Source organism: Miscanthus floridulus, chromosome 8, assembly GCF_019320115.1.
Source record: "Miscanthus floridulus cultivar M001 chromosome 8, ASM1932011v1, whole genome shotgun sequence".
NCBI lineage: Eukaryota > Viridiplantae > Streptophyta > Magnoliopsida > Poales > Poaceae > Miscanthus > Miscanthus floridulus.
This window is the reverse complement of record NC_089587.1, coordinates 223,747,898-223,809,877: the sequence shown is the minus strand read 5'-3', so window position 1 is coordinate 223,809,877 and position 61,980 is coordinate 223,747,898. Positions and strand designations below refer to the sequence as shown.

Sequence of the window (61,980 nt, the reverse complement as noted above, 5' to 3'; positions counted from 1 at the left end):
ATATCCAGAAAAGGTATGCATACACAAAGATAAGTATTGAATTTGATTTAATTCAAAACATCGCTTTAGATAGTGGTTTTGGTTTTATAAAAGTACATATTTCATTTTTTTACTAGAGTGTCCAGATGTCTGCTGCCGTTAGTGTTCGTAGGAAAGGTAATATGTAATGTTTGCAACTGTAACCTCGGGCAGGATGCATCGAAGGTGGCCCTGGGTGAGGAGGCTGGCGCAGTATGAACCTGGAAGGAGGTCAAGCCTGCAAGCAAGGTCGCTGACATCTTCAATCATGGAAGGATGCCCTTGCTAGGACCCAATCTATGAGCTTACAACGGTTACTGTGAGTGAAACTGAAACCTACCTCTCAAGGTACTTCTGATTTTGGTAGTAATTTTAAGAAATTAACTACAGTATGGATTGACTATTTATAATACATTGTTTCGGTGGAGGTGAAATTTTATGATGTATTGAGCATTTAGTTTCTGAATCCACAATTTTTTCATTTAAACTCTGTATTTTATTTGTGCCATTTGAAGAAAACAATCATTGCGATTAGTATTTCGTATATGAGTTCTCAAATATTTTTTTGGCTGTTGCTAAGTGTGAAGATCATCTTTACTAACACACTATTTTTTTAATTGTAACTCTTGCTTCATAAGTACGTATCTACATTTTCTTTATGTAGAGATAGTATTGGCATTTACTTTATGTAGAAGTAGTATTGGCAATCTGCATTTTTTCCAATACAAGACCTGAAGGATCAGCGAGAGCAGTTCCTTTTTTATGAAATGCTGGCATGAACACCTACAGGGTCGTGGTGTTCCTGGAGGGTGCTGGAAACATGCATGATATCATCCTTGATGGCTCCTTCATGCTTCTAGTGACACAACAGAGTGAGCTTTTAGCCATCTTCGTTGATCCATAAAGGCATGGTTATGAAAAATTAGGAGCATCATCCCCAGTTTTATTTGTTATATACATCAATTAAAAAGGAAATTTGGATCACTGATAAATGGATGTAGCTTAGTATTTTTGACACAGCTAAATAATGATTATAGAGAGCCTTTAAGTTTCATTGGAATGGATGTGATGGTACGAGTGTTTTCCTTGCTAAATTGGATGGTTTGGTTGTGTAAAATAAGGTTATGCAGAGATCTATATATATTTGGTTCGGTTGGAGAGGGTGTATATTAATTTTCTCACTGTTAAATTAAAGCTTCTTAACATACTGAGAGTAATACAAATGTGCTAACCATCAGATTCACTCATATGTATCTAACTTCCTTTTCATTAGCTTTTATTTGTTTCATTAATGTTTCACTGTCATGTCCTTGTTTTTACTTGTGCAGCTATTATTATTATTATTATTCCCTTTCTAAAACTAAGGTCGCTGATTGCAACCAGTAGCCTATGCAAGCTTGTCAAAATGGCAGATCATGACCAGCTATGTGGACACACTGGCGGTGTCGTCCCAATAGGCAGTGACTGTTGAGATGGTAATTTTTTTGTTCAAGCACAGCATTATGAACAACTGTGGCTAGAGTTGGTGACCCGTCATGCCATCCGCCCTCCCCGTGAACCCGAGTGTCCAGTCCTAGGTGTTCAGAAGAATTGCAATTGTAATCATGAATCACATGTTTTAATCTGCTTCAAGGCAATGCAAGTTATTTCTATATTTACGCCAGCCTGCAAATTCCACAGTAAGGTATGCGGTTATGGCATTCAAATTCCAACTATGATTTGGTTTACAAGATTGATTTATTAACTAGCAGTGCTTCTGGGATATTTGGGGTTAAATTTATTTTTGATTAATTCATGTATATGAAGACTAACTGATGTGCTGCTAAGGTACCAGGCTGCTGGGAAATTTGGGTTTAAATTTATTCTTATTTAATTCATGTATATGACGACTAACTGATGTGCCGCTAAGGTATCAGGCTAAGAGAAAGAGAAGATCAGTAAACCAGCAAACTCCATTAATGAAACATGCGGCAATGACCTTACTTGTCAAATTAAAATGATACTATGAAACCACTTATATTTTGACAGAAAGACAATTTTGGAAGAGAGAAATAGTAGTGCACCGCCTTCACCATTTACCACGGTTGGCTTTAGGAAATAATCCAATGAGCCACTATACTGTTTTAACCACGTTTATAAACCCTGCTCGATATATGTTTGAGTTGAGAATTAGTTTTTTAATGCCTAATTTAGTAATGGAGTCACTATATAATGGACTTGCATATTGTGCCATGTACCCATTGTAAATGGTTTTTGCTTGCTACCCCGTATGGGTATGTTGAAATAAAATCATGTATGGGGCTATTTCTCGTATTGTCATAATGTTAGAAAGGTAACAATACAAGTTTCTAAACTCACAAGAACATATGTGATGTCCCTTCTCTAACGCTTTTTTTGCCTTCATCTTAAGTAGGCCCAGATTGTAATCCTGCAATGGCAAGGCGACGACAACACTAAGACACGAGTACACAAGCATGGTGAGGTGGAGCTCTGTTAGAGATGCAAACATGTGGATCTAGGGTTAAGAAGAGCGGTGTTGGTATGAAATTTGTCTTATATGAGAACAAATTAAAATCTCAGTGTATCACTTTATTACGAGGGAATTTAGACATTTGGTATCATCTACCTATGAGCTTTTTTGTAAGAATGACATACACATTCAAGCCTGAATCATCATTGTATTATTTTGTTGGACAATATTATCGTGTGAAAAAATCCCTCGGGTCGTCTACCAAACCCTGCAACCCCTTCCCTCCAAATGCCACCCCCTGCCGACCCTACCTCAGTGATTCTTACAAAATGCCACCTGACAATTAGTGTCCAATCGCGCTCCCTCTCCGTCCCCACGATCCCTCTCCCTCGTGCCTCCGCGCTCGCCCACGCCATCTCCTGCTCTCCCCCCTTCCATGAAGCCGCGCCGCCGCCGCAAGCCCGTGCTGAGAAGGAGAAGGCCCGCCGACGGAGCGCCGAGAAGCAGAAGAACCGCTGAGAAGACCCTCGCTCGAAGTCGTCGTTCACACCCGCGCCGTCGTCCTTGCCTCGCCCCGATCAGCCGAATATCCTAAAGCCACACATATTTATACGGTGAGTATAACATACTTTGTTATTAGGTTTTGTGATAGATTTTTCAAGACACGTAGTATTACCCATGTGACAGGCATTAATATTAACATATATACTCGAACCTGTGTATAGGATGGTATGGAGATGCGACGTAACTTATTCGTGGATTTATTGACGCACAAAAGAAATGAATATCAGAGATTTCTTCCTACCGATATAAAACATTATCTTAGCCGCATCACGAAAAGGTATGTACAGTAGAGTTGGTGAGCCTGCGATGCCGCTCTCTCCGTGACTATGTTTATTTCACGAACTTTGCTATTTGGATTAAATGTCACTTTAACGTCAGTATTTAATTTCACAATATTGTTATCTTATCGTGCGATCCATGTGTTTTTAGTATAAAAGTTTTGCTGTTCCGTAGCAACGCATGAGCACGCTATCTAGTTGTTATTAGAAAAATAAATATAGATAGAAACTGAGAAATATTGGGGAAAAGAAAAATAACAGAAAATTTTCATGGAACGAACAACGTAAAAACAAACAGGAGATATAAAAATGTGGAAAGAAGAAAACGCGTAAAATATAAAACCTAAAACCAGAGATACTCTAGAAAAGAAAAATAATAGGGGAAATTCACGTAATGCACAAGAAAAAAAGGACGTAAAATATGACGTGAGTTGTAGAAACAGAAGCAAATCTCCTTCCATTCTCGTCAGCTTTTATAAAGTGGTATACACAGGGTATTAGAGAGAGGGAGGAGACATCATCGATGTTCCTTTAAAGACTTTTTACAAATCCGTTATTGCCCATTGAGTGTCTTCGGATTTGCTATTGGAGGTGGATGTGCGTCGTGACTCTGCCTCGGAGGTGATAGATTCAATATAGATTCACATCGGATTTGGACTCGGGCTAGTAGTTGTGAACGGAAATTATTAGTAGGGTAAAGTTGGATGAAAATTTAGGGTGGCAAGAAATTTTGCCTCTTTAGTATTAGGTATAGAGAAGTATGAAAAAATCAAACATTATTTATGTTCTATTTGGATTGACTAAAATAAGTTTTTATTCACTAAAAATACTCTAGTTGATCCAAACATCTCAACTTGTAGTCCACCTTAAAACTTATCTTGAACTATTCAACCACGCACCCTATAAAAGGCTATTAACCAGCTCTCTAGAGCTATTACAACATAAAAAAAATGAGCTGATCTAAACAGAACCTTAGTTGTAACATGTTCTCTCCTTTTTTTTTCTTTGTTCTTGTTATTTCACTATGGTATAGTACTTGCCCCATGTCACAGTAATGATGATAAATGAAAGATAATTGGCTAGAAATAATGAAGTGTAAGCTACAACTATCACATATGAACTCAATAAATCGACCATTATCATGTCCACCGTGTTCGTGAGAACTTAATTTACAACGTACTACGAACACATGTCACATATTTTTTCCAAATGGCTTGGGCCTTGCTCGCTAGACGCTAGAGGCCACAACTATATATGTATATGTAGCTTGAGGCATGCCAACCCTGCCTCGAAGCACGATTTTTTTGGCCCTAGTGTTGTGCGAGCCCAGGCTGGTCCGGCCGACATACAAAGTCATGCCTTGGCCACACCCTAGGCACGTAGGGTTGGCACGACACGACTTGCTAAAACACTTTAGGCCATAAAGGCCCACTAGTCGGTATATATATAGCTGCTCTAATTTCAAAACCTAACTCGGACTATCTATCTATCAGCTGCCGTAGTCGTGAAAGGGCATGTAGCCTAGTGGTTACAAGAGCCTTAGTAGCACCTCAGTTCTTGGGTTCGGCTCGCCGTGGGAGCAAATATTTCACGATTTAACGACGTTGTGCTTTCAGTGGTAGGTGATGTTCCTGTCGGCAGCGAGACGCGTGTAATGACTTCGTCAATCTTAAGGATTTGTCAGTCCAGTCTTCAAAGATGCTCATAGGGTAGGGATTACGTGCGTTCTATGGGTGAGTATGTCTACATTATGGGTGAAGTATGTACTCCTTCCGTCCCAAAAAAATATTATTTTTTACTTTCAAACATCTTGTTTGACCATCCGTCTTATTCAAATTTTTTATATAAATATCATATATTTTGTTATGACTTATTTTATCATTATAGATACTTTAATAATAATTTATTTATTTTGTAATTTATATAAAATTTTTAAATAAGACAAACAGTTAAACACGACGTGAAAGTAAAAAACGTCATTTTTTTTTTGGAGGGAGGGAGGATTCATTATGAGTGTCTCGTGTAATTAAAAAAAATATCAGCCGCCGCAGCCGCTCGGACTCGCGCACCTCGGATCCTTGCGCTTCCGCATCCCTTCTTCCCCTTGCGGTTCCCTCTCCTCCGCTCTGACTCGCGCGGCTCCTCGCCTTCTCGGTCCTTGGACAGACACGCTCCCACATCCCTTTCCTTCTCGCATGGGTTTGCTCTCCTCGACTCGCGCAGCCGTGAGGACGCCGGCGTGGCCGCGCGGGGCACCGGCCTCGAGCGCGCAGGCTATGTGGACGCCGACGCGGGGCACCGACCTTGAGCCGCATGCCACGAGGGCGCTGCTGGCCTCGAGCGCTCCGGTCGCGAGGGCGCCACCACGGGGCACCGGCCGCAAGGGCCTTCCTTCCCTTGCTGGCAAGTGGCAACATGTAAAGTGCCTCTAGCTACCTGCTAAACTGGTCTTGCTTCTTGGTCCGACCTGGCCCGAAAAGCAGCGCATAGTGTCGTGCCTGGGCCACTGGTAAGGCCAGCGGCCTTTGATGACCGAGATAGCTGTCCGATATTTTTTTTTCTAAAATTGTTTTAATTATTTAATTGGTTTGTATTTATTTTAATTATTTAATGGGTTTATATATATTTTAAAAATCAAGGGCTACGATTCGATATAAATCCGTCTATGAGATAACGTGGAGTATCGTAGCTTGCCGTCACTTGATTTTCCAAATCAAGTGAGTTGATGGATAGTAAAGACAGAGAAGCCACTTTTGGCCTCTTCTTCACTCACGGATCATCATCATCTAATTAACGACAAAGGCGCAAAAACGCGCTCTCTGGTCCCTTTAATTTTGATGAGTATCAGAGAGTGCTAGATTGTAGGTAGTACAAATTAAATGGGAATTACAAAATTACACTAGGTACATTGTGGTTGTGGGCAAGCTCATCATGAAACAAAGAATTCCATCCATCGGTCAGAACTCAAAAGGCGGTGCAGTTTGTGGGCAGGCCGGTGATGTGATCGACGGCGACGAGCTCCTTGGCAGCGCATTCAAGCACGTCCTGGCCGAGCTTGGCGCCGGCGGCCTTGAGCCCCTTGAGGGACACGGCCTGGTTGAAGAGGTTGAGGACGGGCAGCTTGGACGCCGGCGGCATCTTGCCAGCCGGCAGCAGCGTGGAGAAGTCGTCGGCGACGAGCGGCACCTCGAAGTCCGTCTTGTCGTGCTTGAGCACGTTGCCCTTGGCGCTGATGTGCGCGCCGGGCTCCATGTGGTTGGTCGAGAAGCTCGTCTGGCTGGGGAAGTTCGGGTAGAGGCTGACGTAGCCGCGCAGGTACATCATGTCGATGAGGAACTTCTTCCACGACGCCTGCCAGCCGTTGGTGCGCGACTTGGGGATCTGCACGGGGTTCTGCTTGGCGTCCTCCGTGAAGCGCGCCGCCATGTAGGCGTAGAACTCGCGCCAGTGCTTGGGGAAGAAGACGGCGCCCCAGCTGCAGGGGAGCTGGTGCAGGTAGGGGGTGTTGGGGTGCACCTTCTTGAAGAACTCGGTGGCGTTCCACTTGGGACGCTCCTTCACCACCTCCACCAGCCGCGGCGTGTAGAGCGAGATGGACGACAGCTCCGGCAGCGACACGGCCGGGGTCGTAGTGGTAGGCCAGCAGCGCGTACTTGATCCAGAGGTAGTAGTAGGGGGACACCTCGATGTCGTCCTCGAGCAGGAGGCCGTAGTCGTCGTCGGAGGACGGGTACCAGCTCTCGCTCACCGCCCGGATCAGCCCGCCCTGGATGATCCGCCGCCGGAGCGTCTTGGGCCCGTGCGGCCAGTCGAAGGAGTTGACCACCTTGAGCGTCGCCGCGTCCACGCGGCTGTCCATGTTGAAGCTGATGGGCACCTCGTCGCCCAGGTAGTAGGCGCTCCGCAGCGACGTCAGCAGACGCAGCAGCGACTTGGCGCGGTTCTGCGTGATGATGTTCACCGAGATGCGCATCCGGTTCCAGTCTGCGGAAGATCAGATCGAGCGATCAGCTTGTTGCGATGGCGTGTGGCGGCGTGCAAACGATGCAGAGATGCAGGTGCTTACTTGGCAGTGAGGCGGGCTTGAGGGTGGCCATCCAGAGCACTTTGGAGACGGAGGTCCTGGGGAGGAGAACGAGCGCGGTGCGGTTGACGGCGGCGGTGTCGGCAGCCATGCGGAGCGCCTCCTTGACCTTGGCGTCGATGTCGGCGAGGGCGACGACCACGCTGGGGTTGTGCATCCGGACGATGCCCCGCATGCTGGCATAGACGGCCTGGAGCACGGGCACCTCGGAGCGCGACGGGCCGGACAGCGCGCCGATCCCGAGGTCGAAGATCTTGAACCGGCGGTCCTTGCACACCACCTTGGGCCACTTGAGCACGGTGGCGGCCTCCTCGCAGGGGCAGTGTCCGCCGCCGGACACGACGAGGTACGCCTTGCGGCCGGGCGTGGTGCGGAACCGCTCCAGCAGCGGTGCCAGCGCCCGGACCTCGCCGAGGGAGTGCGCGTAGAAGAGCGCGTCCACCTTCTGCGGGTGCATGGCCGCCCACTGCGTGACGTAGCCGGAGGTGAGCGCGCGCCACCACTGCTCGTCCCGCACCTGCACGATGTCCTTGAAGATGACGGTGGTCTCGGAGACGTAGGCGAGGCGGTGCTCGCTGTCGCCCCACGTCTCCTTGTCGTTGGGGTCGACGGGGAGCACGAAGGAGCCCGCGCCCATGTACTTCTGCAGCTGGTAGCTCAGGTGGAGGTCCTCGCCGGTCATGAAGGTGAAGGGCGTCTCGATGAAGAGCGTCTTGACGAGGTCGGCGGGCAGGAACCAGGAGCTGGACAGGAAGTCCACCTGCACGATGCGGTCGACGGTGATGTCGTAGGCCGGGTCCGGCAGGTACAGCCCGGCCTCCTTGGACCGGAACTTGCGGTAGCTCGGGAAGGTGAAGTCCTTCTGCCGGAACGGCAGGATCCGGCCGATGCTCCCGAGCACGGCGCTGCCGTACTTGTCGGTGCCGGCGACGTGGCAGAGGATCTCCAGCATCCGCGCGCCCGGGATCATGTCGTCGTCGAGGACGTAGACGAAGTCGGACTCGGACTGCAGCGCCATCTGGAAGCGGCCGTAGTACTTGAAGTCGTAGCCGGAGGCGACGAAGCTGACGCGCGAGTCGTTGTAGCTCTCGACGATGCGGCGGAGCGACGCCTCGTTGGGGCTGCCGAAGGACAGCACCCAGGCGCGGTGGAACGGCAGCGTCTGTCGCCGCAGCTGCTCCAGCTGCGCGCACAGCGTGCGGCGCTTGAAGTGGTTGAGGATGACGGTGACGCGCGGCACGTTGGGGCCCGACGCGCTCCACCGGGACCTCATCCGGAGCAGCTCCGGCAGCGTCTCGGCGCCGAAGCTCCGCCGCTGGAACACCAGCACCTCGTCGTAGAGCTCGCGCTTGAGGCGGATCATGACCTCGTCCGTCGACTTCTTCTGCTCGAAGTCGATGCTCTCGTGCTCGCACACCTCCTCCGGGGACAGCGCGCCGCCGCCGGGCTGCGTGGTGATGATCTGCTTCCAGTGCTGCGCGATGCGGGTGGCCCACGCCAGGTCCGGCTTCACGTTCACGCGGAGGTCCACGGCGGGGCTCATGTAGTAGAGCAGGAAGGTGGCGTAGATGGCGAAGGCGAACTGGAGGCACGTCAGCGACGCCACGAGGCGGGACGTGTTCCTGGCCCCGCCGCGCGCGGGCTTGCCACCACCGCCCTTGCCGCCGCCGTACTCGCCGAGCATGCCCTCCAGGGAGTCACCCCTGACGATGTGCGTACGGGTGACGCCCATGGCGGGAACGCCCTGGTATTTTGAAAACAGAGCAGGAGAAGGTTCAGTGCATGTGCGCCTTTTCCCTCAGTTCAGCCTTTTGCAGAGTGAACTGAAGCCTGAACGCAATGACGAATACAAGTTTCTTCATCAGTGTGTTAAAAGAAGATTAAGTAACACTACAGGGCTACAGGATATGAATGATGAACGAATTTTCGTAATTAGTGAGCGTCCAAGTGATTAGTAGAGATTAAGAAAAGCCAACAGCCAAGAACAAGCAACTTGTAAAAATATATGACTTGCATGTGATGCATGCAGTAGGGAATCAGCAAAGCGAGCTGCCAAGAACAAGCAACAGTACACATGAACATATGGCTTTGTTCAGTCGCAGGCTGCTGCATGGCATTGTACTTAAAGGTAAAGACATCCTAAAGTAAGTACTCTCATACGGAAGTCAAAAGATCCGAATGAATGAAATCGTAACTAAATTGTCACAGTACCTTGGTAGAAACGAAAAGCCAGCAAGAAATTAAAGACTTGGTTCTTTCGATTTCGCGTTCAGAAGGAGGGTAATCTGCTATATGCAAAGAGTAGGTGTTTTCAGAAGCCGAATGCCGCGCGATACTGAACTGCAACTCAATTCCAAGAGCATGTAGAGGAAGCCTAGCTGGCTGACTAGGGACCCTAGGCTGCAGTGAGCCAGCAGCCAGCAGGAGCCTTGCCATTTATAAGGCGAAGGCGAAGGCGCAGTGCAGGTGCAGCAGCGGCGTGCCATTGGAGTCGACCTCAAACATCTGCGAAGCTTAGAGACCGAGCAAAGCGAAATAGTTTTTGCGTGGACCTCGCTTCGCTAGACGCCTAGACCCATCTGGCTGGCTGGCGCATCGTGCAATGTGCTCCGGGCCGGGCTCCGTCATTCGCTTCCTCCTGCTGCCATAGCTCCATGCCAAGAGAAGCCAAGCTTGCGTTGCCGCGAAGCTAGAGTTTAATGACAGACACAGTGGCACTGGAAGAAGGAACGAACAAAGTGCAGGATGGGTCTCCGTCGCCCGTCCCCTCTATTGGACCTGAGAAAACTATGGGGGTAGGGCATGTATAAGAACTATATGACATGTTTCGATGCGAATAAAGTAATTTTTTTTTAGTTTTAGAAAATACAATAGTTTTGAGATATTTTGTTTTTATGGTGCCATGAAGTGTTTATGCCCTGCTTGTATGTTGTGGTTTTTAGGAATCGAAGCATCAAGAAACTTTAGTTTAGAACAAGGTATGAGTAAAGTTGTGGTTCAGAAAAAAAAAGAGATCCAGAGCAGAGTTTCTAAAACTTAAAAAAAAAAGTACTCTATGCTGCGTTCGGCTGGTATGATTCTTTTACTGTTTATGCTGAAAACACTGTTTATGCTGAAATATTGTGAGAGAAAAATATTGCTCCGGCTGAAAAAAAAAGAAGCCTAACAAGCCGGCTTGTAGCTCAGCCGAACAAGCTTGTTTTAGCAGCTACCATAGTTTGTATGGTCTTCAAAACCCAAATGTTTCACAAAACCACATATTTTTTTAAACAAACAAAAAAAAGTGCATCCAAACATGGCCCTAGATGCAGCAAACTTTATGGTTTTAAAAACTATAGCATTGCTAAAACTGTAGTGCTTTTAGAGTTCTATAAACTCTACTCTACATTATTTTTTCCCTAAACTATGGTATTTCACATGTATGAGTTATATAAAACTGCAGTTTTAGAGGCCTAAAACATCTTGATAAGTGTTCTATAAAAATAATGATGAGAAATTGTTATGAATAAGTTTGTCAACAAAAGTTAGGTTTCAAATGTTATGTAGCAAAGTTATCATGATAAGTATTCTATAAGATATTATTAAAAATATATTGACAAAATTATGATCATAAGTTGTGGTAATATTATAAATAAAAGTTATGTAACTTTTCAGGAAATAGAAAATTGCAGAAATATTATTTTTCTATAAAAAGAAAGTTATGGGATTATTAACTGATCGTCTGCTGAATTCTAATTCAGTGAACGTTCGTTTGCTGATTAGTGCCACATGACGAGCCGACGATGATCTGACTGACACGGTAATGGATTGATTCAGAAGGTTCAGAGTAAGCAGCAGGCCCTTCCAGAGCAGAACGGCCGTAGCAGAGAATGCATCGTCGTTTGATGTCCTCCCATGAGTTGTTAAGTTTGAGATCAGGAAAAGACGAACAGGCTGAAAACATGCTTGTACGTACTGCTCGATCCAGTCAGTAACCCAGTTATTCTGAACCTCTGAAGCCACGAACGAGAGTGTGAAACAGAGCACGCATGAGCCCTAGCTTCTCACAGCGAAAAGGAATGCAATAATAATCGATCAACGGCGCTCGGTCCCCGAGATGGGGAAGACGCGGGCAATGTCAAACACGTAGCGTGAACCTAGGTAAACCATGGTACAGAGATGGGATTTCCGAGCTGAGCCGAGGCGAGGGGACGACGAGAAGCTGGGGAAAGGGCCATGGCTGCTACTGCTGTACGTCGACCACCGGGCATCACGGATCTTGCGACGACGACGTCTAGAGATCATCGCCACTGCCGGTGCTCCAAACTAGACTGGAATGTACGCCAACATCTCCATGGAGTTTGCTGCACAGTGGGGGCAAAGATGCTAGCGCCAGTTATTAGAACCGAGCGAGGGCACGTTTTATTTTTATTCGAGCGAGCACGGTGAGGCTTTGCAGTCACAAATATGCTTTCGTCGGAAGCTTAACCAGAGCCATTTTCGTTCGGTTCATCACGAGACCTGTGCTCTTCGTTCCACGTTTGCCGAACTCATGCCACAGTGGCGCACAACGCCGTCCAATGCCAGTACGGCTACCGCATACGGCGCCAACGTAGTAGCGTACAATACAAGCATGGGCCTAGTTTCCTTTAGCTCGTTGACCTCAGGACGCGTCGACTCGCGGCGACCGTGCTATTTTCCCGTCAAAAGAGAGAACCGCGGCCAAGGATCCAGTAGCTAACACGCTACTATTACACTAACTAGTGCTGCACAACGCATCAAGGCAAACGGGCTAAAAATTCTCAAGGGAGCATGTGCGTGCGTGTGCCGATGGGCAATGGTGAGGCACTTTGCTGTCCTGTGCTGGAGCCTCTCGAGATATCAACACAGTATAACAGTAGATGCCCTGCCCACAATGGCCTGCTGTTAAGGTAGAAAATTTTGATGTATACAAATTACATGCGACAGGCATTATTGTCTTACTGAGTGTTTCAAACACCCATTTAAAAACTACTACAAAATTCTCGGGCATTTTAGTTAGCTGCCAGCTTGCTGCTAGCCTTCGACTGGCAGCCAATAAATTTTACAGCGTCTCAAGGAGATCTTAAATATGTGAATTGTTGACCATTACAGTGTATGTGTATGCAGCAGATAGCAGACGAGTTCTTCACCCCAGCTGGCTGACTTGCTAACCTATTCTGACAGCCATACTGGACGCAGCGTCCCCACCATTTGATTGGGTTAAAGGTCTTGAAACTATTAGTGTAAACAAAATACCTGAATTGCGTTGCATGTCTGATGGCGAAAAACTTCAGGCGCAAAATCAACATAGTCCAGGATTCCAGGTGTAGTGTTTTTGACAAATTTGTATTGCATGGTACCTGAGTTAAACTATCCCTCTGCACTCCACTAGCTATATGCCTGTGTCCTGAACTGCTGCCGAGTCGCCAAACATTCTGTCAGCAAGATGAATCCAGGGAAACAGCTTGCGATCATAGCTCATCTTTCACATCCTGATCAGTGCCTTTATCTTCGGCCTTTGGTGTCTCAGATGGTGGGGGTGTGGCTTCTGGAGACTTGACATCGTCGCCCAAAATTCGTGCAGTGAACTGGCGTGCTTCGCTGTCAAGACCAGCCCACTCCGGAACTATTCTTCTAGCACCCTGGAAAGAGGTAGTACAAGTTTAGCAAATTAATACAAACAAAAAACAATAAGAAACTCCCAGTGGGACATAATTTTACCTGAAGCTTTGGCTCCTTTGTCATTGGATTGTTGCATAGATCAATGGTCTTTGCTCTTGCCTTCGTGGCATTTCCACACCAAGATTCACACCACAGCCATTCTTGTGGAAGAGAGAATATAGGCACGGTATGTTGGGCGTAATTCGGGAGATCCTGAATATTAATGTGTCCCAAGTAAGCATTGCAACACCCATTTATACAGAAACAATTATATAACATGAAACAGTAACACAAATACAGAATCTTGAAATGTCAGCCATGTCCAAAATAACAAATCGCACTTGTGTACTTGCTTTGGATTTGGCAAAAATCCTGGCACACCCCCAAAAATAGGAAGTACCTAATACGCTGGACTCATAACTTTAGTTGCAACCTTGCTTCTAAATTTTACATGAAGTTGATCAAAATATTATCTTTATTCTTTTCATCCTCTTGTTTTTGTTAGTATAGTTGGTAGGTAGAATATTGTGATCTGGTACAATATATGTATCCGGCCAGCAGCCAGGTGTCTTGCCCCCCAAGTCTCTGTACTCTATATATAACGCTTGAGAGGCTCGATGCAAGACATCTACGCATTACAATCAATCCAATCATTCAAAAGCCATATCTTGTCTTACATTTTTATCAACAATAAAAACCAAGTTTGCACCCAGCAATGATGGGCCCATCCACCTATTTTGTGTAAGGTCAAATAGACGCATTAGCAAGTCATTTACCTGATCAAGATTGGAGAGACTATTGGAGTCCTTGCTGAGTTGTTCATAGAAAACACGAAGAGTATCCCCAGAAGCAGTTTGCCGAAATTTGGCCAAATCAACAACATAAAGCGCACTGGAATACCACCAAGCACATCGTTTTAAAACAACACTAGAAATAGTTTGATTACAGCATAATTGGATGGAAAACATCACCTACCTGATATGGTATGGTCTTCCTCGCAGATGATCTTTCCAAAAACCCTTCACAGAGGATAAAAGAAAGTGTCAGCAAAAAACTTGAGAAAAATAGTCCACTTTTATATTATTACCATGAACAACTGTGTGTGCAGTAACATGATTTATTATAGATCAGTGACTAACTTGCTTCCAAAATCGATAACCATCCATATCCTTGTTGTTATCACAGAATGGAGTATATGCAAGCGGGCGACCCTTCAGGTTCATGTCATACAATTCTCCCATGTCTGCTCTCACAATTTGATCAGCATCAACGAAAATCACCTATACAGAAAGTATCATGGGAAAAGTTATTAGAAATAAACATGCCCAGATTGCTTTAATGTTCTAAAGAAGAGAGTGATGAAATTGCACAGATCACAAGCTGATCAGAACAGCAGGGGGTTACCTTCCTCAGTGAAAGTGGAAATATGACGTCCAGAAATAAGATCTTATATGCCCATATAATCCTTTGCTTCTCTTTCTGCTTGTGTAACCATGTTGGCCATTTATATGTGATGAGCTCATACTCGAATCCATATTCCTGAGCCATGTGCGGTATGACATCCTGGCAGCAGGATAGTTAGAAAATAGACATGGCCAATCTTTCTGAATTAATTAATCAACCCTTAATTAATTAATCAACTCAAAGTAAGTTCATGTACCTTGAACTGTGGAGATAGATAATTCTTAATGAACCAAAACTTCACTGGCCTCTGTGTCTTTTTTAGAACACTCAAAATCATTATTTTGAGGAAACGCTCATACCTGCGACAAAAAAACTCGCAGCTAAATTACATATTCTCATTGCTTTTCAGACATGTTCGTTGGGTAGCGAATACAGTATGTTGCAAACTTCAGATGATATAATTAGGACTAAGCTCTAGGCCTCTGGTGACATTAAACTTCATGCAAGTTGGGTTTTGTTACTGTTCAGTATGGGCGAAAAAACCTAGACCAACCTAGAAATCTAGGTGGATTTATATTAAGAAGTAAATAACCACCCAAATTCGCCTCAGGTGGTTAGGGCATACACATCTACACCCTCGACCACCTGAGCTATGCTCTGTTCCATTCAGTATGAAATACAACCTGAATCATATCATGTGTTCCTCAATGATGAGAGCAACTAGACCATGTAAGGTATTAGTGAGCAATAGCAAGTGACTGGGAACATGGCATGACTACAGAAAATGATATATATATATATATTGGTAAGAAAAATAGATAAAACGTCCTAGAAATGGAGACATACAGATGCCCAGAAGCAACAGAGAATATATTTATGGTCTCCCCTTGTCTTGCATCCTTACGGTCCTGAATAAAGATATAGAAAACCCGTAAGATATTCCTCTATGCACCACACGTTGAATATAACAAGTCAAAAATAATACACACGTCCAAGGAACTACTCCGTATTTAGTTACTTCTACGGATAGAATAACTGTTTCCCTACAAATAATATTTATGATAGTTATTTTATAGATCAAGTAAAGCAAGGATATAATTATATTTCACCCATGTTTTCTAAGCAAGCGAAGAGTTGAGCTTTCAAACAAAGTTTCAGCTTTCTAAGCATTCAAGGTTCTTCTATTCTCAAAAGAAAAACACAATTGCAGTTCACTAAAACTAAATGAGAATCTCTATAGGCAGGTTTTCTGTATGTCATATTGTGTACCAATGATTCTGTACCTTTTAAGTTGCCAATGTACTTGTAGGCTCATGCAGATATGCCCCTGCAGAGTTCCTATGTAAAACTACGCTAGACTACTTGAATAATTCTCCTACATTAAATTCATGGGGTTTTGGAAGTATCCTGAATAGAAAATCTTGAATTTTTTTAAAGATCCATACTACAGGAACAATACCTAGTTTTGCTGTTTGTATGCCCTGTTTACAGTATGCGTAGTAAGATGGAACTTAGATAGCTGAAATTATGATTACTTACGGTGATTTTATCAGCTTTGTTTTTCGATGATGCATCACCACTGATAAGACTAGAAGCCCATTTCAAAAGGTTGTTATTCCAGCCTTTGTTATCCTGCATTAAAAAAAATATTTTAAAATAAGTGATGAGTAGAATTTCAAAGGTATGACAGTAACTAAACAAGAAACAGACCGTCTTTTCATGGAAGTGGTAGTCATCGGCAGCATTTAGCAACTCCTCGTGCTCCTTGCCTTTCTTCTTTTGTACTTCAATGTGCATTAGTTTGCCTCTCAAGCTATCAATGGCAATGAGTTTTGGAGGTACCTCATACAGATCGGCACTACGACCAGGAGCCAGTTGTAGGTACCACACACCAGGTGAGACCTTCATCTGCCAGTAACCCAAGTTGGCCATGACAAGTGTGTCTACCAAGTGTGGTCTTTGTTTAGTACCAAGGATAAACTGCAGACCACGGGGAGGGTCCCGGTCCTTTTCCATGCAATGACCTGAAGAAATGGCATTTGTTTGCTAAGCAATTCAGTGGAATCAAACAATGATTATAAAACGATCATACCTGTCAAGAGGAGAGCTTCAAGTTCAAATACTGCCTGCAAAGTTCTGACATCGCCGAGATTCTCTAAAAGAATGTTGTCTAAATCATGACTGCACATGGAAAATAAGCACAAGAAACTGATGATACTGCAGCATAAAAATCAATTTCTGATGATTGCTCAATATTTGAACTTACATGGCAATAACTGGTTCAACAAGCCATGGTTCTGGAACATCTATGTTCATTGTAAGTGTTTTTGACAGTGGCATATTTGCAAAGAAAGCTTTAGGTCCATGTACAGAATGATCTGTACTGCTAAAATCATCCTACATATCAAGTGGTTAAGCATTACTGCAGGTAATTAGTGTTACCATACTGATCATTAGATATATGCAGCCTTACCATCGATGGAAGAACAAATCTGTAGAAGTTTTTTAAAGGAAGATCTGCGAGGGAACTCTGAAATCATCAAGAAATGCTTACATCAAATATAGAAAAGATTATATAGTCATCTTTATGATTACACAAACTTAGTCATAGCAATTCTTTATGGATTAAAAATTTAACAAACAGTATTTTTTCAAGATTTCAAACAAATAAACCTCTGCATCTACAATATATGAGATGGGTAAAGTTGTACGTAGGACAATGATTTGCTCAAGATGCAGATCAAACAGATGATTAGATGAATGAGATATACATGCAAACCATGGCATGCAATATTACACCAATGTGTAACTTAGCTCTATTACTTACTTATTCAATAATACCGTCCATCTTCACTACTCAGTCAAAACTAAAGGTTGCAGGTAATGAAACAGCATGTGCAACCATAAAATGTTCAGGCTATCAAACTGCATTTTGCATTACTGAGCTTTCATAACAACTGAGTCAGTTAAGCAACCTAATATTCAATAGCCTCTACTAGCAGGAAGAAGGTGCACCTATATGATGATTACTTGGTTCATCTTCAGACTAATAATTCAGTTCTTCAAACTACACAGATGTTGTAGGAAAGGATCTGAATTAACTTGACGTAGAATAATAAACTAAGAAGAATAAGATTACATACAATAGGATTAAGTACAATCCTCATGCTCGGCTGAATCTGTTTCCAGAGTATGCGTAGAAGTGAGGCAAGTTTTTGCCCAATGGGACTAAGTGGATCAATGACAGCATCAATGTGAATACTTGAATTTGCATTATTCAATTTGATAGCACTGCATGACAGAATTTAATGCAAACAGTAAGTTTTTTTTATCTCAAAAGAAATGCAAGTGCTAAGATACCAAGTAAGATTCAAGAATGGTCCAAACTATATGCAGGTTGAAGCACAAACTCAGTGTATGGAACTTGAAGTTAAGTTGAGAAGGAAAGCCCTGCATTTGTGTGCAATTTGTGGATTATTTTGTAATTCTCATCAGTTTCAATGTCTAAAGCTTCTTACTTATATACTCCCTCCATTCCAAATTGTAAGTTGTTCTAGCTTATCTAGGATTCTAGGTACATAGATTTTGATATCCATCTAGATATACGCTATGTCTAGATACATAGCTTTTACTATGTGTCTAGAAAAGATAGCCGTGGGAGTAGATAGGAACTGAGCCTAGCTCAGTTGGTCCAGTGCATGGCGACAACCCAAGTTCAAGTCCTTGTCAAGGCGAATTTGGGTGTCCATTTCTTCTTAATTATTAAAATACCACCTAGTTCCTCCTTAGGTTGGTCGAGTTTTCTTACTCAGTGACCTAAGAGGATTAAGGTCCAACAAGCTATGTGCAGTTCAACAAAGTTCACTCCCATTAGTATTTCAAAATACATAGCAGTGTTTCCTTGGTTGAAGAAAGTCCCAAAATCAAGCGAGACAGGCTGACAGCATAACAATACTGTTGCCATGATACCAAGCAAGGAATGTTCCAATTAAATAATGGACCAGAAAATATACCATTTGGTGTTTCTAGAATAATTTCATTGATAATACAGAAGTGTCTAATACTAAAATAGAACCGCAGCCATTAGAAATGGACGTGACCCACAGTCGAGTTTGAGGACGACTTTATATTATTAGGGCCATTACTCTAAATTATAATGATTCAGTTTCTACCAAATTTCTTTTCTGATTTTGTTGACCTTCTACTTGTCCAATTCTGTAGAGTTTTAAGGGAAACAGTTAGTTTCCAGCAAGGTCGTATGTTCCTCGGTTCCTCCTGAAAGTTGTTTGCTCAGTGATAGGCCAGTTACCGGTATGACCAGCATGTGTCAATGGTCTAGTATGGTGATACCGTGTTACAAATAGCAGTACTTGATAATAACATATATTGCACAGCATGTTTCTCCTTGGAAAACAAATCTAGAAATACCTATGTTCTGCATGTAAAATCTCAAAATGGGCTCTTTCAGATGTCCTTTCACGAACAGACATCGATGATGAGATCAACATGGCAATGTCGCTGTAGAATTGGCTACAAAGAAAGTACATAGATTAGGATTTATCTTACTTTCAAAAAAAAAAGATTAGGATTTATCAAAAACAAAAGGATGTGACATCGTATTTTATTCTTCATTCAAGATAAGTGTTACTTCGAGACCAAATTATTTCTGTATAGCAAATATAGGGACGTATTTAACTGTCACCTATAAAAGATAAAAAAAAGGAAGAAAGCAAAAATGGCGAAAAAAATCCAGAAACTTGTGAGGTATCCATACCAAATGGTTGACTACAGAGGAACAGAGTGTAGCAAAGTCACTATTTAAAAATACACCAAATCAGACTAGTCCATACAGTGCAGCTATTAAAGGTTTACAAGGCAATGGACTATAGCATGCCTGATACTTACCTTGTCAGGTCATCAGGGTCAACACCAGCAAACTCAACCTCTTCAATTATTTCAAATATGTATTTTGTTCTCAAATCATACTCGATAGACTCAAGGAGACCTAAGTCATTGGCTAGAAATGATTCTCCTTCATTCATAATAAAAACCTGAAAGTTACGACATAATGTAAGTACCTAACTTCATGAGCTGCTTTAGAAATCAGTTAATATGAACCTTGTGACTAAATTAATTATTATCTTGAGCACAAAAGTCAAGATAAACAAATAATGTATCACTAGTAAACTGAACCAAGACTTTTTTTTTCCCCCATGAAGACACGAGAACTGAACTGCACCAAGAATTATTAGCCATTAAAGCTGATTTAGACAAGAACCATAAAGCTTACCCGTCCATTGGTGATCACAGCATTACTAGCAATACTAATAATAAATAATGGCATATTGCTAGTCACCATGAATTATGGGCCATTAAACTGATTTAGACAAGAACCATAAAGCTTACCCGTCCATTGGTGATCACAGCATTACTACCAAACACAAGCCCCAATTGCCCAAATAAGAAGTCAGATAACTGCACGAATAAAGAAACAAATGTTACAGTTCTGAGAAAAAAAGACAAGAAACCGAGGGAAAATTAGGAAAGCACTAGGAAAAAAAGCTGAAACATTAGGCAAACTGTCTGGTGAGTGAGAACACGTTGGTCTTCCGTAATGGCAATATTAATTTGGTTAATACAGCTAATATATGAATTACACATAGTTATGACTTACTTAAGAGAGAACTTGCAAAGAGAGGGAAAACTCAGATACAGAACTACAGACCTTATCGATCCCTTTGAGAACTGTATCAGCAGAGAAACTTTTAAACCACGCTTTGTAGTCATCAACAGGCAAAGCAGTTTCAGCAGCTAAGGTATAGACCTTTTCCATCATATTTCTAGTCCAATCGTCAGCAACGGATGAGGCAGGCAAAGGTTGGGCTTCATAAAATTTCAAGAGCCCGTGCAGGAAGACCAATACCTTTTCTTTATAGCTATCACAAGAAAACTACTAGATTAGATTATAAAAATAAGTATGAAATGTTAAGAACATCAACAATTGTCTGTAAAGTGCAGCCTTTAACCTGGGGGGTAAGTGTACGAGGATCAAACCTGAAAGAAGAAATAGTTCTATCGAAGATATCTTTCAGAAGTAAAATAGGTGATGAAGCACCAGTGCGGACATAAAGTAGCAGACCAACACGAGCTCTATCAGATCTGTCCATCTGTATGGCAAAAAGCAAGACAATGTCAACAGAAACATCATGAATAGCACATTAAATAGGTACGGAAGACATGCTGCATCTACCAGGTAACGTATGGCCTCAGAAAGCAATTTTGTTCCAACTTTTGATGAAAGATCAATAGCAAGTAGATGAGTAACAGGTTTTGCATCATCTGTAGCTTCAGACAAATTTAACAGCTATATGTAGAACAGCAATAATCTTTACGACGGATGACATAATACAAAAAAGAGTTATAAGAAGCATACTTCCAGGAGACTGTAAGTAATTCATGTCATTAAATACAGAGCTGTCCTGATGATACGATGCAAAGAGCGAAACAAATTTCTTCTCTGCACTCTTGCCAGTAATCTGAAGGAAAATAACATCATTATTGGAGTGAAAATAAGTGAACTGCACTTTTCAGAAATGTTTGTACTTACTGATGGGTTGTACCGCTTGTAGCTATTTTCTGACAAAAACTTCTCTAAAACATCTGTATGGGACTGGATATGCCCATAATAAACTTGTTCTTGAATCCTAGGAAGCTCATCATTCATAGCATTCATGGTCGCTTCCTTTGGGGAGTATAAATGATAGAAAAAAAATGGCACATATCAGTAATTCCTTCAAAAGATATTATGTACTTCCCTTATCAGTAATTTCTTCAAAAGATCTTATGCACTTTCCTTATTGATACCAAGAAAGCCAATCAGTTGCTATTTTAAATTTAAATATTCATAAGCCTGATGCTTCTCAATTTATTAAACTCGAATTTGGATAAGTAATTCTACCTCATTGATTTATTAAACTTGAATTTGGATAAGTAATTATACCTCACTTGCTTCATGGACGAATCCATTCATCAATAGAGAACACTGGAGTTTATACAAACCAAGCTTGTGAACAAAACGAGAACTTTCTTCAGCCTCCTGCTTGTACACGTTCTCTTTTTGCAACTTTAGCAGCACATCTTGTGGATGAGATTTAGCGTTTGACCTGAATGTTGCCGAAAAACAAGAATGAAAAAAATAATAATAACATGCTAGGTCAGTAATCTCCAACAACATGCTTCCTCTGTTACAAATAGGTCACTTCATCTTTTTCCTAAGTCAAACTTCTCTAACTTTGACTAAGTTTTTATAAAAATATATTAACATCTACAGGTTCACATTAAATGCACTATCAAGACATATTTCATAGAAAATTTAATGAAACTAATTTGATATTGTAGATGATGGTGCATTTTTCTAAAAACCTTGTCAAAGTTATAAAAGTGACTTACGACAAAGCTAAAGTGACTTATACTTAGGAACACAAGCAGTATAGTTCAGTAAACATGCTTACAATAGTGAATCAACAAATGCCCCTTCAACTTGATGAGCTTCCACAAGCTCTTCATTGTAGTCATCTTCACCATTCCTTGATTTATGTATCTGTGGAAGATAGCAATAATACAAAGTTTCAGAACAAAAACAGGCAGTGACTAATAACTAATGTGGCGCATAGTTAATCTCTCCAAATCGCGCGGGCGTGAAAGGCGGGAGGGGACGTGCATTTTTGAGAAAAAGCTAACAACATAATGCAAAGAACTGGATTGTTTTTTTATTATTATGAAAGAATGATAACATGGTTCCACGACCAAATGACACTATTCTAATTTGAAGTCTACAGCACAAGTTTTCATTTGTTGTCAAAATTGCTAAACAAACAGATCTGTATTCTTGCCAAATTTCTAAACTAACCTGGTACTCTCAACCAACAAACACATAGCTAGTTAATTAGCTGTTTAGTTGGATTCATAGATCAACAAAATATCCACCAATAATATTTCAAAACAAATAAATCAAGGAAATAAAATAGGGCGCGATTAGGCATATTAAGGGTTAGCTAGGAAAGTTCAGCTAAAAATGGTGAATTGCCAATAATTTGGACAAAAATTAGTCCCAAGCTGCCAAACAATCATGGCAGCATTTATGGAACAACTATCAATTTTTTTTTTATTTTCATTTTTCAGTGAAAAATAAATGAGAAAGATGCCAGTTCATCAACAGTAGGCATGCTGGCACCTCATGTACATGAGAACATTTTTTTGACCCGTCAGTTAAGCTGAAAGAGATGAGTGAATATGCAGTAGCTTGTTTAGTCCTTCTATTCAGGGTAAAACTGAATGCCTCACACATGTCATTTGATATTCAGAAGGGAAAAATACTGCCGCAAAGATAAGAATCTTATGCTAAAACCAAGCTTACTTCTATGTAAAAATCAATTTTACAGAACTATTGAGCACAGAAACAATCAAAAATAACCAACCACGCAAAATCTTATCAGCAGCTAGAAATTATCTTTAAGGACCGGCTCTTTATCTCAATTATAACTGGAAACTCATTGGTTCACTCACATTGCTGAGAAATTGGAATGCCAACTGTGTTGAGTACGTTTCTTTGATGTACAAGAAAAGCCTTGTTATCTGGATATATAGAGGAAAAGTTAGCAAAGATAGCACATAAGTATCTTTAATAATAACACAAAAGTATCTAATCAATTTTATGTTGGTCCAATTTCATACAATAAAACCTAGTATGCTAGAGGGCATGATTCCTAAAAAATAAAAACGGACATCTTTGTTAGAATTAATTGCTATTTACTTTTAATCACCTAGTTACTTGTGTAATCTCCTAGCTTTAATCTCCTAGCTAGCTGTGCTGAGTTAATGCCCAGCTGGCCCCTTGGGGTTCGGCTGGCCTCTTGGGACTCGGCTGGCCCTTTGGGTCACCCTCCTCCTCTCTTTTTATATGTAATCTCTTCTGTAAACTCAATACAAGGAATCTAAGCCTGTTAGGCTATTGTCTATCAATCTTGATGATGACATGGAGGAAATGTGGATGTACACTCTGATCATTATTTCATATACCAAAAACGCATTAGTAGGCACGGAAAGAAGGTAAACAATCAACACCAACATAAGGTGGTTTATGATATAATATAGAGCAAGTTACCTGTTTCATTTATCAAAGCAAAGAACTCAAGAAATTGCAGTAAAAAATATTAGAAATGATTACCAAAATCGAAGTGTCTTCTCCATTATTTGTAAGAGTGTCATCACTTTCTTCAATGACATTGATGAATCTTGAAGAATGCATTATGATACCAAACCTTATAGGGACACCATCTTGATATAGAGATAGGATCATGTCAATGGTCTGTATAGTTTTAAGAGAAAACCGAAATAGATACTGGATGTCAGTAAACAGTAGTAGTGCAGGCAAACGAAGAGCTGGAACTTAAAAACTGTAAGCAAGAGACTAGCCTCTGCACCGCAGGCTGAAGCAGGATCAAGCACATAAACAGAGTGGAATAGATTTTTACGGATGTACCGCATCTGACCAGGGAAGACCGGCATCAAGAGCTACAAAGGAAAAGGGGGGAGAGACCATCGTTGAAATTACATAAGGTAAAACTGGTTGTAGTTGTGTGATACAACATGACCAGGGAATACAGAAAAAGATTAGGCAGAAACAATATCAACAATACAAGTCAAATTTATACATGCAAGCCTATCAAGAACAAATATACAGAGAAATCAATTTACACCTCTTGTTAACAGAAAGGTGAGGATATAATACTTAATTCGATACGGGCCTAAAGGCAACATATATTGCAATTCCTTATTTTCTTGGCAAAGCAAAGCAAAATTCAAATGATAATTTCCGCTCAATGACACCAAGAAATTGAGAAGAGAACAAAACCTCCTGGATGTTGCTTCTCCATCTTCTATACATGTCATCTTCCTCCAAGTTATTAATGTAATGCACATGAGAAGACCGGAAGTCCACACGGAAAGAATTAGATTCTGCTGGTGGAGGAGCTGACAGGATCTTGTGGGCAGCACTTTGAGGCAACTTGTAAACATTAGACATCATTTAGAAAATAACTCACAGCAAGAAAGTGAAATACATATCAAATACTAGAAAGAATGATAGAATTTCAGAAAAATCAGAAGCAATGCAATCTCATGCTCAGACGACAAAATATGCTACATGTTTTTTACCAAGACCATGCATGCTGAACATCAATATGATTTGACTTAGGAGAGTTTATTGTTACTTTTACAGGACTTGATCCTGCACTTCTGTGTTTTTTATCATTAAAAACAAATATGATAGCCAATGGCACCATTTGGAAAAGAACAAATAAACATTTCAAATCCTAACTACAGAACAGAAATAGCCTTTTACAAATAAAATGTACTTAGTCCTACTAATATTTTGAGAATTCAAGTTAGTTACTACGCCGAATGTTGCATTGTCAAACCAAAACAATTTTAAGTATTTAAAGGCACCAAGGTCTGGTGCAGTGATGAGAGCTGTCTCACGGAGTTACCAGGTCGTGGGTTCGAAGCAGCCTCTCCGCAGATTTGCGGGGGGAAGGCTTGCCTCGTTTTTTCCCTTCCCCAGACCCCACTCATGTGGGAGCCTCCGGCACTGGGTCTGCCCTTTTTTTAAAGGCACCAAGGCAGAGTTCATATGGCCAAAAAGCTATAAGATGACAAAAGGCTAAATAGTAGCATCAGAACATAGAGCTCTGGAAGAAGCATTGATGCATTAAAAAAGAAGCTGGAGTGAGACAAAAATGGTCCTCCAAACATATTTCTTGAACTTCACCTTTAACCGGACGAACTGATCAGCCAGGGATAATTCTCCATGGACCATATCCATTAACCTGTTGAATAAACCATAACAAAATGTCTACTTTAGTTATCACGTGATTGGACAGTAAATTTATGTTCATTTTTAGTGAATCAGCTACTGAAGTCTCAAAAGAAGATGAAAACACAACATATTAGCAAATACAGAAACTGTGTGCCTGGTAGAATATCTTATCAGGACAGAGGTACAAGGACGATGGAAGGGGGTTCAGCACCTGCTGCTTTCTTACGTCTTTGCCAGGCAATTATGGTTCACTTTCCTCCTCTCTGTTGGACTGCATGATCTAGCACTACAGGTGGGAGAAATCTCCTTTGATGATCGGCAGGCAAGGATAAGCAATGAGGTAGATGGTATGGCCCCAGAAAGGGACTTAGGGGCTTGGTCCATTTGGAACCAGAGGAACCGCTGCGTTTTCGATGGAGCATCGCTCAACTTAGCTAGAGCAATCCTGCTCGCCAAGAAGGAAATGCATCTTTGGGGTCTGGCCGGGGCCTGGGGTATTTCTTACCTCGTGGCCAATGCGATGGGGTCCTAGGTGTTTGTGTGGTAGAGGTTGTTGTCTGTCTAGGAAAAGGTGAAATTGTAAGGTTTTCTTGAGTGGGTGTGGGTAGGTGTGTGTTGTAAGGGCTCTTACCCCTTTTTCTTCTTATATAATAAATAATACACAGCTCTGATGAATGTTCAAGAGATATAGACAAAGACGATGGTGAAGAGTAGCTTGACAACGAGCAAAGGGTACAGAGCTAAAGAAATGTGAGAAGCTGGTGGAGAGAAAAGGTGAACAAATTGACAAGAGCTATCATACATACTTTACTAACAAAATCAACAAATCCTCCTGAATGAGTTAACAGAAATTTGGAGAAAATTATAAGCAACTTTTGTTCCATCGCTTCTCAACAACAGTTCCAAGTAATCAGCTCGTTGGGAGTATGTTCTTTCCATTCGGTTTGGCTGTGAACTTGTGGGTGGAAGTTTGGGTATGTGGCATTTCCCTTCAAAAGAAACGATATAATATTATTGTTCAATATTCTTCTTACATTATAAGATTGGAATCGCCAGAATTGTGATAATTCATTAGTGGCCGCATAGCCTCTAACGGAAAGCAGCGTGGAATCACTAGCCGGGTGTTCAAGGAATCAAGGGTACACTGACTTGAGTCTATTTTCATTTCCCTTTAAAAGAGACGATATAATATTATTGTCCAATATTCTTCTTACATTATAAGATTGGAATCGCCAGAATTGTGATAATTCATTAGTGGCCGCATAGCCTCTAACGGAAAGCAGCGTGGAATCACTAGCCGGGTGTTCAAGGAATCAAGGGTACACTGACTTGAGTCTATTTTGGTCTGCCCAAGGCAAGAAGCAAATAGCTAAGGTACTCTTGCCAAGCAAAGGTAAAACAAAGAGTACAAATAAGAAACAACACTATCCAGGAAGTAAGGTAGAACATACAGGTAAAGATCAAGATCCTCAATATTGATCAAAGCACCATTCAAAGCCATCAATGACTTGCCAGGTGGAACCATCCGCTGATTTGCAATAATTTCATCTTTGATCGAATCGTCAAGCTGTACAAGCATGATATTGTTGTAAGTAACAGCCGAATCCACTTCATAATTTGGATGAATGTATTGGAAATAAAGTAGAGAAACAAAGGCATGTTTTAAAGTGAGGAAGATGTAACTGTACCTTCATTCGTGATAGAGAAGAAACTATACTTGGGAAATTTTGACTGATTTCCTGCATTGACTGTAAAGGGTCGGATGCTTGAACGATCCGCTGTGCTGTCTGATGACCCAGATCTGCGGTGTGGAGCATACCATAAATGAAAAAGGTGCTTCAATAATACAAAAGTGCACTCACAGTTTTCCCATACAAAAAATGATCCATTGCTGTTGGACAAAACAAAATATGATATAAATCTGAGGAACACCTATCGATTTATGGCAAGTGGGCAACAATACCTTTGAGTTCCCAGACTTCAAGTGTATCAGACACTGTCGATGACAATAGATAATCTCTGAAGGCCATAATCTCAGCATTTAGCTCTGGCTTGCGTTCCTAGAAATCAATAGAACATAGAAATAATATTAACACTTCTTTATTTATGCATCACAGAGCTTGTGTTCCTGGACTCAATAGAACATAGAAAATCTCTGAATTGAACGAACCAAAATCTTGGAAAATATAAACCCTCTGACTTCTTGACTGAGGTCCTCTGTCTTAGGATCTTCTAGAGGAACACCTGGAAAGGAAAGAAATAACAGGGCTTAATCAGTGGATTGCAGGGCTCCATCAGCCTGAGAAATAATCTTTTCTACTTAAATAAACTATTTCACAGAAAGGAGTAGGCTGTAGGGGGTTTTCCCTTTCTGCTTGTTGCATTTTCAGCAATATATATTTACTTGTTAATTCCATATTTATTTTTCATTTTCAGAAAGAACTAAGCAGAAACCAATGTGCTGTCTGGTGCAAAGAAAACAGCTAGAGTTACCCTTCTTTATAGCAGTGTCATCCATAGCTTTGTATTCCATGTTTTTTAGGGCAAGCTCCACCCCATAACCACTCAAGGTGACTGCATCTACAGCACCAACTGAACCACAAAAGGTGGACGTAGTCCCACATCCAGATGGTAGGACAGGACGCAGAGCATACCTGACTTTTCCCTATGAACAGCACACAAAGTAAAATTAGGCAAGCGAAACATGAAGTGGGACCAAAGGAAACACACACTAGATACTCATAGCAAATAGCCAAATAAAATTTGCACGCAAAATCTAGAAGAGATATTCATGATTGAATTTGGAGATCAAACAGTATCACTATTAGAAATGGCAAGCTGAAGAAAAAGTGTTAGGCCCTCAACAGATTATCATGATTGTTCATAAACCCATATATGTTTCCTTCTGGTCAATACATGTAGAAAGAGAAAGGATCTTAAGCAAAAACAAGATACCACACTGTCATAAGGACATGGCATGATTAACAGAAATATAAACAATAAAATCTTCGCATCAATTACTGCTGTGACAAATTAATTAAGTTCTCTTGCCATGTGTGAAAGGTGAACTCTAACGAGGCATAGGCTATCAGTGTTTGCACGTTGAAGAAATGGTAGAAACACCCCTATACCATTATATGTTGAAGGATAGTTCACAAACAAATAATGACCTTGTACTAGACCAAATGGCTCAATTTTTCTTGTGATTATTATTTCCTCATGAAGTCATGATCTCATATGCCCTGAAGTACACCACAAAACAGGCAAGTGTATGTTACCTGCTTTGATGCTTCTGCTAGTTGAACATGCATTTCTTTGAAGCATTTTGTCCCAACAGCCCCATAAAATATAGCAACCGGAGCAGTAATATTTGTGCGAGGATATATATGGTCAAAGTCAAAGAGTTCAGGATGTTCAGTGGAATCCATAGCTCTGTTCAACAAATCTTCTGAGTTGTCATCTTACAGCTTGAGAAAAGGGGAAGTTTTAAGAATAAGGGAAGGTACTTACAGCTTGCCCAATCCCCCAAGCCATTCATGTAGATCGGCTGAATTGAACAATAGAACATTCCCGGTGTCTACCCAGCAGCAAGTTCCTCCAGAAGAGCTAGGATCCACAGCCTCATCAAAAGTTTTTCCAGTGCCATGACCAGAAATTTGCTCTGGTGAATCATCAATAGGAAACGAAGATAATGACTCCTTTGCAAGTTGCCTGTATAGCACTAATCTTGGCGATGCTGATCGAAGGGTAAGAGAAAACTCAAAAATTGAAGAGAGTGGTTCATTGAGTAGTGTGCGGGCATCCTCAACAATCTTCTGGGCACAGCATTTTGCCGTTAAACATTCAGAGCCTCTCTCCAGTTCCTTCCAGTGGTCAATAAAATCCCAAAATAGATCCTTCCATTCTTTCGAAAGCAATTCGCTAACAAACGTAGTAAACAAAAGGCTCATTAGATGTCGCTTGGAACATACAACAAGTAAAGCCGATCGACCAACACCAATGCTGAAAATGTCAATTAACAAGTACTACACTACTTTTATGTTTCCTCCAGCCCGCGGAGCAAAATCAGAAGCATACAAGAGTCAACTGCCTTCCTTATTTGGTTTCTCCATTGTAAAAATAAATAAAAAAGCATATGCCATCGTTAATTATATTTAGATTATAAATGTGAAGATTTTGTAGAGTTTTGGGCCAATCCACTGTTCTCCAGAGCATAAAATAGAATCTGTTGCATACATCAGAGCAAATAGGGTACTCCAATATCTAGGATCTGACCGAGTATCTCAACTCAATGTCAGATAGGCTGCAAGGCTGGATAGCATAATTTGACTACATAATACTTATTAAATATGAATGAGTTATGGCTGCCAAAATTTTATATTAAATAAACAATCTTAATTTCCTCCAGGTTTAAATCATCTTTCAAGATTTAAACAAAGCATCTGAATATACCCTGTTACCTATATGAATCGCAGCGGTGATTATTGCTTCTACTACAATGCTTAAGAAATACTCTCACAACACACATGTAATGTCTACCAGTCTGTAGGATTTAATAGTTTTACAGCACTGAAAATAAAATAGATCACATAAACCACCAATGTGGCCTTCCTTAAGCTTTCTAATAAAGCCAGGTGGAAGCCTTTGATCTAAAAAATAAACCACCAATGTTGTAATCTAGTATGATTCAGTTCTGAAAGGATCACTGAAGGTCTGAAGCTGACCCCAGGGAAGGTTTTCTACTAAACCATGAGTCTGTTATTGGCACCCGTCAATCACCACCCAGTCACTCCAGAAATCAAGGAACCGAGCCGGTGTGAATTCCACTGACATCAGCTACTCAACTCACTCAATGCTAATCCCTAGTGACTAATTGTCAGCGCCCATCTTCCAGGTGAAACACAAGGCGAGCCAAGGTCCAGGAGGGGAAAGCGCAACAGGCCCAAGAGCTCCAAGGTAATCGGCCCGCAGTGGTCCTGTAACCAGCTGTGCCTGCGTGCCGGCTAGGATAAATAGCATCTGAGAGGGTGAAGGCAAAATCATGAATGTATTAAACCCAGTTAAACTTCGTTATATTCCAATCCTGCCATCGTTGAGGCAGGCGAACGCTACTCGGACTCTTTCTTCCTCTCCAATCCACTCCTCTTCTTCCCGATCTCCGGTCATCACCGGCGCCGGGGTTAACACTAATAAACTTACTAAACCCAAAAAAAATGTGAAGTCAAATTGGCATGCCACAATCAAGCATAGTGGCCCAGCCTACCAGTGAACAAAGCCAAAAGCAAACTCACCTGGCTTCGAGCAGCAGCGGCGTGCCAGCCCACTTGGCCCGGAGCGCAGCCTGCACGTTTTTCTGGCGGCGGATCTCAGCCCCTTGGCCGCCCGCGACGAGGCAACCCACGAGCAGAGCCGAGACCAGCGCCGCCGCGGCAGCCGAGCCCCCAGATCGGGCCCCTCGCGCCGCTGCCATGCGGGAGAGTAGCGCGCCGACCCGAAGCGCTTGTAGCTCTTCGATCCGACTGGTGCTACACGGTGGAGGCGGCTGGGCCCCGCATCAAGAGGATTTCGGAGGGTTTTGGTTCGTCGTCGACGAGATGCAGAGCGCGGTCGGAGGGAGACTTCGCCGGAGACCTGTGTGATAGAATGGTGAACTGGGAGACGGGCTTTAAAGAGCGAGGTCCTGGCCGTTGGATTGGCTCTGAACGGCCGATTATTTTTCTTAGTTCTTTCCGCTTTTGTATTTGGATGGAAGTGGGCCTCTTCTCGGAATGGTAAGAGCAATCACAGGAGACTCTCTATATCTTTCCTAAATGCTATGAATAGAATTTTTGGTAAAAAAATACTCTTCAATAGCTTGTCTAAGTGGTTATGCAGATATAGCTATCTTATATTCTGGATTTTTCGCTAGCAAAAAAATAGAAGATGAGAATAGATCTCTAGAGTGTGCACGAGATATAGAAAAGTTGTTGAAGAGTGAAAAGATTTAGAAATCGATTTTTATGGAAATAACTCTCCAAATGATGATTTAGAAGGTGAGATTTAGAAAGACTCTTAAAAATACTCTAAACAGTGACAAGGTTTTTGCATCCCCACAACTGGAAAAAGTTTTGTGGCAGAAAAAAAAACTATACACTACCGGAAATAGATGTATATCTAGATTTGTCTTAAGTTGAGTAATGTCATCTTTTATTACCAGCAATATCCACACAAAATATATACTATCTTGAAATAAAGGTCTCGTTCGGCTTACCTTATAATCCGCACTGTTCAAGAGAGTAACAGTGTTTTTCTCACAACAATTCAGCCAGAACAATACTTTTCAGCCGATTCAGCCAAGTTTCAGCAAGCCAAACGAGACAAAAAAAAAAGGGTTGAAAGTAATTTTTATAATGAAACTATGAATCTCAAACTTGGGTTATTAACTTATGTAACTTTTTTAGATATTGATAGTCAAAATTAAAAGAGATTGACTTAGAACAAAGCTAAATGGGCTTACATATCTGATCGGGAGAGCTTAAAGCTTTTTGTTTTTTTCGTTTTCAGTTTTCAAATAGTTTTTAGTCGCCACTATGAAAGGTCTTGACGCAAAATCTGACAAGAAAAAAGAGAGTCTGATCGCTAGACATAGAAAAAGGAAACTTTCATAACGAGTTTGATATGGTTGGTGAAAGTTGGTGGTAGCTAGTTCAACCAAATCAAGATCTCTGTAGCTCGTTACATCTTTTCGCATCCAAAAACATAACTGATGGTCATAAACACTACCCCCTCCATTCTAAGGGTCCGATTGCATCGTGGGGAAAAAAATCATGTTCCTATATTTTTTTTGTGAAAATTCATGTATTTCAAACATACCCTAATTTATAATTTGTTTTGACTTTTCTGGATACATAATTTTACTATACACTTAAATATATATTTAGATGCATAGTGTCGGTGTAGAAAGTGACCAACACGTAAATATTTGTAGTTTTATTGTACGTGGTGATCGGAGGTGGCCTAGCACTCAATGACACAGGGTTTATACTGGTTCAGGCAACGTGCCCTACGTCCAGTTTAAGTCGATCAGTGACTTTATTCCTGAGCCCATGTGCTCGAAGTTTGCTGTAGGGTTACAAACAGAATAGAGAAAGATAGGGGTACAAGAGGTCCTGTCGGACTCTGGTCTGAAGGGCCGAGAGTGACTGGAGCTTCGCTATATGCTAAGTGTTCGAACGTTTGTTGTTCGTTGGGATCCTTGGTCGTTCGGATCGTGTGTGTTGTTCGAGTTGTTGTGGACTGATTCTCCTCTTTTAGAAGAGAGCGCATCACATTTTATAGATGAAGGGGATGGCCTTACAAGTGAGAGAGATAGTGTATGTATGCTAAGCCTTATTGCCCATGCCGTCGGGTACAAGATGATTGTAGGCGGCCATAACACTGTTAATGTTAGATGCATGTGGGAGGTTGCATCGTCTTCTTCTGATATGGCAAACGTCGGTGCATGCCATACTGTTGATGCCCTGAGGCATGCAATGGGTTTTACCGTGTTCGTCTGGTATGGAAGTTTGCGGGCGCCCACAACACTGTAGGGCAAATATCGGTGCCCACAACACTGCTCGGGTTCTGACATGCCTGGAATGTTGCCGGGCACTCTTTTGACATGTCCTGTAGGTGTACAGGGTACGGTCCTTGGTATTGCGGTTGACTTGAGTGATCTGCCTTACTTGCTCCGTCTATTTCCTAGTCCTCATCGAGCGGGCGTCCTCGGTCGGTTGGTACCAGTTGGCTCCGACTACGCTAATCGGAGAAGAGCTATAAGTAGGGGTTCAGTACGTCCCCGGTCGGAGACGCGGGTCGGAGTTCAGAAGCGGTGTTTGGCTAGGCCTTTCGGTCGGAGAGGCGGGCCGAAGTCGAAAGTGAGCGTTGTTCCTCCTTGGCCAGGCCTTTCGGTAGGAGAGGCGGGCCGGAGTCGGAAGCGAGTGTTGTTCCTCCTTAGCGAGCCCTTTCGATCGGAGATCGGATCGCCCTTCTGGCCTGTCGTTTAGGTTTTTGGGCTGGCCCAAAAGTTTGCGCGTCGTTCGCAACGTCATCTGGTGGGCCGAGCTTTTGCTGGAAAGTCGGTCCACGAGGGACCCCGGGTTTATGAACCCGACAGGAGCCCCTGTCGACACAAAATTTTCGTCCCATGCTGAGGACACACGCAGCAAACCGGAAGGGTCTGCTCGATGGAGCTGTAGATCCGTCTAGCTTCAGCGCAGGGATAGTCGATCCTGTGCACTCCTCCTAAGACGTGTTAGTCAATTTAACACTATAATTGACAAGAAGAGAAAATTCATCAGTAATTAAAGGCGGAACTTGCCGGTGTTGCCAGACAGTCCCGAATGTACGGCTCTGAATGTCGATGTGAGAGGAGATCGACTAAACAGCCAATTCCAGCATATTCATGAGAATAAATCAGTTAAAGCCCATTGGATTGTATAAGAAGAATCAGTTATCATTCAAGATAAATGTCGTTGTTTGAGCAGATATTAATGAATGACAATAAGATGTCAACAATGAGTGGGTTATGCTGAGCCAATGATTACAAGCAACTGAACTCCTTTTATATAAATAAACAATTCAACATTATTTAACCGTTTAATAAAGATAAATCTAATGAACATGTTAGATCTCATCTATTGCTATGACCAGTGGGGCATGAGGCAGAATCATGCAGGCCGTAATACAATAATAAGATCATGAGGCTAACATATCTTTCAACCTATCTTTACTATAAACGGTCTCGTGATGCGAACTGTTCGTGAAAGCACTCGATATCGGCTAAAACAGCCGATTCAGACATAGCGCACAGTTAAAGTCATGTCTTCTCAGGAATAGATCTATCAAATAACGATCCCCACTCCATGATGCTAACAGTGGGGTGTGAGGCAGAATCACACATGCCGTGATAACGGGCCATGGAACGGTTTTCGCTAGCCAATAAATCTACTCAAGACGCAACATGCTTTAACCGCACGCTATGCACGATCAAGATTGGAGTAAACAGCCGATAAAACGTAACTCATCACTTAAGGTATAGATTAGATCAGTTTCAGATTAACAAACGATGGGTTAAACAAGATATAAGGCCGATCTAGATCAATCACAATCGGACAGAGTGATATTGCTATAATTAGATAAATAATAAAAGCAATAAGCAATATCAGTAACTTAATGAATCTACCAAAGACTGCCACTCTAAGGTAGAGCCGATAACTTGACCTTAATCTAGTTCATGCAGTGGGGGCCGACCGGATCGATGTAGCCATACTTGAACTAGGTAAGAATCGATAACTAACTTATACTATAGTCGCAGTGGATGTCGACCGGATCAATGCAGCTGTACGAATAGAGGTATAAGCCATGACGGTACTTACAACAAGCAGTGGAGGTCGACCGGATCGATGCAGTCGTACTTACTGAAGAACTCGCCGAGATCTACTCTACTCCTACTCCTAAGGGGTGGCCGAAGCCGAAAAAGTAAATAACTTGTATATTGGATTGATTGTTGTTCTTTACAATAGCCGGGGTTTGGTATTTATACCCGGGCCCTGTGCATGACTCTTGTCTAACACGACTTATTATAATTTTTGACCCTGGAGAAAATATTCATAATTTAAGATAACTTGGACTCTAATCTTTTTCTTTTTGTAGAGTCCAACATGTTTCATCCTAGCGCCAAACGTAGCCTTTATCGTTATCCGCTGGCGCTATCTAAAGAAAGTTGATTCCAGTTTTTGCATCCGAATCAGTTGGTTCCGATCTACACACAATTGATCCCTTGATGACATGATTTTGGGAGCTTTCGAGTCCCTACGACTGTTCTTCTAAATTTTGGTGTAAACAGCCCCCGAGCCCCCGAACAATTTGGGTAGAATCGTTTGGGGGATTTTTGTCTTATCAGTGGGTGCACGCGAGCGCACCCGCGGGTGTAGCCCCGGGCGATTCGGGTAGAATCATCTGGGGGGTTTTCGTGTTGCTAGCGGAGGAAGTTTGTGTTTCGTCAGCGGGTGCGCTTGAGCGCACCCGTGGGTGTAGCCCCCAGGTGATTCGGGCAGAATCGCCTGGGGGTTTTTGTCAGCTGCCAGTTTAGGGATCGGGCGAGACGAAGTTCGCGGATCCTAGCGTCGGGCGTAGCTGAGATAGTTTAGGGATCGGGCGAGATGGAGTCATGGATCCTAGTGTCGGTCGCAGCTGAGGCAGTTTAGGGATCGGTCGAGACAGAGTTGCGGATCCTGGCGTCGGACGCAGCCGAGGCAGTTTAGGGATCGGGTGAGACAGAGTTTGTGGATCATGGTGTCGGGCGTAGCCGAGGTAGTTTAGGGATTGAACGAGATGGAGTCGCGGATCCTGGCGTCAGTCGTAGCCGAGGCAGTTTAGGGATCAGGCAAGATGGAGTCGCGGATCTTGGCGTCGGGCGCAGCCGAGGCGGTTTAGGGATTGGGTGAGATGGAGTCATGGATCCTAGCGTCGGATGCAGCCGAGATAGTTTAGGGATCAGGCGAGACGGAGTGGCGGATCCTAACATCGGGCGTAGCCGAGGCAGTTTTAGGTATCGGGTGAGATGGAGTCATGGATCCTAGCGTCGGGTGCAGCCGAGGCGTTTGGGTGTCTTGAGCCCCTGAGCCCCGTTGGGCTTGGTAGGGGTCGGTTGAGTTTTGTGCGTTACCCTGTCCATGGTTTCTCGCAATAGAAGGGGCTGAGCTAACGTCGCTTGCCTCGATGGCTCGAGTGACGCACTCGGTGAGCTCGCTAACGGGTACGTTTGAGTGAAGTCTGGGTCCGTCGTTCGTGATGGGGTCGATACAGCCCTCATGTGGCATTCCACTACTCTTTAACCTACAACCCAGCAGATGCCTGGGTCATTCTAGAGACCAACCCAGGTGGCCCACTGGCCTCCCCTCGATGGAGATTCTATGGGTTTGGCAAGAGGTTAGGATCAAACAAGATGGTTAAGATGACCATGTCTGCTTTAGGGCAGACTGGGCGAGGGCCGCTTGGGGCTCATCTGTGTTTTCTCCCCTGGCTTTGTTTGACGTGAGGCAGCCTTGAGCCCTTCGTGGGCCGGCCTTCAAACCTCGGTCGGTCGTTGCTCATGTTGAATGAGGCAACTACCACTTCGTGACACAACACGGAGCGTTGTGATGCATTTAACTGCATATGTGATGCTTTTTGATGTATGGAATGAATGAATGCGTACATGGATGAATGAATGTTCATATAAAGAAATAGTGGGGGTTTGATAATATTACCTTGATGACTCGAGTGACGGGGTTTGAGGAGCTCCTATCGGATATGTCCGACTGGGATCCACGCTTGTCGTTCGTGAGGGAGTCGGCAAGGCCCACATGGGGCGTCCCTCTGCTTCTTACCTATCTCTTGGCGTTCGCCTGAGCCGTCCGATCAAATCAGGAAGCTCGTTGGTATCTCCTGGCAGAGATCCCGTCGTTTGGGCCTTTCCAAGTCCCACCTGGGAAGGCGAAGGGCCGCCTACGCGCAGTGGCCCCTTGTTTCTTGCGCCTAGCGTGCGCTAGTGGTGGGCCATACCCAGGCCATGTCCCATCTGACCAGGCGTTGTTCCATTGGGTAGGGTGCATCCCATTGGTCAGGGCGTGTCCCATCGTATCCCATCCGCATTGAATGGGGGAAGGGAGAGGATTTTTTGCCCCTGTCGTTTTGCCTTTCCCTAATCGCTATGCATTTCCTAATTGTTGTACCTTTTTCTTTAAGTAGGGAAAGGGAGAGGCTTTTGTTCCATTCCTTCGCCTATTCCTCACCTGCCACCTCTTCTCCTTCTTCCTTCTCGCCAAGAGTGTTTGAGTGCCGCGACGGTTTCTAGGAGAGAAAAGGGGAGAGCGAGGGAGAGGAGAAAACTCATAGATCCATTCGCGAACCCAGAGCGCAATGTCAAGCTAGAGGTCATCCGTCGTGAGGGAGTCGGTGTTGGCTGCCTTTGTCAAGAAGGGGTTTCTACCACCGAGGGAGGTGGCGCATTGGACGGCTCCTACGGGGGAGGATTTCCCACAACCTTAGGCTGGCGAGGCTGTTTCCTTCCTCGCCTTTCATGAGCACGGGTTAGGATACCCCACGCACTGGTTCCTACGCGGGCTCCTCAATGAGTGGGGCCTGGAGCTACAACACCTCAATCCGACTAGGATGCTGTATATCGCCGACTTTATCACCATGTGCGAGGCCTTCCTCGGGATGGAGCCACACATGGACTTCTTTCGGTAGATGTTCTTTGGGTGAGCTATGTCAGAGGGGAAGCCGCTCATGATCGCGCTAGAGGGGGCTTCGTGCTGCAGAAGAAACTGAGCGTGTCGGGCTCGTACCCCGTGTACACCCCCTATGATTCCAATCGGGGGTGGCATGAGGAATGGTTCTACATCAGGAACCCAGCGGAGGCGTCGTTTCCGCCTTTCACCGATAGGAGGCTGGAAAGGCAGGAGAGCTAGTCATGGTGCCCCACCAACCGGCAGAAGAAGAAGGTGGAGATTATCGAGGTGGAGCTCCAGAAGCTCGTGCGGCACGGCCTTGATGGGGTGTGGGTGTTCCATACCCTATTCTGCCATCAGGTCGCTCCGCTGGCGGGGAAGACGTGGCCGATGTGGAAGTACAATAGCCCGACAGACCCCGACCATGCATCGTCGGAGGAGCTATCGAACGACGAGGTCTGGAGTCGCCTTGACCGGGTGCTGCAGCTGAGGCCTAAAGAGACCCTTGAAGGAAAGCCCGGACCTCTCAACGCCATGACGATGTCCAAACTGGTATGCTCCCCTCTCTTTACTTCATGTTCTTTTTCCCCTTTGTTCCCCTATTTTTTGATTTTGAGTCGCCTGTTTCATAGGGACTTGGAGTTTACATGTCCCGGACACACCTTCCGTAGGGGCCAGAGGGCGTGTCCCGATAGGCCACCTGAAGGAGCGGCGGTTGATAGGAATAAGAAGAAGGCTAAGGAGGCTCAGTAGAAGCTTGAGAAGGAGATAGAGATCGCCGGGCATGTGCGGGCTAGGGAAAATAGGAGCGACGTTGAGTTAGAGCTCAAGTCGGAGGAACCCATAGAGGTGGGCGATGCCGTGATCTTCTTGAAAGGATCAAGATGCCTAAGAGGGGGGTGAATTGGGCTAATTCTAAATTTTCTTGCAATAATAAAATCCTATGGTTAGCCCAATTAACCCCTTGTGCCTACAAAAGTGTTTCTAATAAACTAATGCACAACGGACTAGCAACCTATGTTCCAAACTTACTCTAGCAAGGCAATTCTATGAATGTAAAGACAAGTATTGAATTGCTCAAAGTAAATGCTCAAAGTAAATAGAGAGAGAGAGAGGAACGCGGCGATGTTTTGCCGAGGTATCGGAGAGTCGCCACTCTCCACTAGTCCTCGTTGGAGCACCCGCGCAAGGGTGTGGCTCCCCCTTGATCCGCGCAAAGATCAAGTGCTCTCTACGGGTTGATTCTTCGACACTCCGTCACGGCGAATCACCCAAAGCCGCTCACAACTTGAGTTGGGTCACCCACAAGCTCTTCGGATGATCACCGAACTCCCAATCACCACCAAGCCGTCTAGGTGATGGCGATCACCAAGAGTAACAAGTACGAACTCTCACTTGACCACGCGAAGCCTAATGAGAAGATGGATACACACTTGGCTACTCTTGATTGACTAATGAGGTTTTACTCTTGGATTCTCAAATCACAAACACCTCACTAGGACCTTGCTCTTCTTGGCACTCACAAATGTGTTTCTCAGCTGTTGGAATGAGCAAAAGTAACTCCACACACGAGTGGAGGTTCTATTTATAAGGCAGCCTGAAAAACGAACCGTTATGTGCCTCTACGGGGTGACCGGATGCTCCAGTCATGTTGACCGGATGCTCCGGTCAGTTCAACCCGCAATCCAGTGAAAATGTGTTGACTGGACGCTGGCAGGGTCCGGTCACCACTGACCGGACGTGTCTGGTCGCATTAAACCCTTACTAGAACCTTACTGTACTCGACCGGACGCTGAACCCCCAGGGTCCAGTCAGCACTGATCGGACGCGCCCGGTCGCAGATTTCCTTCTCTGGAACCTTACTGGAGTCGACCGGACGTTGCCTCTCAGTGTCCGGTCACTTGACCTCTCCAGCGTCCGATCGCACCGAAGGCAGTCGCTTGATCAAATGAACTGACCGAACCCTGCGGCCAGCGTTCGGTCAGTATTTGACCCTCCATTCACTTCCAACTCTCGAACAATATGTGAATGAAGTTGCTCCAATGGATCTTAGGCATTCGTAGGAGCTACCTAGAGCTAGTTTTAACAAGTGTGCACCACACCTAACTCACTAGACTCATCTAGGTCAAGCTATCCGTTCATACCCCCCTTAATAGTACGACCAAAGGAAAAACAAAGTCCTAAACTACTCTAAGTGTCACTCCAACTCCAATTGACACTTATAACTAGTCATCCTTAACCTTGTCGTCCATCCTTTGAAAACCGAAACAATTTCCATTGTAGGGGCATGACCACCTCGATTGCCCAATTGATCTCCATTACCATGACCTAACTTAATTGCCTCTGCAAAACATACGTTAGTCATAGTAATCTTGTATTGTCATTAATCACCGAACCCAACTAGAGGCCTAGATGTTTTCAATCTCCCCCTTTTTGGTGATTGATGACAATACCACCTCGAGTATGTGAAAGAGTGAGGTTTTTGACGGGCCTGGTTCATATAAGCTTTTGTCGATAAGAACAAAAGTGTTAGTCAAGCTTATATGACCCAAGCCAACACAATGTACTCAAAGGATATGAATTAAGCATGAGTACGAGTAACAAAGCTTATTTGCATCGAAGTATAAATGCGGAAGCAAAGACAAATGAGCATAACACAAGTGATATGACATAGAAATAATGTAAAGTAGAGAGCACACATGTCATATATCACAATCACATAGATATCACTATCACATAGATATAATAGTATGCATGAAAGTAACACACGAATGCATAATAGTAATAGTGTATCACACAAATAAAACTCCAAATGTATATAATAGACTAATAATAGATAACTAGCTCCCCCTAAATCTCGCTCCCCTGAGTCTACATACTCGAACCCTCTCCCCCTTTGGCGTCAAACACCAAAACCTAAGGGTCGGTCGGTGGGGCTGCAGCGGATGAGCCGGGCGCTGAAGTACGTGGAGTAAGATGAAACTGGGTGCCATCATCATCTGACCCTGAGCTCTATATTGACTGACCCTCTATAGCAGGAAGTGTCGCTGAAGCGGTCTGGGTCTGAGCTGGGGCAGGTACTGCCTGTGAAGCTGCAAGAATATCTATCGTAGGATCTGAAGATGCGACAGAAGAAGGGAGCCTCTGAGTAGTCGCGACGACAGGAGCTGCTGTAGAAGGACCGGCGGCATGCATATGAGGCGGTGTAGGCATGCCGGTCAACTCGCTGAAGGATGCTCCAAGACTTCTGGAGACTGATGTGTCAGGCACAAAGAGCGAAGCTGACTGGTCTGGTGTGAAGCCCGTCTAAAATGGAGTGAACTGTGGGGCTACCACTGGTGAGGCTAACCACTGGGACACCTGTACTGGAGGTGAAGCAAACTGAGCTGGAGGCTGTCCCTGACTCTGAAACATCTGGACGACGGCTGGGCTGAGCGGGTGCCTGTGGTGTGCTGTGCCTGATCCTCTGTGCCATGTTATATGCTGGGAACTCTGTAGTGGCACATCTGTACTCAGCAACCATCTCTGGTGTCCTGACTGACACTGCCTTCAGCATAAGAAATGTAATCCAATGTGCATAGGGAAGCTGCCTGCGACCCTTGAAGCCCTCAACAATAGTATCCTCCATCTCTGATAGAAGGAGGTCCCAAATATCAAATACAGTCTACTACATCAGGGCATTGAGAAGCCAAAGCTGTAGGCGAGTCAGACCCTCTCTGTATCCCAACCTAGGAAGTAGTGTCCTCCTAATGATGGCCTCAAGCACTCAAGCTGTAGGAGTCAGGTCACTAGGGTTCCTCCTCGACCCCTCACCAAAGGGCTCCTTGAAGCAATGGCGCACAAGATCTGTAGGGGGCACCAAGCCACCATGTGGATGCCTAGGAGGCTCCTGCTGACCATAGCATACCTCATGTAACTTGACAGGCTGCTCCTGTAGCATCAGTATCTCCCAGGCCCTGAAACTCATCATCCTATAGTCTCTGCCGTTGAATGCAAAATGTATGAAGTTGTGCTGTGGGTCAACGTAGAGTGAAGCATAAAACTGCCGAACCCAAGATGGTACATACAGTCTAGTCTGGCCAATCAGATCTGTCAGCCCTGGCAAATATGACAAGTAGGGGTGGATATGCTCTCCGGCTGCTGCCACAATAGACTCTATACTGCATACCCTCTGAGATCTGAACACTATCGCACTGTTGAGGTAAGCATTATAGAAATCCTCCTGGAGCGGTGTATAGAAACCCTCTGCTGCTCTCTCATCCCTCCTCGGAGGGAACCACACGTCAAACTCAACTAACCTCAACTGGTGAACCTGTCTGGCTGTGGCGGCCCTCAAGTCAAGGTGTACTACTGGAGGCGGACCCTATGGTCTGGGCGGTGGGCGTGAACCCCTGCGCTGTGTGGCTGGCCTTGGTGGAACTGTAGCACTGGTATGACCAGAGTGGCGTAGCTAGGGGGCCTGCTCGGTCTCCTCGGCCTGCTGACCCTCCTGAGTCTCCTGAGCTGGATGAGTCTCTGCTGGTGGGGGCTGCTGCTGTGGCTCCTACTAGGACTCCTCCTGAGGTCGAGGCTCCTCAATAGCCAGTCGATGTCCTGCCCTCATGACAGTCCTAGGTAGACCACCATGACGACGCTCAGCCACCTCAACTACTACCCTCTGTGCTGGTGTGAGCTGTGGATCTACAATGACAACACCACTGCGAGTGCCGCCTCTCTTAGCACGCTCTGCGGCCTCAGCGACTACAGCTGCTCTCGCTGTCTCTACGTCAAGATACTTTTGCTTCTTAGATGTCACCTGCTTCGTCGCCTTGCCTTTCAGTCCTATAGGCTGGCGAGGCAGGGGCCTTCGATCATCATCTCCTGGACCACCACCAACATTCTTGGTGTGAGCCATCTGATCTGACAAGAAGATGAACTGCCACTAACGAAGATCAACTGTCAAACTGACACTCCCGAGGCTTGGCCTCGATCCTTACTCGCGAGCTTGGCTCCGAGTTGACTGACAACTGCCACACGAACCTCAACAGCACCGACTCGCTGCACGATAGAATAGATGGATATACAAATAAATACAATATATCTAATAGATGCGAAAGACCTAGGAAACAAGCAATGTAGGTATGAAATTGAGATGACGGGCATGCTACCTGATGAACCGGCGATCCGAGAGAAGAAGAGACGTGTCATGCGGGGGAAACCTCAGAACCGGCTGGGGCTAGGGTTGCAAAGAACTGCGATGAAACAGCGGCCCTAGATTATTTGAAATCAGTGATTTGCAATGGATTTAGGTCACAAGCAAGGCAAATTCAAAACAAGGATTAGGTTTTACCAACCAATCGAGGAGGCAAGGGCTAGGGCTTGGACGCATGGAGAGGCACGGTGGCTTGGACCCATGGGGAGGCATGGTGGCGTGCGAGGCTAGCGCGAGGTGCTCAGCGTGTGGGCTCGGCTGCTGTGGCGCGGTTGCAGGAGACCTACGGATGCGGTGGCACACAGTCGTGGGAGGCGCGGTGGAGCTGCGGTGGTGTGAAGACGATGGCGTTGGCAGGGATGAGCGCGGTGAGTTCTTTGGAGATTTGGGATTAGCGGTGGCTAGGGTTAAGTCAAACGGATTAAAACCGGTTATATGAGGGTCCCCCAACACGATAGAATAGGAAACGGAAGAAGAGTACTGATGCCGCATGAGATCCACTGACCGGACGCTCCGGTGGTAGCGACCGGACGCTACCACCTAGCGTCCGGTCGATTCCAGAGAGGTCCAATGCCTCTAGAATCGTGACCAGACGTGTCCGGTGGTCCATGACCGGACGCAGGCAGGGTCCAGTCAGGTTAGCCTGTTTCTCCTTCAAACGACCGGATGCTGGATCCCTTCCTGACCGGATGCACAAACACAGCATCCGGTCACTCCTTTAGTAGTAGTTCACCTCCTATGAACTGACCGAACGCTGGTCAGCAGAGTCCGGTGCAGCGTCCGGTGGCCCTTTTCCAGCAAATCTTCAAAGTTCCTTCGCGCTGCCTGTTCCCAATCAAGTCCCAACTTGAATAGGATCCAAATAAACACCAATTGAGACTGATGTGAGTGACCTCTCTCAAACCCTCATATTTTTCAAAATATTTTGCCTTAGGCTATAATTCTTTTTAAGAAAATAGGCAATAAGAGGGCAAATGGAACAAAATGACAAAACAACATTCATGCATATGCAATACTTGTAAGTAAATCTAGTTGCTTGTCAAGTTTGATCCAAGGTTAAGCTTCTTCACACGCTTTTCGGCGGTTATCTTAACCATGTTAGACAAGCCCTATATGCATTGCCAAAAATTAAACATGTTATATATTACAATGAATGCAAGGGACAACATAAGCTCAATTTTTAGTGAAGTTGCTAAAGTCAAGCACATTGAGCTCATTCCGCAATCTACAAAATGTAGCCTCATCTAGCAGTTTAGTGAAGATATCCGCTAATTAATCTTCGGTTCTTACACCTTCTAGTGATTTATCATTTTTAGCAACATGATCTCTTAGAAAGTGATGGCGGATATCTATGTGCTTGGTGCGAGAGTGTTTGAACTGGATTATTTGCAAGTTTTACCGCACTTTCATTGTCGCACAAAAGAGTTACCTTTTCTAGAACTACACCATAGTCTAGTAAAGTTTGTTTCATATATAAAATTTATGCACAACAAGCACCCGTGGCAATGTATTCCGCTTCAGCGGTGGACAAAGCCACACTATTTTGTTTCTTAGAGGACCAAGACACAAGTGATCTACCAAGCAAATGGCACCCTCTCGATGTGCTCTTTCTATCCACTTTGCATCCGACGTAATCCGAATCGGAATAGCCAACTAATTCAAATATAGCTCCTTTGGGATACCAAAGGCCAATGCTTGGTGTGTGCTTAAGATATCTAAGGATTCTTTTTACGGCAATTAAATGTGTTTTCTTAGGATTAGCTTGAAATCTAGCACACATACACACACTAAACATGATGTCAGGCCTAGATGCGGTTAAATATAACAAGCTACCAATTATAGAACGGTAGAGAGTTTGATCAACCGGGTTACCTCCCACATCTAGGTCGAGATATCCATTGGTAGGCATTGGTGTCTTGATTGGCTTACATTCATCCATCTTGAATCTCTTGAGAAGATCTTTTATGTATTTTTTCTTGAGAGATGAAGATGCCTTATTTCATTTGCTTGACTTGAAAACCAAGAAAGAATGTAAGCTCACCAATCATTGACATCTCAAACTCCTTCGACAACAATTCACCAAATTCTTTGCATGAGTCTTCATTTGATGATCCAAAGATGATGTCATCAACATATACTTGACAAATGAAGATATGCCCATCAAGCTTCTTGGTGAATAGTGTGGTGTCGACCTTCCCAATGGTGAAACCCTTCTCAATGAGGAAGTTTCGAAGCCGCTCATACCAAGCTCTTGGGGTTTGCTTAAGCCCATATAGCGCCTTAGACAACCTAAAACATGATTAGGATATCTAGGGTCTTCAACCTCGGAAGGTTGATCAATATAGACTAGTTCATTTATAAAGCCATTTAAAAATACACTTTTCACATCTATTTGATATAGTTTCATTTCATGATGTGATGCATATGCAAGTAGGATACGGATGGCTTCTAATCTTGCAACCGGTACAAAGGTCTCTCCAAAATCCAAACCTTCAACTTGAGAGAACCCCTTTGCAACTAGTCTTGCCTTATTTCTCACAACAACACCTTGATCATCTTACTTATTGCGGAACACCCACTTTGTTCCAATGACTTTTGCACCTTTTGGTCGCTCTTCAAGAGTCCAAACTTCTTTGCGAGTGAAGTTGTTTAACTCTTCATGCATGGCATTGATCCAATCTAGATCTTTGAGAGCTTCTTCTACCTTGGTAGGCTCATAGCAAGAGACAAAAGAGTGATAAGCAATAAATGAGACAAGTTTTTGAGATCGAGTCATTACACCCTTTGATGAACTTCCTATGATGAGATCTTGTGGATGATCTTGTAGGAGAGGTGTATTTCTTCTATCGACCACTTGAGGAGGCGGTTGTGGAGCATCAACATCTTATGCTTGTACCACCATTTGCTCATGGGAGATATGAGTATCTTTATTTTCTACTCTCCCATCTTTTTCACCATCTTATGGCACACTTGATGAAGAAGGTTGATCAATGACTTGTACATCATCTTCATCATCTTTTGGCTTGATGTCTTCAACCGAAATGTTCTTCATAGCCTCCCTCAATGGTTCATCACCTACATTATCAAGACTCTCATGTGCTTCTTGGGAGCCGTTAGATTCATCAAATTCCACATCATATATTTCTTCAACCAAGCCGGTGGCATGATTAAATACTCTATATGCTTTGGACTTTGATGAGTAACCAATAAGAAAACCAGTATCACGTCTTTGAAACTTCCCTAGGTGTTGTCGCTTCTTATAGATGTAGTATTTGCAACCAAACACCCTAAAGAAGGAGACATCCGGCTTCTTCCCATTGAGCAACTCATAGGGTGTCTTGCCAAGGAACTTTTGAAGGAATATGCGGTTTGATGCATAGCACGCGGTGTTGATTGCTTCCGCCCATAGAGCTTTGGGGGTGTTGTACTCATCTAGCATTGTCCTTGCAAGGGTGATCAAAGTCCGGTTCTTCCTCTCAACTACACCATTTTGTTGAGGAGTATAAGTTGCGGAGACTTCATGCTTGATCCCAACTTCATCACAATAAGCTTCAATGTTTGTGTTGTCAAATTCTTTTCCATTGTCACTTCTAATTTTCTTGAGCTTCACTTCAAATTCATTTTGTGCTCTCTTGGCAAACTTCTTAAAGTAAGATGCAACTTCGGATTTGTCATGAAGGAAGAATACCCATGTATACCTTGAATAATCATCCACTATCACAAGACAATAAAGATTTCCTCCCAAACTCTTGTATGTTGTTGGTTTAAATAAATCCATGTGTAGGAGTTCTAGCACTCTTGTGGTTGATATGAAAGCTTTTGTTGGATGGGTATTTGCAACTTGCTTGCTGGCTTGACATGCACTACAAAGCTTGTCCTTCTCAAACTTCACATCCTTCAACCCTCTCACCAAATCATTCTTCATAAGCTTCTTGAGTGAGCTCATCCCAACATGAGCAAGTCTTCTATGCCATAGCCACCCAAGTGTTGTTTTGGTGAATAGGCAAGTCTTCAAATTTGCATCTTCGGAGGTGAAGTCCACTAGATATAAGTTGTTGTATCTAAATTCATTGAATATCACTTGATTGTCATCTACCTTGGATACAACAACCTCCTTCTCGGTGAGCAAGCATTGGAAGCCAAGATCACATAATTGTCCAACGGATAGCAAATTGAAGCTCAATGAAGCAACATAGAGCACATTGGAGATGGAATGATCATTTGATATTGCCACTTTGCCCAATCCTTTAACCTTGCCCTTTGAGTTATCTCCAAATGTTATTTTCTCTTGTCCATCCACTTCTTCATCTTGTGAGGTGAACATACGAGGATCACCGGTCATATGTTGAGTGCAACCACTATCAATAACCCAATGACTTCTACCGGTCTTGTAGTTCACCTACACACAAGAGATTCAAGCTTTAGGAATCCAAACTTGTTGAGGGCCCTTCACCTTCTCAACAAGTGACTTAGCCACCTAAATCTTCTTAGGCATATTCTTGTTAGGGGGACCTAAGAACATGACTTTCATCTTTCTACTAGAGTCCTTTCTAAGCATGCAGTGAGCATTGAAGGCAAAGGGTCTAGCATGCTTGGGCAAGGGTTGTGGCGGTGGAGTTTGACACTCATGAGCAAAGTGTCCTTCTTGTCCACACTCAAAGTATCTCTTTGACTTTGGCTTTGGCTTTGATTGTTGTTGTTGAACTTGAGTCTTCTTCTTCTCTACATGTGCCACATATCCAATGCCACTTCTATCAATCTTCATAATGGTGTTTATTAGAAGCTCACTTTGAAGATGCTTGCCTCTAGCAAACTTGCTCAATCCAATCTTGAGATGCTCTTTCTCTAACTTAAGCTTCTTATTTTCTTCCTTTAGAGCATCATCTTATTCTCTTCCTTGAGCTTCTTGTTTTCTTCTTTGAGCTTCTCATTCTCTTGAATCAACTCTTTGTCATGATCAAGAGTTTCTACCACAATGGTGTTGTGGCTTTTCATTTCTTCAAGATCTTTCATGAGCTTCTCATTTGAGTTCTTGAGCTTGACATATTTAACATAGTCATTGCACTCAACCACTTGCTTGCCTTTGCCACTAGATCCTTGCTTAATGCTCTCATCAATCAAATCATCACATGATGTAGCTATATCAATCTTAACAACATGGTTAGTAGCATCATGTGGCTTATTTGGTAAAAATTCTTGAGCAATAACAAGAGTATCATAATTGATCTTTAAAGTAGTGTAATCATCTTTTAGCTTGTTGTGGCTAGTGATTAGCTCATTGTGCACACACTCAAGTTTATCATGTTTATCTTTAAGCTCTTTCTTAGAAGATTTGAGCTCCTTGAGTTTGGATGGTATAGCATCATTTGTTTCTTTAAGCTCAACATTAGCCTTCTCCAATGTATCGCACTTAGCTAAGAGTGAATCATTTTTAGCATCAAGCTTTTCATTTGTAGCTCTACTCTTTCTAATGATCTTAGTGTATTTTCTTAGTATTTTGACAAGATCATCATATGTAGGTGAATCATCATCATCGCTATCGCTATCATCATCACTAGCTTGCTCATCATCACTACTATCATCATTCTTAGTTACCTTGCGTTCACCCTTGGCCATAAGGCATAGGTGTGTAGATGATGAAGGCGATGGTGGCGGTGTAGATGCAAGATCAATAGCTATGGCGGCCACCTTCTCATTGTCACTATCATCATCGGATGATCCACTTGATGAATCAATGTCCGCGAGTCAATCACCGACAATGTAGGCCTTTCCACTCTTCTTCTTCTTTTAGAAGTCTCTCTTTTTGCCATATCTCTTCTTGTATGGCTTGTTCTTCTTCTCATCTTCATCTTCATTACTTGAGTCAACTTTCTTACCCTTGTTCTTGTTCTTGAACTTGTCTTTCTTGGGCTTTGTGCATTGATGAGCTAGATGGCCAAGTTTGCCACAATTGTAGCAATCCATCTCGGAGATTGACTTTCTTCTTAAGCTAGTGAAGAACTTCTTCTTCTTACCATCAAACTTGATGCCACTCTTGTTTAGCTTTTTTAGCATCTTGGCGGTCTTCTTCACCATGAGAGCAAGACTTTCTTTATCATCTTCTTCATCACTTGAGCTCTCATACTCAAGTCTTGCTTTGCCCTTATCTTAGCTAGCTTTGAATGCTAAGTCCTTCTCTTTCTTCTTTGTAGAGGATGAGCCATCTTGTGGCGTGATGTGCATGTACATCTCATGAGCATTGATCTTTCCTAAGATTTGTGTCGGTGTAGCGGCGGAAAGATCACCTTAATGTAGCACGGTCACAATGTGCCCATATTTGTCAATGGAAAGGACACTCAAGATCTTTCTCACAACGTCAGATGGTGACATTTGAGTAAGTCCAAGCCCATTAACTTCCTCTACAAGAATATTTAAATGAGAATACATCTCATTAGCACTTTCTTTAGGAAGCATTTCAAATGAATTTAGCTTTTTAATCACAAGATGATAGCGTTCCTCACGCTTACTCTTGGTTCCCTCATGGAGCGCACAAACGTCCGACCATAGTGCATGGGCGTCTTTGTGGTTCCTTACATGGTTGAACACATCTTTGCAAAGGCCTCTAAAGATGGTGTTGCGAGCCTTTGCATTCCATTTTTCATAGTTCACTTCATCACCTTGAAGTTGTGTGGGATTCTTAGGTGTTGGGAACCCTTGAGAGGCGGCTCTAAGTATTCCTACGTCTAGAGCTTCTAGGTATGCCTCCATGCGAATTTTCCAATATGGAAAATCATCCCCCTCGAAGATAGGAGGAGGTTCATCCCCGTGAGACATCTTACTCTAAGCGGTTAAGCTTAAAAACGTGAGCACGAGACTCCAATACCAATTGAAAGGATCAAGATGCCCAAGAGGGGGGGTGAATTGGGCTAATTCTAAATTTTCTTGCAATAATCAAATCCTACGGTTAGCCCAATTAACCCCTTGTGCCTAGAAAAGTGTTTCTAATAAACTAACGCACAACGAACTAGCAACCTATGTTCCAAACTTACTCTAGCATGGCAATTCTATGAATGTAAAGACAAGTATTGAATTGCTCAAAGTAAATGCTGAAAGTAAATAGAGAGAGAGAGAGAGGAACGCGGCGATGTTTTGCCAAGGTATCAGAGAGTCGCCACTCCCCACTAGTCCTCGTTGGAGCACCCGCGCAAGGGTGTGGCTCTCCCTTGATCCGCGTAAGGATCAAGTGCTCTCTACGGGTTGATTCTTCGACACTCCGTCGTGGCGAATCACCCAAAGCCACTCACAACTTGAGTTGGGTCACCCACAAGCTCTTTGGATGATCACCGAACTCCCAATCACCACCAAGCCATCTAGGTGATGGCGATCACCAAGAGTAACAAGCACGAACTCTCACTTGACCACGCGAAGCCTAATGAGAAGATGGATACACACTTGGCTACTCTTGATTCACTAATGAGGTTTCACTCTTGGATTCTCAAATCACAAACACCTCACTAGGACCTTGCTCTTCTTGGCACTCACAAACGTGTTTCTCAGCTGTTGGAATGAGCAAAAGTAACTCCACACATGAGTGGAGGTTCTATTTATAAGGCAGCCTAAAAACGAACCGTTATGTGCCTCTACGGGGTGACTGAATGCTCCAGTCATGTTGACCGGATGCTCCGGTCAGTTCAACCCGCAATCCAGTGAAAATGTGTTGACTGGACGCTGGCAGGGTCCGGTCACCACTGACCGGACGTGTCTGGTCGCATTAAACCCTTACTAGAACCTTACTGTACTCGACCGGACGCTGAACCCCCAGGGTCCAGTCAGCACTGATCGGACGCGCCCGGTCGCAGATTTCCTTCTCTGGAACCTTACTGGAGTCGACCGGACGTTGCCTCTCAGTGTCCGGTCACTTGACCTCTCCAGCGTCCGATCGCACCGAAGGCAGTCGCTTGATCAAATGAACTGACCGAACCCTGCGGCCAGCGTTCGGTCAGTATTTGACCCTCCATTCACTTCCAACTCTCGAACAATATGTGAATGAAGTTGCTCCAATGGATCTTAGGCATTCGTAGGAGCTACCTAGAGCTAGTTTTAACAAGTGTGCACCACACCTAACTCACTAGACTCATCTAGGTCAAGCTACCCGTCCATACCCCCCTTAATAGTACGACCAAAGGAAAAACAAAGTCCTAAACTACTCTAAGTGTCACTCCAACTCCAATCGACACTTAGAACTAGTCATCCTTAACCTTGTCGTCCATCCTTTGAAAACTAAAATGATTTCCATCGTAGGGGCATGACCACCTCGATTGCCCAATCGATCTCCATTACCATAACATAACTTAATTGCCTCTGCAAAACACACATTAGTCATAGTAATCTTGTATTGTCATTAATCATCGAAACCCAACTAGAGGCCTAGATGCTTTCACTTCTCCAAGGAGGAGGAAGGCTGGGAGGTCGTTATGACCTCGGCGAAGCGTCGCGATCCTTCGGTCGTGTCCGCTGGCGGCGAGCAGGAGGTAGAGAGGCACAGCAATGTTCCCACGCTGAGGAAGCATGTTGTGAGCGCGGACACCATCGGTGAATGGGAGGCAAAGCGGATGCGGTCACTACGCCCTTCTGAGGCGTCGCCGGCCTCGTCCCGGCCTACCGTGGGCGTGGCGAGATAGGCCAGGCGGTTGAAAAAGTGGGCTCACACCTGCACATCATTGGGGCCAACGCCAGCGCATGACCCATAATGGGAGGATGCCCCGCTAGCTGCTCTGGTCGACGTGCCCCGAGCCAAAGGTTGTGGTGATTTACGGGCTGAGCACCGAGCAGGAGCCGGTTGGGTCGACTCCCCCTCGGCTGAAGTGAGGGGGCGTGGGTCGTGGCTTGGGAGTGGTCCTCGCTTGGTAGGCCCATTGACATCGGATCGAGGCTTTAGAGCCCTACCGCTTCCGTCCTGGTATGCCTTCTTTGTTTCTTTTTTATCTCGCTGTTGAGTTTTTTTTTGGAGTGTGACTAACCTGTACTTTTTCGACAGCGGCCGAATGTTGACGAGGCTGAGCATCGCCCCAACACCCATGCGGGAGGATTAGAGGCCCACCTTGTAGCATGCTATGGTGAGCGGCGGGGAGAGCAGGGTGGTGGTGGTGGGTCCTTCCCTTCTTGGGGCGGCGCCCCCCAGGTCGGTCGCCAGTACAGCGGTAGCGGCGGCGACGGTGTTGGTGGTGATCCTGTTGGTGACAGCGGAGGCCGTGTCAAAGGTAACCCTTATGGCCCCTCCTCTACCGGATGTGGCAGAAGAGGAGAGGGAGACCAGGCTCCCTGCCTCACCGGGCGGAGGGCCGCACGGCTCACCCTCCTAGTCAGAGCTGGAGGTGTTGGGGGAGATGCGGCCGGGCTAGAGCTGGAATGCCTACCGGTGGCCCATGAAATCGAGGTGGTGGAGATCCCCTCCGATGGCGAAGTAGGTGACGAGGTGGAGCTACCGGTGCCATCGCAGGAGCGGGCGGTGGTCCAGTCGTCGACTGGGCCTTCTAGCGGGTTCGGGGTGAGATGTAATCTGGTGTGGCCCAACCCCGGTGACCCAAGGAAGGCTCGATTCATCCTCAGCAATGACGAGGAGGTGGCGCTCTGGCACTTCCTGGGGGAGAGCGAAGTGACGATGGAGTCCGATCTCACCCAAACCAGGGCAAGGCTTGAGGAGGCCTTGGAGCGAGTCAAGTCCGTCCATCGGGCGGTTATGGTTGACCTGCCCCGCGTCGTAGAGGTAAGTTCTCTGTGTTTTATTCTTGATTCCTTAGTTCCTTGCTGGTAGCTTCAGTGTGTTAGCTCCTTGCTTTGTAGGGCTTAGAGGGGATGTCGTGCCGCAAGTCTCGTTTCCTCCGGGAGGAGCACGCCCAGATGGCCGAGCTTGAGCATGAGCTGGAGTCTGCCCACCAAGAGTCCTAAGACCGGGCGGTAGAGGTGACCGAGGCATGGGTGGTGGAGCAGCTCATGGTAGAGCGGGCGACTGCCGCCGAGTGGGGCTTGAGGTGGCGAAGGTCCGCTAGGTGGAGACCGAGATGGTGCTACAAAAGTCCCTGGCGGACACCGAGGTGGCGCTCCAAAGTGCCCTGGAGACCCTGGAGATGGAGCAAAAGGCCCTAGAGTCAGAGTGAAAGGCTTGGTCAGAGGCTGTCCAGGAAGTGCTCATGCTTCGAGACCGGGTGATGGGGACGGAGGAGGCGAATGCCCGGCTGCACGAGCAGGTGACTCGGCAGGAGGAGGGACTCTCCATCCTTGAGAATACCCACCTCAGTATGTACCTTTTCTGCTTTTGATGTGTTGGTTTCTTCCTTTTGCTTGCTTCTAAGCTTGTCGCCCTTCTTCCAGAGCTGGGTGGAAAGGTGGAGTCATTGGAGCGAGACCTGGAGACGGCCAAGGCGACGATTGGTCGGAATACGAAGACACTGGCCAAGTCCATTGAAGAGCGATGTGCTTTAGAGGGGGAACTTGACCAGATATGTAATGTTGCCCAGCTCGTCATCTCGGAAGTCTTCAGGTCGACGCCAAGTACCAGCACGCTCGCCATCCGGTTAGCGGAGGTTTTGGATGAGGTTTGGGCCCTCATCACCGATGGGCTGTTCTACAGGACGTTGGGGTGTTTACTTTGGTGGCAATGTACCACCTGGACCTAGACTTTGCCGCCATCTATAGCAGGTATGCCAATGGTTGGAGCACGAAGGACATCTACTCGCTCGGGGAGAGCTTGCTGCCACACGCCAAGTTGGTGGCCAAGCAAGTCTCCACGCGGTGGATGATGGATGCTCGCCGTGCGGACATGGCCGAAGGCGCACGTCAGGAGGATGTCACCTAGCCTATGGATGGCTTGGAGCCTGGGTCAAAAGTGGATGTTGCCCCGCCTCTGACCAGGCCAAATGTTGCCCAGTCGGAGGACGAGCAGCCCCTACCCTTATCGGTCGAGCCGGTAGCTGATGCCACCGGGGAGCCGTAGTAGAGGTTTTAGAGTAGAAATACTTTAGCAGATGTAAAAGATAATGTCGTGGGGGAGCCCCCTGTGTAAAGTGTTTTTGTGTATTAATGAATACAGTAACTTTGTTTTTATGATGGGACTACTTCATTCGGGGAAGCTTGTCCCATTCGTTCTTTACTTTTACCTTAGCATAACTTTATTTTTTATTCTTTCTTTTTTGCACCTGCCCATTTGTCCCATAGGTTGCAACCTTAAGAGCCCAAGCGTGGCCCGCAAGGCTCAGCTGCTCGTAATCGTAGTTAGAGGTGGGGTGCGATCGGTCAAAATATTTAAAGCAAAGTTATGTAAGGTAATTAAAGGAACGGACTACCCTTTTGTTTGGGTAAAAAAAAGGTATTTACCATTTGATAGTAAAAAAAGAGAGGTTGTATTGCACCCTCGTGGAGCCCCTGAGCGACCCGGGCCGAAAGTGTTTGGGTCGGGGCGCTTTATAGGAGCAAACATTAAGTAAAAAATGGTAAGACCGAATTTTAGGGGAAGAAACGACGTAGCTGTTCGCTATTCCAAGTGTTGGTGAGAACATTACCGTTGTCATCCTTCAGTCGGTAGGCGCCTGGTCGGATCACCTCGGTCGCCATATAGGGACCTTCAGTCGTCCGGATTCTTGCCCGCCCCGCCCTCTTTTTTGGCTGCTTCCTCCTTGCCTTTTCCTTCCTTCGGCCCGCTGGCCTGTCGCAGAAAGCGCTTGAGGAGCTCGCAGTCATTGTAGAGGTGCTTGATGGGGTAGGCATGGTTGGTGCATGGGCTCTTCATGAGCTTGTTGAAGTGGTCAGGCAGGCCCTGCTGGGGCTGCTTGCCCGTGTGATCAGCAGCGACGACCAACACGGGGTTGGCCGGTCAGCGCCGATCATTCTTGTTCTTTTTGCCCCTCTACGTGGAGGGGCCCTCGTCTTGATCCTCGCGCTTGGCCTTGCCTTTATCCTGGCCTCCATTGAAGACCACTTCGATCGCCTCCTCACTAGAGGCGTGGTTCATGGCGACGTCGAGCAAGTCGTGGGTGGTACGGGGCTTCAGCAGCCAACCTTGTGGATTAGGGACTCATAGGTTGTCCCGGAGAGGAATGCACTGATGATGTCCGCATTGACGACATCAGGGAGGGAGTTGCATCTTTTGGAGAACCTATGGATGTAATCCCGCAGAAGCTCGATGGGCTCCTGCTGGCAACTCTTGAGATCCCAGGAGTTCTCATAGCGGACATACGTCCCCTAGAAGTTCCCAACGAAGACCCTCTTTAGGTCCACCAGTCACGGATGCTGTCGTGCGGGAGGAATTCAAGCCATACTTGAACACGTTCCCCCATGCAGATAGGGAGGTACTGAATGATGAAGTGGTCATCATCCACTCCACCAGCTCGATAGGCGAGCCGAAAGTCTTCAAGCCATATACCGGGGTTTGTCTCCTTGGTATACTTAGCAATGATGGTAGGCGATCGAAAGCGCTGTGGAAACGGTGCTCTCTGGATGCGTCGACCAAAGGCCCATGGTCCCGGGCCATCTGAGCTAGGACTCTGGTCGTCTGACCGGCGATCACGCCTGGAGTGCGTTTCACCACTCCCTGCTATGGTCTAGCCGGGGTCTGTGTCACCTGCCCTCACTACCGCTCGATGGACGCCATCATCATGCCGGGCCCGACACTGGTTGCTGATGACATTGTGAGCATCTTGGTTCGGCCTGAGCCGCTCGCGCACAGGGGGGCGGTGTGGAGCGGGCGCCAGCTCAGATCATCGCACGACTGCGGCCTCCTGTGCCACGGTCGACGACCATAGTGGTGAGTGGATGGAGCGATCCGTCTGGTGCGTCCCTACTCCCCTGGTGAGGAGAGAGGTCTCGAGTCGGTGTCGTGATGCAAAGCTCTCTGCCTATTAAACGGTGGTGGTTTCCACCAGTGCCTGGAGGTTCCGGTAGATCGCCTGTTCCTGGGGGTCGTTCGGCTCGAGAAGGCCGCACAGAAGCATTGCCGCGGTGGCAATGTTCTGGCCAGCCCAAGTGAACTATGGGGGATCGTTCCCCCCGTCCATGATGTTACGCTAGACCTGGCGGGCGTGACCCCGAGCGCCGCTCGCCGGGTTACGCGCACGGGCCGCAGCATGGTGCGCCGAGCACGCCGGCGCAGGTGGCAGTTGGTTCTGCCGCCATTGTCGTAGCTCCTCGCTGTGCTTTTGTGCGAGCGCGAGGGCCCACGCACAAGGGTCCATAGGGGTGTGAGTCTGTAAGGACTCTGCTACCATCGACGGCTGTCCTAGAGCGTCCGCCATAGCGCACTCCTAGAACGGACGGTGGCTAGGTGCCACGTCGCCGATGCTAGAGCCATCACTCTCAACCTCGTCATCTACGAGTTCGTAGAAACAGGTGGGAGCATAGCTCGTCATCCCCACGAATTCGGATGTGAGCGGAGGCGGCGACAGCATTTTTTGGAGCCCCGAGAATACACGTCCATGGGGGACGCGAGGTCGTAGGGGAACCAGTCGTACGGTGGTTGTGGTGTGGACAACGTGGTCCCTCCGGATAATCGGTGGAAGATAGTAAATAGCGAGTGTGGGGGATATACCCCTGGGTACCACAAGATGGTACATGGGCCGCACCATCCGAGGTGGCCCGGCCCGTAAGATCGAGGCATGCATAGCAAGATTACAAGTTGTACTAGATATTGTAATAGTACCAAATAGGATACTTTACTTGTAACCCTCCTCCTCCAGACTATATAAGGAGAGACAGGGGTCCCCCTCAGAGGACAATCCATCTAAACCTCAATCAATACAGAATAATGAGACACAGGACGTAGGTATTACGCCAACACGGCGGCCGAACCTGTATAAATCTTGTGTCTTGTGCCTCTGTAACCATCTGGTTCCTGATTACACGCACCGTCTACCGACAATCTATCATCATGGGCATACCCCTAGATGGACTACCGACCATATTTCGTCGACAGCGAGTAAATAACAGCATGTACATTACTCACAGCGGGGTTTGAGCAGAGCGTTTGCTCGGAATGAAGCGTAGGCGCCTCGTCATTGAAGTCGTCGTGTGTCCCGGAACCGATGGAGGGCGCCCCTCTGACCAGCGTCGGAACAAGTGCCTCCTCGTGGAGGTGTAGTACGCCGAGCCGGTCGGTGATGAAGTCCAGGCTTCCGAAGAGGAAGGCCTGGGATGGCTCAAAGATGGGTGGAACCCACATCCCAACAGGTAGGAGTGTGGGAAACTCCAGCGAGCCGAAGCGAGTCGTATCGCTTGAGCCCGCCATGGCGAAGATGGCAGAAAAGTGGGCCATCCGATGACCAAAAGTGTGAACGTACAACGTCTTCCCCACGGACGGCGCCAACTGTCGGTGCAGAAAGTGACCAACATGTAAATATTTGTAGTTTTGCTGTACATTGTGATCGGAGGTGGCCTAGCACTCAATGACACATGGGTTTATACTAGTTCAGACAAGCGTGCCCTACGTCTAGTTTGAGTCGGTCTGTGACTTTATTCCTGAGCCTAGGTGCTCGAAGTTTGCTGTGGGGTTACAAACGAAAGGGAGAAAGATGAGGGGTACAAGAGGTCCGGTCGGAACTCTGGTCTGAAGGGCCAAGATTGATAGGGAGCTCCGCTATGTGCTAAGTGTTCGAACGTTTGTTGTTCGTTGGGAATCCTTGGTCGTTCGGATCGTGTATGTTGTTCGAGTTGTTGTGGACTGATTCTTCTTATTTGGGAGAGAGCGCATCTCCTTTTATAGATGAAGGGGGATGGCCTTACAAGTGAGAGAGAGAGAGGTGTACGTATGCTAAGTCTAGTTGCCCACGTCGGGTATCGGGTACAAGATGATTGTAGACGCCCATAACACTGTTAATGTCAAGTGCATATGGAAGGTTACGTCGTCTTCTTCTGGTATGGCAGACGTCGGTGCCTGCCATACTGTTGATGCACAGAGACATGTAAGGGTTTTTACCGTGTTCGTCTGGTATGGGAGTTTACGGGCGTCCCACAACACTGTAGGGCAAATGTCGGTGCCATACAACACTACTCGGGTTTTGACATGCTTGGAAGGTTGCAGGGCACTCTTTTGACATGTCCTGTATGTGTACAGGGTACTGTCCTTGGTATTGCGGTTGACTTGAGTGTCCCTGCCTTACTTGCTCCATCCGTTTCCTGGTTCTCACCGAGCGAGCGTCCTCGGTCAGTTGGTCCCAGTTGGCTCCGACTGCGCCTAGTCGGAGAAAAGCTTGTAAGCAGGGGTTTGGTGCGTCCCCGGTCGGAGACGCGAGGTCGGAGTTCGGAATCGGTGTTTGGCCTAGGCCTTCCGATCGGAGAGGCGGGCCGGAGTCCGAAGCGAGCGTTGTTTCTCCTTAGGCCTAGGCCTTCCGGTCGGAGAGGCGGGCCGGAAGTCAGAAGCGAAGCGCTAGTTCCTCCTTAGCGAGGCCTTCTGGTCGGAGATTGGATCGCCCTTCTGGCCTGTCGTTTAGGTTTTTGGGCCGGTCCAGGAGTTTGCGCGTCGTTCGCAACGTCGTCTATTGGGCCGAGCTTTTGCTAGGAAGCCGGTTCACGAGAGACCCCGGGTTTATGAACCCGACACATAGCAAAAATTATATATCTCGAAAAGCAAAACGTATGACAATTTGAAACGATGAAATAATCTGACTGTAGCAACGGTGGGAGAGTTCTAAATGAACAATTGTAGCCTTCTCCCACTAAAAATTCTGGAAGCATTGATGTGCCTCCAAGATTGGTTTCGCGAAGTATAGGTAATCAAACATGCAGTTCATACATGTCTAGATTCTTTGTGTATTCATTCTAGTGAGTCATCTTCCAAAAATGTAAGCTGTTCATCCCAATCTTCAGCTGCCAAATTGATTAGTTTTTGACTGATTGTTGTTCCTTCAGAGTGATGGCTGTCCGTCCATCCAGCTCCAGGCCATGTAGCTAGTTCCTTCATAGTGATTGATATACAAGAATAATGACGTGAACAAAGCATGTCAAATTTACATGCAAACTAACGTCAATGCAAAAACGTGAGAATTCAACCAAATGGTACAGCCATTTATTATCCATCCAGCAAGAATGCTGAAACAAATAATATGTTTACTAAAAAGATGCCTATAGCAAAGTATACAACTACATGGGAGCTCTGTAACATCTCAAGGCTTTGCATCCAACACAACACAGAAGTTGTAGCACCACCCCCTGTTCACATGTTTGCTATTTGCTATTTAGTAGGTAACAGTATCCAACATGGATTGTAAAAGAATAGTGACGAAAATTATACCCTTCTCACCCGCCCCCAAAAGAAACAAGAAATCATACACAAAGCAAAACCAGATGAGCAAAATGCACATGCCTCCTAAACTGTTTCTCAACACCTCGCCCCGTAATCTGTGGTGTGGGAGACTGTATAGCCCCTCACCTGTATCCTCCATATGGCTGCTGACCACCGTATGCTGTGCCCATCTGATTGTAGCCAGCACCGGGTATTCCTCCAGGAGCCATCCCCATAGGAGGACGCATCGGCATCCCCTGGTTCATCCCCATCCCCATGTTCATTCCTCCCATCTGTTGTTGGTTCATCCCCATCCCCATTCCCATCGGCTGTTGGTTCATCCCCATCCTCATCTGTTGTTGATTCATTCCCATTCCCATTCCCATTCCCATGCCCATTGGCCGGTTCATTCCCATTCCACCACCATAACCAGCACCGGCACCAGGACCCATACCCATGCCCCTGCCAGCACCCATTGGGTTGGGAGGAGGTGCCATTGCACCTGCACCTGCACCAGCCCGACCAATGCCGGAACCAGCTCCCATGGCTTTGCCCATGGTGACTGTAGACACAACAGATGCTTGGTTGATTTTCTTTTCCTGCCTTTTCTCCTTGCGATTAATTGAATCAAAGTCAACTCCAATATCAGCATGAGGATTCGCTTTTGCTGTAAAAAAACAAACACAATGAGGTCAGCCAACACAAAGGTAAGCTGTTGGCATTGCGGGAAAAAAAAAGAAACCATGACAGGCCACTTACGTCCAGAAATGTCCAGATTGACTAGACCTCGGCTCAAAGTATCAGACCACAGTTTAGATTTGGGCTCAAACTTCTTCACTGGCTCAGTCTGATTAACTTGCAAAGCAGAAATGATTGTTTCTGGGGGAGCTGATGAACTTGACTGCAACGAGAAGCTGCCACCAGTAGGCACTGAATTTGGCACACTAACGGGCTGGGATGCCCCCCGAGAGATCAAGGTGGGCTGGAGAGCTGGTGTGCTAGTTTGTGAGAGGAAGTTTGGCTGAGATGGTTGTTGATTTGCCGGAGCAGCGAACTGAGAAGTCTGTGGAGGAATGTAGGACGGTGCTCCATTCGGTGTAGGAACCCCAGACAGGCTGTCAATACCAGACCCTGAAGCTGGTTGCATAAAGAAGTCTGATTGGCCTGATGGCAGATTGGGTGCTACAGATTGAGGCACCTGCGAAGGAGGAAATGATGGCGCGGCAGTCTGGGTAAACTGAGACAGGTTGGCAGCACCAGGATGAGGTGCTTGTGAATAAGCAAACGCAGGGGCAGCCTGAGGTGCCTGAGAAGGAGCAAATGATGTGGGAGCAGACTGAGAAGGAGCAAATAATGTGGGAGCAGCCTGAGAAGGAGCAAATGCTGTGGGAGCAGCATGCAATGGGCCAGCAACTGGCTGAGGTGCCTGAGAGGGGAAATTAGTAGGAACTGGCTGCTGGAGAACCACAGACGGGTTTGCTGGTGCTACCTCTGAAGGGAAGGAGGCTGTGTTTGCAAACATATCTTGCTGCTCAGGTGCAGCGTTTGATGCAAAAGTGAGATCACCAAGAGTGTCTCCAAAACCAAGGCTTGCGGCTGAAGCAGGCTGGAAAGGGTTCACATCCGCACCAGGTCCAGTGGACTGGAAAGAACCAGCTGGTGCAGCATGTGTCTGAGGTAGTGCTGGACTTTCATCAAGAACTGCCTTGAAAGGTGTAGGATCCCCAAAAGGATTTGAGGCATCAATCTGTTGCAAAATTAAAAGACAATAAAAAGAATTCTTAGATTAGCTATTATGACTAGATAGATTATAACTTTATAAGAAAACACTAACAGACAATATAACCAAACGAAGTTACTTGATGTTTGAATGTTTGATTTAAAACATGCCTACTGACAGAAATTCTGTCGTTACTACTCCTTGTGCTTCATTTAAGTGTAGTTTTAATAGAAAACTATATTATGTTAACAAGGCATTTCCCTTATAGCATTTAGCTTATCTAATACATCAAACTCCACAAAGTTGTGAAAACCTCTTGCTATGTTTTAGAACAGTTGCAAGCCAATTTAAGAACCCATGCATTGTAAAATAGCATCACAAACCCAACAAGAACAAATACATGAATACAGTAAGTTATGCATATACCTCGCCAAATCCAGTGGAAGCAGGAGGCATGCCCACGAAACTATTTGTCTCAAAACCTGAATTTGCCGGTGCTTCAACATTTGATGTGGTCGTTGGTTGAGGCACAGACACCAAAGCCAACGAACTAATAGGATCTGATCCAAACAAATCCATCTCCAAGCTATTCGCTACTGGTGCAGGGTTTACAGGAGGGGAAGAATCTGAAAAGGGATATAGATCACCAAACATAATATCAGCACATATTTACCAAACAAAGATGTTGATACTAGCAACATGCCAGGTTAGGTACCATTCCCCTGTACATTGATCTCGTATATGAAAAAACACCAAATATTCCTTCCATACTGATGTTTTCATTACTTCCATTTACACAAGTGGTGTATTTATCGCTGAAACAGAACAAACTATACCTGGTACAGATCCACGTGGATCAAACTCATCAAATCCATTAGGCTCAGCATGAGCAGTTGGTGGTGCAGATACATCTTCAACAGTATTCTCATGAACCCCATTCACCTGTCCTGCAGGAACAGTTGTTGCAGGAACTGAAGGAGAGGACACCCTTGGTACAGCAGCAGGAACACTTCCTCCATTTCTGAGATTTGAGAGTTTCAGTAAGGGACCATTGCTCAGCCAAGAAATTAAAGCATCCAAAATAGAATACTGACCTGTCATCGTGAAGATTGTCCTGGCCATCTCTTGTAACATCTTCATAGTTCGGTGGTGGTGAAGCTATTTGCTGGTTAGAAAGCTTCCGCTCTATAGGCCTGTCATCGCAGGTAACAGAACTTAGAAGGATTACTCCAACA

At 45.1% G+C, this 61,980-nt stretch overlaps 2 protein-coding genes and 1 pseudogene across 5 annotated transcripts in view; all 3 read right to left on the bottom strand.

Annotated features, from left to right (window-relative positions):
- Positions 1 to 6,171: 6,171 nt before the first annotated feature.
- On the bottom strand, positions 6,172 to 10,185 carry LOC136475133 (uncharacterized; annotated as a pseudogene).
- Positions 10,186 to 12,277: 2,092 nt separating this feature from the next.
- On the bottom strand, positions 12,278 to 30,989 carry LOC136478309 (UDP-glucose:glycoprotein glucosyltransferase-like). 4 transcript variants are annotated; one of them, XM_066476711.1, is made up of 38 exons: positions 30,647 to 30,989; positions 28,989 to 29,276; positions 28,866 to 28,949; positions 28,634 to 28,787; positions 27,849 to 28,020; positions 27,526 to 27,599; positions 27,319 to 27,415; positions 27,044 to 27,156; positions 26,807 to 26,922; positions 25,308 to 25,365; positions 24,393 to 24,545; positions 23,954 to 24,052; positions 23,706 to 23,846; positions 23,045 to 23,113; positions 21,991 to 22,079; positions 21,480 to 21,642; positions 21,087 to 21,221; positions 20,913 to 21,015; positions 20,730 to 20,824; positions 20,534 to 20,646; positions 20,205 to 20,415; positions 19,886 to 19,954; positions 19,385 to 19,530; positions 18,908 to 19,009; positions 17,623 to 17,770; positions 16,953 to 17,009; positions 16,746 to 16,876; positions 16,572 to 16,660; positions 16,190 to 16,503; positions 16,019 to 16,111; positions 15,326 to 15,387; positions 14,736 to 14,838; positions 14,480 to 14,638; positions 14,215 to 14,355; positions 14,051 to 14,094; positions 13,852 to 13,966; positions 13,136 to 13,288; positions 12,278 to 13,056 (listed from the first exon to the last, which is right to left on the bottom strand). In XM_066476711.1, exons 1-38 carry the CDS (start codon positions 30,823 to 30,825, stop codon positions 12,886 to 12,888), a joined length of 4,803 nt encoding a protein of 1,600 aa, XP_066332808.1. In that variant the 5' UTR covers positions 30,826 to 30,989; the 3' UTR covers positions 12,278 to 12,885. The 4 variants fall into 4 exon arrangements, with proteins under 4 accessions (XP_066332808.1, XP_066332805.1, XP_066332807.1 ...); XM_066476708.1 differs by having other exon boundaries at positions 28,866 to 29,276; XM_066476710.1 differs by having other exon boundaries at positions 18,908 to 18,997; positions 28,866 to 29,276.
- Positions 30,990 to 59,033: 28,044 nt separating this feature from the next.
- The window catches only part of LOC136478308 (clathrin interactor EPSIN 2-like), a 5,672-nt gene continuing 2,725 nt past the window's right edge, over positions 59,034 to 61,980 (bottom strand). The window contains exons 10-14 of the mRNA XM_066476707.1: positions 61,840 to 61,938; positions 61,582 to 61,766; positions 61,172 to 61,371; positions 59,785 to 60,772; positions 59,034 to 59,692 (exon numbers count right to left, since the gene is read on the bottom strand). Of these exons, the coding sequence (XP_066332804.1) occupies positions 59,169 to 59,692; positions 59,785 to 60,772; positions 61,172 to 61,371; positions 61,582 to 61,766; positions 61,840 to 61,938 (1,996 nt within the window). The 3' untranslated portion in view covers positions 59,034 to 59,168. The remainder of the gene's footprint in view (positions 59,693 to 59,784; positions 60,773 to 61,171; positions 61,372 to 61,581; positions 61,767 to 61,839; positions 61,939 to 61,980) is intronic.

Excerpts from the sequence above, each read along its gene's own strand:
- LOC136478309 (XM_066476708.1), bottom strand. The coding sequence starts at position 30,825 with ATGGCAGCGGCGCGAGGGGCCCGATCTGGGGGCTCGGCTGCCGCGGCG. Across the intron at positions 20,825-20,912 it reads TTACTTACAGTCTCCTGGAA|CTACAGATGATGCAAAACCT; the intron begins GTATGCTTCTTA and ends ATTTGTCTGAAG. Across the intron at positions 15,388-16,018 it reads ACAAAGCTGATAAAATCACC|GACCGTAAGGATGCAAGACA; the intron begins GTAAGTAATCAT and ends ATCTTTATTCAG.